This window comes from Schistocerca americana, chromosome 2 (genome assembly GCF_021461395.2).
Source record: "Schistocerca americana isolate TAMUIC-IGC-003095 chromosome 2, iqSchAmer2.1, whole genome shotgun sequence".
In the NCBI taxonomy this organism is placed as follows: Eukaryota; Metazoa; Arthropoda; class Insecta; order Orthoptera; family Acrididae; genus Schistocerca; species Schistocerca americana.
The window spans coordinates 493,457,897-493,529,985 of NC_060120.1; positions in this window are offsets into that span (position 1 = coordinate 493,457,897).

Here is a 72,089-nt window from a genome sequence, read left to right on the forward strand (position 1 = left end):
TTCGTCATTTGTTATTTCCTCTTTTCCAGACATTCTTTCTCATCTCCAGAAGTCCGTATCTACTCCTTATGTATTTTAGATTAGTAGACCATATCTCCGCTCCATGCATAACTGTCATAACTATTCGCTCTAGTATCGATTTATAAATGATTCTTTTGGTTCAGTTTATTGCATTTCTGCTCCATAAGATTGAGCTGAGCATCCCGATGACCTTCAGTTCCACTGATAATTGTTTTATTAATTTCTTCTACCTCTGATTTCCCCTTCATCTCTAAAGTAGATCCCAAGTAACAGAAAGTATTGACCTTCTTAATTCTCTTTCCCTCTGTGTATGAGTCCTCTTGATCATTAGTGAGCTATTCTATTTTCTGATATTTTGTGTATTCCATTACTAACTGATTACATATATAATTTGTATCCTCTCCGTTTTGTGCTACTTGATCATCAGCAGATTGTAGTCATGTAAATAACGTCCCCTTTTAAATTCTAGACCATCGCGTTGTATTTACGAGAACAAGTCTTTATACCAACGTCAAAAAAATTTAAATACTGTTGGTGACATGGGGCTGCTTTGCTAAATTTCTGTGAAAGTGCATTATCAATTTTCACTTGAAATATATTATCTTTATATATTTCTTGTGTTATTTTGATTAAAGGACCCTTTATGTTCGCCATGTATAATGCTCTGCAAAGTAGTTTGCTCGGTACGGTATCATACACTTTTTCTAAATCTATGAAATTTAATATTATGTTTTTTGAGTTTTTCCCTGAGTTTATCTAAGATGTGATAACGCGAAAATATCGTTTACGCAAGATCTACCAGCTGTGAAGCCACATTATGCTTCCTGGTTTTAAAATTTATTTTCAGCTTGCTTTTAACTACTTTTCCAAAAATTCTCATTACTGTGTTTATAACACAAATTCCCCGATAGTTCGAGCATCTTTTGAGACCCCCTTTCTTAAATATGGTGTTCAAATATCCTAGCTTCATTCCCTTGGGTATTGAATGCCGATGTAATATTTTATTGAATAACCATGTTATTAGTTTATTTTTGCCACCAACATACTTATAGGTCTCCAGATTGGCACTGCCTGGTCCAGGAGGATTACCATTCTTCCCTGTTCTTAATAACTTACCTCGCTTTCTGAAGTTTGGGTCTCCATCCCTTCCTGTTCCTTTCCTTCCACTGTTCCTGCCACCAGATGTTCTTCTCTATCCTCATTTAATAATTTCCGGAAATATTATTCCCATTTTTTGGTGTTACCAGCTGAAGACTGGTTTTGCCATTCGTTCTTGTCTAAGTCCTTCCAATACTCACCACGTTTTATTCGCTCTCCCAAATCCTAGTTTGCTATTGACACTGGCACATGTCATTTCCCAAGCTTCATTCTTTGGTACCCTTATTTTTTCGCAACTTCTTTCTTCTTTTCATAGATTGTTCTTGTTTCTATCGATTTACCATTCAACCACTGATTGAATACGTTCCTCTTTTCTTTAATTGCCACCTCTACTTCCTCTGACCACCGATCTACTGTGCATCTGTGGTTGTTTCCTCTTACGCTCTGCACCTCTGTTGCTATATTTTTAACATTTGTTTTCATCTATTTCCTCTGCTCTTCCTTCAAATGATTCTTATAATGTCCTTTTCATTCTGCCAGAAAATGATGTTTGTGTATTTTCATCCTGCACGTTGTCAGAACTGAAGTGCAGAGTTTGAGCTTTCTCAGCACACTTCGTTTTAGTTTTTTTTTAGTATTGTTCTTTGCATTCTTTCTTGACTAGATAATGGTCTGATCCACACTTTCCTCCTCTATAAGATCTAACGTCAGCTGTCTTGAAACGACTTGTCTGTTTAATTATAATATAATCTATTACATAACTGAATTCTCCAGTGTTCTGATGCCAAGTGTATTTATGAATATCCTTGTGTCTAAAAGGCGTGTTGGTAATTTTGCTTTCCTGTTATTGTAGACTATTCTCTAATTCCTACACTTCCGATCATATCCCCCATCATAATCAGTTCCTTTCTCCATGGGATTTTCCCTGTAGTCTCCATAGGGATTGTCCAGAAAGTATCTTTCTCCTGGTCTCTTGTATCATTCGTGGGTGCGTATCTCCTATAATTACAACTTTCCTGGCAAACAGAGTCATTTCCACGATAGTAACACGTTCAATAAGAAATTACGAATTTGTGCTTCTCTTTTTCCATGTTTTCTTTATCATAATGGAGACTCCTGCGTTTCCTCTTGGTCTTAGAGATTAGGACAACATCCATTTTGAACCTGTTCAGTTCGGTTGATAATATACCCAATTTTGTGGAGATACCATGCACTTTCCAGCATCCAAATATCATTGTCCTTTTTTCTTCGCCATTTCGTCGACCAAGATTCCAGTTTTTCCAAGTCAAATTGTTAATTTTTTTAGAACTTTAATTTTTTCATTTGAATGAGTAGCTGGCCCATTGCACAGCCTCCAACCTGGGAGACCATGTAATATATTCTCATGGTTTTCTTCCCTTAGCCTCTAGTAAGTCAATACCATGCTACAAGGTAGCAGTGCAATTCTGCAGTCAGTTCATTAAATTCTCCACAGCTAGGTTTACTTGAGACGCTAGAAGAAGCGAGTTGATTACCCTGACGACGATCACTATCAGAATCCCCGGTAGTGAAAGAGAGCTTTGTCTGGAAAGCATCCAGTAACAGTTGACTCAAAATGTCTGTCACTTGTGCTGTCTTCAGATAGTGTTCTTTTGTTCCTTGCTAGTAGTACCGTATTCCTGTTATAGGTGAATGATAAAAGTATCTTACATAATTAACCTGCTTATGAAAATAAAGTTACGAAGATCTGAAAGTATTTTGACACTGAGCAGTACACTTCCCTTCAAGAGAATACTCGGTTGTAGCGTTTATAATATTTCTGACCTCTCAACGACGAGTATGACTGGGCAGACGGGAGAATTACTATCACTAACTTACTACTGTAATGCACCACATAAACAAGTGACAAACTAGTGGAAAGACCGCATGTTTTCTGAGGGCCTTAAAAGACCCCTGTCATCCATTTTTTTTTTTTTTTTTTGGGAGCGAAGTCAACGGTATTTCCAAGCATTACACAGTACATCAACTAAAATAATCTAATTCTAAGATGATGAGAAAGTGAAGGGTCGCCGCGTCCAAAAGGCGCTTGTTATGCATCCAAGGATTGAAGCAGTCTACATTCTGCGCTGCCTCTTTGGCACTGCTTCTCACAGCCCACGTCGCTCCGTCTCCTGGCAACGCGTCCCACGCTGCCAGCTCAGCCTGGCAACCACAAACCGCCGATAGTCTTATCTGCCGCCCCGCAGCCGGCGGGCTTCGCTGACCCGCCCATTGACTGATGTCGCCGCCTCCGTGTCTGCAACGTGGCCTCTGGCGCCCATCTGCTGACTCGCGTCCGGTGTAGTCGAACCCGCGCCGCTGCGGACCATCTCGGCCCGTCAAATCCGTCCTCTTCCTCCTTCGCCACAAGACTCTTATCGCACCAGGCCTCAGTCTTAGCTCTCGAAGCCGCCAGTTCCCTCGGGCTGAGAACCGTCAGAAGAGAACACCTTCCCCTACGTATTTCTCAAACTGATATCCTGGCCAATCCCAGTGCTCTGTAGAGACACAGCAAGGCTATCAGAGAGCAAGCACCTGACATTTTCTTTGACTCATCAGTCTTACGAATAATTACATGTGCCCCGCCGCGAATTTCTTTCTTGTGGCATCCTCTTCATCTCAAGAGAACCACTTGCACCCTACGCCCTCAACTATTTGTTGGATGTACTGCAGTCTCTGACATCCTTTAGGGTTTTCACCCTCTACAGTTCCGTCTAGTACACGAAAGTTGTTCCCTGATGCTGATGTCTTAACAGTCGTCCTGTCATTCTGTCCTCCTTCTTGTTAGTGTTTTATATATTATGTAAAATAGGAAACTGCTCACGAATCAGCCAAGCGGGTAGCTGCGCGGTCTAGGGCGCCTTGTGACGGTCCGTGCGGCTCCTTCCTCGGGCATGGGTGAGTGTGTCGTCCACAGCGTGAGCTAGTTTAAGTTAGATTAAGTAGTGTGTAGGCTTAGGGACCGTTGATCTTTGCAGTTTGGTCCCATAAGACCTTACCACAAATTTTTTACTCACGAATCACACGAGGCACTAACACACTGACTGTATGTTGTGCAACGTTGTACGTACTCTGTGCACCTAAGTGCCAAGAAAATCGGTCCTGCCCTCACAGCAAAGTAGTGTGGATCCAGCTTCCGAGGTAATAGGTGTTGGGTATCCTAGCAGCACCGGCGGCGCAGCTTATAAAGGCTCGGGGACGTGTCTCCCGCGCGATTACGTGCTATCCTCCTCCGGACCTCGACTATTTCTGGATGCCTCTTCATTACCGGTCGCGTAGCCCACCCTACCCTGACCACAAAAACAGTCTCGCCCACTTCTTAGCGTTCCATCTGATATTAGGTTACTCCTTCAGACATACAGACTGTGCGAGGTTATAACTCTAAATATCCACTTTAAATACTTCACGTGTCTCATTAGTGACAGTGGCGGGCTATATGGGAGCAAAAAGAATGTAGACTGAACCATATGGCAGGAAGTTTGCACAGCAGGTGGAAATGAAGATCAGGATTTGAGGACTTGTTGATTATGAAATAGTTGGGGGCAAGAGTTGTGATTAGAGGAACAAAAGCATGGGTTTAGAAGTGATAGGGGAACAATAGATCTTATTTTCTCCCTCCGTCAGTTACTGGAGAAATATTGGGAGAAAGGAAAGGACTTGATAGTAGTATTTGTGGATTTGGAAAAAGCATATGACAGTGTACCAAGGGATAACATACGGGAATTCTTGAGAAAATATAATGTTCTTGATTCATTAATTAAAAAAGTCCAGATGCTGTGCGATGATTGTGAGAGCAGTTTACATGTAGGAGGTGGAAGATCAAAATGGTTTAAGACAAGGAGAGGTGTTCAGCAAAGCAGTTCGCTCTCCACTTTACTCTTCATTACACTTATGGACATAATCATGAAAGAAATCAAGGAAGAAGAAAATGATGATCTCAACGACTTTGATTTTGCTAATGACATCGTCATTTTGGGAGAGACGGAAATGGAGGTTCAGAGGAGACTAATTTACCGGAACACAAAATTTGAAAAATACAAGTTAACTGTGAGTAATAACAAGAGAGTGGCAATGAAGATGAGCAGGACACCCACACCTTGTAACATCATACTGGAGGGGGAGAAGGTTGAACGTGGGAAAAGCTTCAATTATCTGGCTAGCATTATATCACGCGATGCAAGTTCCAAACTGGAAGTTTTAAACAGAATAACAAAAGGATCTAGCTTCTTCCACCAAGTACGGAATCTAATGTGGGACAAGGAAGTCTCTCAAAGAGCCAAACAGAACATGTATAAAACTTATCTCCTGCCAATAGAGATGTATAGTCTACATGCCTGTGTCATAAATAAGAGAGAAGAGAGTCAAATACAAGCATGTGGAATGAATTTCCTTAGGCCAGCTCTACAAAAAACTAGGAGAGACTGAGTCAGGAATGATTACACTACTGGCCATTAAAATTGCTACACCAAGAAGAAATGCAGATGATAAACGGGTATTTATTGGACAAATATACTATACGAGAACTGACGTGTGATTATATTTTCACGCAATTTGGGTGCATAGATCCTAAGAAATCGGTACCCAGAACAACCACCTCAGGCCGTAATAACGGCCTTGATACGCCTGGGCATTGAGTCAAACAGAGCTTGGTTGACGTGTACAGGTACATCTGCCCATGCAGCTCCAACACGATACCACAGTTCATCAAGAGTAGTGACTGGCGTATTGTGACGAGCCAGTTGCTCGACCACCATTGACCAGACGTATTCAATTGGTGAGAGATCTGGAGAATGTGAAGGCCAGGGCAGCAGTCGAACATTTGGCGTATCCAGAAACGCCCGTACAGGACCTGCAACATGCGGTCGTGCATTATCCTGCTGAAATGTAGGGTTTCGCAGTGATCGAATGAAGGGTAGAGCCACTGGTCGTAACACATCTGAAATGTAACATCCACTGTTAAAAGTGCCGTCAATGCGGACAAGAGGTGACCGAGACGTGTAACCAATGGCACCCCATACCATCACTCCGGGTGATACGACAGTATGGTGATGACGAATACACGCTTCCTACGTGCGTTCACCGCGATGTCGCCAAACACTGATGCGACCATCATGATGCTGTAAACACAGCCTGGATTCACCCGAAAAAATGACATTTTGCCATTCAAGCATCCAGGTTCGTCGTTGAGTACACCATCGCAAGCGCCCCTGTCTGTGATGCAGCGTCAAGGGTAACCGCAGCCATGGTCTCAGAGCTGATAGTCCATGCTGCTGCAAACGTCGTCGAACTGTTCGTGCAGATGGTTGTTGTCTTGCAAACGTCCCCATTTGTTGACTCAGGGATCGAGACGTGGCTGCATGATCCGTTACAGTCATGCGGATAAGATGCCTGTCATCTCGACTGCTAGTGATACGAGGCCGTTGGGATCCAGCACGGAGTTCCGTATTACCCTCCTGAACCCAGCGATTCCATATTCTGCTAACTGTCATTGGATTTCGACCAACGCGAGCAGCAATGTCGCGATACGAGAAACCGTAGTCGCGATAGGCTACAATCCGAGGTTTATCAAAGTCGGAAACGTGGTGGTGCGCATTTCTCCCCCTTACACGAGGCATCACAACAACGTTTCACCAGGCAACGCCGGTCATCTGCTGTTTGTGTATGAGAAATCGGTTGGAAACTTTCCTCATGTCAGCACGTTGTAGGTATCGCCATCGGCGGCAACATTGTGTGAATGCTCTGGTCGGTTAAATTTCGCGTCTGTAGCACGTCATCTTCGTGGTGTAGTCATTTTAATGGCCAGTAGTGCATGTAGGGACAGACCTGCAGATAACATTGACTACAGAGGAGAGAATGAGTGCTTAGAAATTGAAGTGGTTCGGTCATGTGAAGCGAATGCACCTGACTCGAACTCCACGACAGTATTTGGAGATGGAGGTACGCGGAAGAAGCCCAATTGGGCGGCCTAGAAACATAGGGACAGACCAGGTTAAGGAAGATCTCTAGAGGAGAGGAGTAACATGGGACGTAGTGGAGAGGGACAAGCTATACCAGGACAAAAACTAATGGAGGCATATCGTTCACAAAATTCCTAACGGGCTCGCTGGTAGGAAATCCTGATGATAAGGAGTAGTGATGAGTTTAGAAAACAAGTACTTAATTTCTAGCTTTAGGATCTTATGACATAGAAATTTAACGTTCAGATTGGGTAAGATGACGGAATAAGTTGGATGAGACGTTTGCGATAGTGTGGGAGTCGAGTGCATAGCTTCTATTTCATGTGGCTTTTGTGGGGGTTCTTAGGATTGACAGTAGGATTTGGCATCTGTACTAGGTAGTTCGTGGGAACCTTTCGTGAATAAGGTGAGTGAGAATAATGACTGGAGAGTGGGATGAGTGCATGGCTGGTTTTCTTATCTGGAGTTAGTGGAGAGGAAGCTGATGTTGGTGCTACCACAGAGTTGCAGAGCTCGCCAGAGTGATGTTATATACAAAGGAGAAGTCCGGTATGTTCATGGATTCACAGAATTTATGTGGAGAGGCAAATGGTATTCGTGAAGCAATTGGGAGCGGTGGGTAGAACAGGCGGGTGCAGAGAACCCGTACAAATTATAAAAGTATGTGTATGTACATATGTAGGTATGTATGTACATGTGTTCCACGTTTCCTCCTAAAGCACCAGACCGATTTCAACCAAAACTGCTATACATAGCCTTTATTGTCTGACTGAATCGTTTTGGGAACCACACACCTATAAGGGTTGGGGGAGATAAAGCAGTGTAGTCCACGGCGTGAGAATACCCACACTTCAGTCATCGGGTATTTTAGAATGAGAGCACTTAGAAACTTGCAACAAACTTTACAAACGATTTCAAACCATTACGAAAGTTTTCTAGCTGGCAATTGTCACAAAACGATGAAAGGAAAGAAAGTTCATCACTTACCAGATTTTTGCTGCCACATGAAGTATGGCGTTTTAATTTATTACATCTTTACTACTTACTATAATCACGACACACTTTGCACACAGTATTCACTTATAACACTGAATGTATCAGAAAAAGTACACAATTTGACGACGATGGTTCAGGAGAGATGACGTCATAAACACTGTGATGCTTGAGAAACTTCCGCGGTATGCATGACATTTAAATCTATTACTTATTTACTACTAACTCTATTCATTACACATCTCGCAGGCAGTAGGCCTCTACACCTCTGGATGTACCTGAAAGGCCGGCCGAAGTGGCCGTGCGGTTAAAGGCGCTGCAGTCTGGAACCGCAAGACCGCTACGGTCGCAGGTTCGAATCCTGCCTCGGGCATGGATGTTTGTGATGTCCTTAGGTTAGTTAGGTTTAACTAGTTCTAAGTTCTAGGGGACTAATGACCTCAGCAGTTGAGTCCCATAGTGCTCAGAGCCATTTGAACCATTTTGTACCTGAAAATTGTATCACTGCACAGCACATAATTCAGGAGATATGACGTCATAAACATAGAGCGAAATTTGAATAAACAACGTCTTTCAAAAGTAGAAATGCGACTACTAGCTTTCGTTTGTATCGCACAACTCCTTCGTGGTGCTGCGATTTCTTTCCCGTCAGTGTATTTTATTATGAAGTATTGGATTAGAAACGAGTATTCAGTTGATGAGCAACAGCATGCGTTGCAGGTCTGAGTAGCTGGCAGGGCTGCCTATCTCCACTTGTTGCCATCGTGGCACAGTTCCAAGCAACCTGTTGTGCTGTGCGGGGTGTCATAGTCATTCATTCCAGTCTCACATTCCCGCAGACAGGAGCTCACGGGAGAAATACTTCAAGCTAAATACTGATCAACGGCAGAGTTAGCAATTAAAAGAAAGGCTTCTGAGCAAATCAAGCTGATATATTCATGTTCTACAATTAGTAGCCATTCCAGTACAGAATTGTGCCTTTTTCGTACTATTGTGCTGTTACACGCCGAATCGTTTTTTTTTTTTTCACTAATGTAACAGTTGCGTACAACCTGTTTAGGCGATGTTGACGTTGTGCTTAAATGTAGAACTACCCTTACGAAGGTACGAATGACACGTCTGAAACCACAAGAAGCAGTCGGTCTATACCTTCTTCGCTGCAAACAGTCGTTAGTTGTAAGTCCCAGTTAAAATCCGATTTCGATTATAATGACAAGATTCTGAACTCTATCCTGCGTGAAGGAGTCTGAAAATGTCCAAAATGTTTTGCAAGGAAACTGAAGGATTTAGCGTCTCATTTCTCTACACATTTCTCAATACTCCCTACTGAATCTTTTCCTTACAAACTGAAGTTTGGTCACACAAACATTATATGCCGTAAATTTTTAGACAACATGGTTGTATGAAAATCAACAGCGATTAATTTACTTATAATCAATTATTCAAAATGACAGTCACAATGGCGTTATTTATTTTGCTGCCAACCGGTTTCAACCCGCGATGGGGTCGTCTTCAGAGCAATTTACACTGTAAAGTTATAATATTAATAAGTGATCATGTAATTAATCTACAAGCAATTAGTCGAAGTTACATAAATAAAAAGATTTTTATACCCATTTGGTCGTTCGCTGGAGTCGTCGCCCTGCCTGTGTGGACGGTTGGTAACTATGCATGGTTGGCTCTCTGCATGAGCTTAAATAACAGCCAACAACACGTGGGCAGACGGTAACGCTCTCCACGTAGAACCATCGGTAGTTACATGCTTAAGCAAGAAATCGTAAATTTTAAAGTTTGTTCCAGTTGTAATATAAAACATAATACTTACTAAAACATAATTACTTACTAATATTATAACATTGCAGTTTAAATTGCCTTGAAGATGACCCCGTCGCAGGTTGAAACCGATTGGGGGCAAAATAAATAATGCGATTGTGACTGTCATTTTGAATAATGGTATGCCGTCTTTCAACCGTCCATAGTTACCAATTCTACAGGTGATGAGCTGTTTTGAGGTAAAGATACAAATAGTTTACAATAAGTACTGACATTTACAGCCTTAACGTGGTGGGGATGTTTGTGTGTTTTCAATGATCCACTGAAGTGTGATGGCGGTAGCAATTGTAGTTGTAGGGTCAGCTGGTGAGATTCCACACATAGTGTAGCGGTGAAGAGGGCAGGGGGGGGGGGGGGAGGGTCAACTACATGGACCATTAGCTGTCATTACTTCTAATTATTTGCGTCTGGACGCTTCTCTTTTTCTTTTCTGGTGGCCTCCATTTGCCAACTTTTTATTCCTACCCCAACAGCATTAGGTACGTATCGAGGCCCGAAGGTATCTTTCATTTTCCTTTCCTGTCTTCAGCGGTCGAAGGTTAGCAAAACGATACTGGAGACTGCTCAGGTAGGCGATACCTGTTCAGTTCCGAAACTCAGAGAATCGTTCACTCAGATCTCGTGAGTGAACCAGACCTTAAAGAATTCAAGGCAGCACCACCAACAAAGCCCGCTCCACGTCTTAGAAGACATGAGTGGCTTAGGCTCTGGACATTGCTTGACATACAGTGGGTTTACGTTATGTAACAAACGGGACAGGCGCCAAGTCTAGTTTTTCGGGGCCTCTAAATAACGAGAACATATCGGATAAGCGAGATAACCCCGAAAAATTCCTGGTATACCTAGAAACGGAGTTGAGTAGATGACTGGTAACAAGCTCTCGAAAACCACACTCTACTCCAATACCGTAAGAATTTCGTAAAGATGTTTGCCTCAAAGATAAATGACAAAGTTAAGAAATGGACAAACGAAAATGGATCAATGGATTTATGAAAGCGGTAACCAGGAGTTTCAGAGGAATTTTCCAAAAAGAGGCAGAACTAGCAAATATACTAAAAAAATATGAGCATCGATGCTGTAGCAGTCACAGAGAAGAAAATGGAAATGAGAAGTAATAAATATGTAGGAGATTAAGTGATGTTCCATAGTGGAGTGGAACAAAATGAAAGAACAAACAAAGGTGTTGTAGTACTCTTGCGTAAGAATTGGGAAAAAGAGACCAAAGATTGCACGTACATAAGAGAAAGAACATTCACAGTAAGATCAAAATGAGGAAGAATGAACCCCACCATTCTAAGCATATATGCACCAGAACTAGGAAGAACTACAGAACTACCGAAGGTTCTGGATAAATACAGTGCTACTGATCAGATTATTATGATGGATGATTTCAATGTCAAAACAGAAGACATCTCCTTTTGGAGAACCATTGTGTAATAAAAATGGATAAATGGGAAGAGATTTTACCATTTCCTGTACTCTAAAAATAACACCCCTTTCTAAGAAAAGAGATATACATAAGCATCCTTGTGCCAGTAGATGTCTTAGATCATAGCTAGAAGGTCAAGTAAGGGACACAAGAGTTTACAGACGACAAAATATAGGATCCGAAAATTTTTAGTGATCTCCAGAACAGACTGTTTTACGAAATGAGAGAAAATAACAAAACAAGTAATGAACCTCCAAGATCAAAGCGTTTATATAGTATTCTTGCTTGAAGAGGGTTGTGTCAAACATCTTTATCAAAGAGGTTTGAATAAAGAAATTTTTAAACCAAAGATAATATACATCATGGCGAAAATCTAAAGAAGGTGGTATATGAAGCAGCAGGAGAAACTGTCGGTGATAAGAAAAAAAGAAAAAGTAAATGAAAAAGCCTAAAAATTTGCAACGATTATATAATAAAAGCTGTTAATAAAAAGCAGCATGCATAAATAAAATACAATCCCACAGATGAGAAGAAAAATATTATAAGGAGTGAGGAAGAACTACTAATTGTGTAATGAGAAAAGCATACCTGGAACAATGGGACAGGTTTATTTCTGATGCAGAGAATGATGTTCATCGGAGACAGCAAATGGCATATAAGGCTATAAATACTTTAAACACAGGAGAAAAAACGAAGATGCAAATAGACGACATTCGAGAAGAACAAATTAAATTATTACAAGGCATTTTGGTATGAGGATATAGCCCAAGCAACCAATAGATGAAAAGGGATTAGATGAAATATAGCCTGACGAAATAACATATGCCTTAACATCACTTTAGAATAGAACAAGTGACAGAAAGAGATGGTATTAATGGAGAATGGCTATAATTTGGAGGAATGATGTTACACATAAGACTACTACATCTCTTAAACTAATGTTGGAAGTGCAGTAGTATCACTAAAGATTGATATCAGTTTTAAGAAAAAATTAGATAAAAATCTGTGCAGTGGCTAAATATGAATAAGTTCACTGTATTAATCATACAAGATATACGTTAAGATTTTAAATGCAAGACTTAGAAACATAACGGAAGAGGTACTGCACGAGGAACAAATGATTCTTAGGAAAAGAGACTCCACGAGAAACAATGTTTTTAGTTTTCTGCAAAAACGCAGAGAATATAATAAAGACTCGTACTTGCTTTTATTGATTTTAAGGAAGCCTTGGACAGTGTCAATAGACAGAAACACTGGAATATAATTATGAATCCTGATATAAGAATATCTCATAAATGGGATAACATGTTTGTATTAGGACACTACTGTGGCTCTGGATCTCAACGGAGAAATTATTAATGAGATACGAAGTAACAAAGGAGTACAACAATTGGTTTGGAGACAGTGGAATATACGCTACGGGGCATCTGGGTCGGATCTGTCCTTGAAGTAACCGATTTGTAACAGTTCGCTCTGTCACTGTGGTGCCAACTGCTGCTCAAATTGCTGCTGCAGATGCAGTACGATGCAGCAGAGCCATTCACCGAGCGTGATGCCCTTCTTTCTGGGTAGTGCCACGTGGCCGTACAGAGCCCGGTCTTCATGCGTCCGCACATTCTGGTGACCACCGCTGCCAACAATCATGTACAATGGCTACATTCCTGCCAAGTCTATTTGCAATATCACAGAAGGAATATCCAGTTTCTCGTAGCCCTGTGAGACGATCTCGTTCAAACTCAATGAGGTGTTGATAACGACGTCTTTTCACCTTAAACCATTCTTGACTAACATCAACCCACAAAGTCCAATTTCAAAGGTGACTAACGCCTACGACCGTTACAGCATGTGTTTAGGGCAAACCTGATCTGCATCCCCATAATGGCGATACTAAAGCCACTCTTACGCAACTGGCGCGTAATTTGAATAGACATCAATTTTCAGATTAGAAACACGTCTACCAACTTGCGTTTATGTCGCTCAACTCCTAGGTGTTGTCATTTTTTCCGTGAGTGTTTATTGTAATTGCGACAGATGGAGATCAATAACTATTAGACATAAGTGTATCTGTATTGAATGGAAATTCTCGAGTACTGAGAATGAGTTGCTAAATTTATAATTTTTTTAAATCAATTCTAGCATTCTTCGCTCAGTAATATTTATGGGCACGATGCATTTTGATAGCATGCTGCCATCGTCGGCTGCTTTACAAAGACTTGTATATTAACTTTAAGTCATATTACCCTTTGAAGTCTGACGAGGTCTGCCAATGAAGTCGTGTACTGAAATTCCTCCTATCCAGAAACATTCCTTTATTTACTTTAGTGTTCACCATTATGTGTGTTGTAAGTTTAAATGCTGTCAGTTATGTTTTTACTTACTTTTTTTACGGAATATGTCCTTCACTGGCGCAAAAGACACAAGAAGAAACACTAAATCACCACTTACTGGGTGAGAGTTACTGAACTACATGAAATAAAATCGTCATAGCTTCTGAACAGTTTGCATTAGGAGATTCAGACCGCACGGTAGGCCGCGGGGTATGATGGGAATTCGTATGAGCATATATGGTTTGGTTTAGCGAAGAAGCCCCCTTTCATTTGGATGGGTTCGTCAATAAGCAAAACTGGCACATTTGGCGGACTGAGAATCCGCATTTCGCTATTGACAAATCTCTTCACCCTCAACGGGCCACTGTGTGGTGCGCAATATCCAGTCACGGGATAATCGGTGCGAAATTCCTTGATGGCACAGTGACTACCGAGCGGTACGTGAAGGTTTTGGAAGATGATTTCATTCCCATTAACCAATGTGACCCTTTTTTCGACAAGATGTGGTTCACACAAGACGCAGCTCGACCCCATCGGAGCACGAGAGTCTTTGATGTCCTGGAGGAGCAGTTTGGGGACCGCATTCTGACTTTGGGGTAGCCAGAGGCCACTGGCATGGGCCTCGATTGACCGCCACATTCTCCGTATCTGAAAACATGAGACTGCTTTTTGTGGGGCTGTACTAAAGACAAGGTGCACAGCAATAACCCCAAAACCACTGCTGAGCTGAAAACAGCCATTCAGCAGATCATCCCAGCATCGATGTTCCGACACTTCAGCGGGTCATGCAGAGATTTTCTATCCGTCTGGACCACATCATCACCAATGATGACAGCCATATCGAACATGTCATAAGCTAAATCCGAATATAGGTGGTGACTTCTACATGTTGACTAAAGTGTGTGCACGCCATAGTTTGTAACTAATTTACGTTTTTTTCGTATACTTCAATAACTGTCACCCTGTAAAACTGTCACATATAGCTGTTTACATTCTGAAAATGTTTAACTGCTTAGATGACATTTATTTCAGTTGCTACAATAATACCTGAGCTAAACGGAGAGTAAAGTCCGATCGGTCACGAAATGGAAACCACACTGAAAATCAAAAGCGTTTTATTTGCAACAGTTAGCTACACCTTCCAGCTGCTTCTCTACAATCGTCTGAGACATTTGTCTTAGCATTGTACCAACTTTCCAGTACCCTCTTCATAGAAGGCAGTCACCCGTGCTTTACGCCAATTCTCTGCGTTGACCTGCGACTTGTTGCCTGTGCCAAAATGTTGTCTTCATAGACAGCGCTTCACGTGAGCAGAGGTGAAAATCAGATGGACCCAAGCCTGGGCTGTATGGTGGGTGATCAAACACTTACCATCGGAAAAGTTGCAGAACGGCCTCATTGCCCTTGTAGTGTGCGACCGATAATTGTCATGAAGAAGCAAGTGCCTGATAGTCTCTCACAGGCACTTATGCTTGGTCTGAGACTATTTTCTAGGCTGACCGCGTGCCCAGCACTGAAAAGAGCGACGATAGCACAGGTCTGGGACATAAAAATTGTTTCAAAATTATTACGTGATTTTTATAGTGTTTGCAACACTAATTTCGGGAAAAATAGTGAAAAAATTCCATCATGTACAGTTATTTCACAAGCTGCTTGTCTAGTTCTAGCTTTTTTTGATATTTCAGCACTCTAGTGAGTTTGAATTTTTGGGTTTTAGGATCTCCATAAACTGTTATTTAGTCGTTTTTATACTAGATATACGTAAAATAAAGAGTAATTAGGAGAAACCAGCAGTATTTTCATGTCAGTGCCTGTCTGTCGCGCTGCCCCTTCCCCCGCCATCACCAAGTAGTGAGCTTCTGCTATTGTCCTTCAGTTCACAATACCTCTTCACTCTCTGCTGTTCACGTGTTGTTGTTAATAGTGCTTTAAAGTAGCGACTGTTTTCTTGTGTTGCGAAGTTCTTTTATGGACAATGGGCAGTGGCTAGCAGAGGATGGGAGTAAACTCGCCAGGTTGCTTCTGCTACATTGATGGTAATTATACAGTTAAAAATCAACAAAGAAACATTTCCAATTTTGTTGAAAAAGTATATTTCGCCTATTTTGGTATAAAGTTAGGCGATCAAGATAAGCCTTGGGCCCCACACAAAGTTTGTTCAGTGTGTATTGAAGAACTGAGGCAATGGTTTCAACGTAAAAAGCACCCATTACGTTTTGGAATACCAATGGTTTGGAGGGAGCCCAAAAGTCATAGTGATGACTGCTATTTTTGTTATAGCAACGTACGAGGGTTCAATTTGAAAGACGAATAGGATATTTCTTCCCCTAACATTCAAACAGCCATTCGTCCTGTTCCTCATGGACGTGAAGTACCAATATCCTCTCTTCCAGATTCTTTGGATGATATAGATGACCACTAGCAATTGGCTCAACAAGGTGAAAATGAATAAGACAGAGATTGCTACGATCCTGGCGCAACCGATCCCATTCCACTCTCACAATCTGAACTGAACGATTTAGTTAGAGGCCTAGGCCTTTCTAAAGAATCGTTAGACGTTTTAGGATCTAGATTGAAAGATAAACATATGTTGGCACTGGGTACATCCTTTTCTTGGTATCGATCGATGGAAAAGGAGTTTGTATCTTTCTTCTCTCAAGAGGGTGTCTTGGTGTTTTGCTGTGAAGTTCCTGAACTTATGGCGCATTTCAAAACAGAATATGCTCCTGATGAGTGAAGATTCTTCAAAAAGAAACCTTAAAGCAGTGCTTCTACACAATGGCAATAAGTATGCTTCTTTACCAGTTGGACACTCGGTTCACTTCAAAGAATATTACGAAAAACTTGAACTGGCTTTAAGCAAACTCTGCTATTCAGACCTCAAATGGACACTATGTTGTGATTTAAAAGTGATTTCGATGCTGCTTGGTCAACAAAGTGGCTATACATTGTTTCCTTACTTTCTCTGTGAGTGGGACAGTAGAGACAGAAAGCAATACTACATAAAAAAGCTTGGCCCTTGAGACAAACCTTACAGGTAAGGGTTAAAAATGTTGAGAGGAAAAGCCTTGTGGATCCCAAAAAGGTATTACTTCCACCACTTCATATTAAGCTGGGGCTGATGAAACAATTTCTTAAGGCATTGCCAAAAGAAGGGGAATGTTTCAGATATCTTTGTGGACGGTTTCCTGGTTTATCCGAGGCAAAGGTAAAGGAAGGAATCTTTGTCGGACGAGGCATTAGAAAACTAATGACAGATCCCTTTTGTGAACAAAATGGAAGCAAAACAAAAGGCGTCATGGACATCTTTTAAATTAGTTGTTACCGGTTTCATAGGAAACAATAGAGATCCAAACTACAAGACAATCGCCGCAGACATGCTCGACAACTTAAAGAAGCTGGTCTGTAACATGAGCATTAAAGTTAATTTTCTCCACTCACATCTTGACTAGTTCCCTGCAAACCTTGGTGATGTAAGTGAAGAGCAGGGCGAAAGATTCCACGAAAACATCAAAGGAATGGAAATAATATATCAAGGAAGGTGGACCGTCAACATAATAGCGGACTACTGCTGGATAATAAAAGGAGATGATCCTAAACGAGTCCAAAGCCTGAGAAGCAATAAAAGAAGCTTCGACAGAAACAGGAAGCGTTATTATAAGGACTTACGAGCTTAAGGGGAAATGGAAGTGTACTGGAAATGTAGTTCAGAGCATGATTTATAAATAAGATAACATTTTATAACGTTGGAAAAAATGTGATAAATTGCTTAAATTTTGTTATTATACCCAAAAATACTCCCTTTTTTGTGAGAAAACCTGACGTGATAGAAAAAAATGGATGGAAAAGTACGTAAAAGTCAGTTATCAAATTTCAAACAACTTTAAAAAAAATATTTTTTTGCAGACCTGTGTAGGCGAATGACGGGTATCTACAGACACTGTCCAAATCTCCTATGCAAAGCTGCACCGAATTTTCACTGTGATTTGCATATCACGATCGATCATATCTTACTTTACGAATAGCCCTCGTACATCCACTAAGAATAAAGAATTTTTTTTGTATAAGCATATTTATTTCGTGGCACATTATATACAATATAAGTATTTAGTATTTAATGGCATTATTATATTTATTAAGTCAGTTTCCACTACATATGAATTTTAGCTTTGATGTACATAATTAAACTTTGAGAACAAAAAAGTTGAGATATACTGTGTGGGAGAGCGTTGTATCTTTTTTCATCTTCAGATTTTCTTCTTTAGTCACCCCTGTAATAGAAGTTCCACATATTTTCTTATTCCATTATCAAATGATAACATTTACTTTTTACGTGCTGAAGTTTTTTCTAAAATTACAAAAATTACGCACAAAAATTAAAATTTTTTTCAAATATGAAAACGTGTTCCAAGGCAAAACATTGTCATATACCTAGGAACAAATATTCCATTGAAATGTAAAAGTGTTACAACCGAGGAAATCATGTCAGTTTCGTATTAAATAGTCAGTCTGTTACATTATTGCTGTACTACACACTAATGATCAGTTGGTGAACTCAAAGTAAGCAGTAGCATTATAAAAAACCAGTTAGAGGTCAAATACATTTAGGAATAGAAGATATTGGAAACTATCTATTTATCAAGACAGATAAAACTGTTATGGTATTAAACTCAATTTTGAAGTATCAGATGCTCCATGGTGATAGAATTGTACCTGTTTCAAGGTACCATACTGTGGACGACGAAGTATGGCTTAACTGTCCACATATTACTTGAGTACTTCTAAAAATATGTAGCATTTTATTGAGACAAAAGTCGGTAGCTGAAGAATTAACAATACATTACTACTAGCTTTAATCCATTAAGCAGTACTCACTTAAGTGTGTATAATGCCAGATATTTGCAAATGCTGCACAAAAGAAAACCTCATGCCCCACAACATCAAAAACCGTAGAATATAGCGGAAGCTCCTTATGAATGTCTGTAGTGCGCATTTCTCACATGATTTTAAAGTCAGGCAATCGACTAAGGTATCGACGAAAAACCATCGTTTGCTCCTAGTTACACTATCCTGTAGGTACAACACCATCACGTACACTGTGAAGTAATTTATTTGTCTATCACGTATAACTGGTCTCCAGTGTTTTCGTTGAAATAAGTGAAATGAAGCACATATGTGAAGAGCTACACATGTGATTGCAGTTGAGATAGAAATTACTAAGTGTGAGAGAAAACCACAGAAAATCTTTTGTAGCGTGCCTGTGACATATGCCAACTATCAATCCCAGTCACTAACAATACAATTCGTATGAGTTGCAAATTATCAAGTACGATTTCCTCATACCTGTTATTGAACGACGTCCAATCTGTGACTTCGAGAGTCTTAAGAATTAGCTATTACTAGAACCTCTGATCAAGAAGCCTTAGGCTAGTTACAGTTCGATAAAGACAGATTAACTGTTGTGTAATGAACGAATATTCCCATTTATTAAAACTTTGTGTTGACATAGCTAAACCATGAAATGTGTGTCGTTACCTCTCGTTGCATCGACAACCACCTTCTCATGTGACATTGTTAAACCCTTCATGCATAATTCCTCCAATTTCCAAGCTCTACATTCAAATACTGAATAGTTCACACTAGTATACATAAAGTAGAAACAACAATAAAATCTTTCATATACGAGTATTATATAAGCGAAAGATTATTTGTGTGTTAGCATGTATCTTACTCCTTCACGCTGAAACGGCGAATGGATTTGGATGAAATCTGGGATAGAGATAGTTTATACCACGAATTAACGAAATGGCGATCTTATATGTACCTAAATATCAAAGGGGTGGGGGTGAGGGTGAAAATGAAGGTAGCCTACGACGTGAAAATACCCATACTTCATTAATCCACTTTTTGAGGATGAGTGCTCTTAGTGACTTTCAATGAAGTTTACACGTAATTTGAGACCCTTACGAAAATTTTTCTCGCTGACAGCGCCCACAAAATGACAAAAAGAAAAAAGTTCATCGCTTTCTACCTTTTCGCTGTTCAAACAGCAAAACTACCGTATGGAGCATGACGTTTTATTTTATAACTTCTATACTACTGACTCCACTCACGACACATTTTGCAGACAGTATTCACATGGACCACTGAGAACGTACTGCAATGTTATATCATTGTAAGAATCATAGTTCAAGATATATGATGTCATAAACACTGAGCTGCGTGAAAAACTGTCGAATTATGTACAACGTTTAAATTTATTACTTCCCTGTTACTAACTCTATCCACAACACATTTGACAGATAGTATCCATACGCGCCTTTGAGTTTATGTCAAAAAATAAAAACATCATTTTATGATACATAGTTTACGAGATATGACATCACAAACATTGAGCTGCAGGGAAACTAAACTGAAGGGCGAAACTCGCCAGAGATACAGGTGAAGTATATGTACAAATGTGTTTGAAGTATGGTAAATTATCTTAAGCGCCAGAAAGCTGGTATAGACATGCATATTCAAATACAGATATATGTAAAAAGGGAGAATAAGGCACTGGGGCCGGCAACTCCTGTATAAGACAACAAGTGTCTAGCGCAGTGGTTATATCTGTTACTGCTGCTACAGTGGCAGGTTATCAAGATTTAAGTGAGATTGAACGTGGTGCTATAGGTGGCACACGAGCCATGGGACACAGCATCTCCGAGGTAGCGATGAAGTGGGGATTTTCTTGTACGACTATTTCAGGAAGGAATCGTGAATACCAGGAATCAGTAAAATATCAAATCTCCGACATCGCTGCGGCCGGAAACAGATCGTGCAAGAACGGGACCAACGACGACTGAAGAAAACCGTTCTACGTGACAGAAGTGCAACCCTTCCGAAAAATTACTGCAGATTACAATGCTGGGTCATTAACAAGTGACAGTGTGCGAACCACTCAGCGAAACATCATCGATATGGGCTTTCGGAGCCGAAGGCACACTCGTGTACCCTTGATGACTGAACGACACTAAGCTTTACGCCTCGCCTGGGCCCTTCAACACTAACATTGGACTGTTGATGACTGGGAACATGTTGCCTGGTTGAATGAGTCTCGTCTCAAATTGTATCGAGCGGGTAGAAGTGTACCTGTATGGAGACAACTTCATGAATCCATGGACCCAACATGTCAGCAGGGGACTGTTCAATCCGGTGGAGGCTCTGTAATGGGGTAGAGCGTGTGCAATTGGTGTGATATGCGACCTGTCATACGTATACATACGACTCTGACAGGTGACACATACGTAAGCATCTTGTCTGATCACCTGCATCCATTCATATCCATTGTACATTCCGAAGGACTTGGGCCATTCCAGCAGGACAATGCGACACCCCACACGTCCAGAGTGGCTCCAGGAACGCTCTTCTGAGTTTAAAGACTTCTGCTGACCACCAAACTCATCAGACATGAACGTTATTGGGCATATCTGGAATGTCTTGCAACGTACTGTTCAGAAGAGATCTCCATCCCTTCATACTCTTACGGATTTATGGACATCCTTGCAGGAACCATGGTGTCATAGCCCTCCAACATTACTTCAGATGTTAGTCGAGTCCATGCCACGTCGTGTTGCGGCACTTCTGCGTGCTTGTGGGGGCCCTACGTGATATTAGGCAGGTGTACCGGTTTCTTTGGCTCTTAAGTGTATATGTGAAGTGCATTTGACATGTGCACACATGTGAAAAGTCAAGGTTAAAAAGATCCCAAACCCATGGACAATTTCAACCCAATTTGGTACGGATTTTGGTTGTGATCTGAAATCAAATACTTTGGGGGTAACAACTACAAACCTCCTATTGGGGTAAGCATGTTAACGAGGAGAGAAGTGGGGAGAAGAGAAGATGCACACAGAGGGAAAAGGAGGAGATGGACACAGACAGAGGGGAGGAGGATATAGATAGAGAGAGGGGAGGCGGAGATGGACAAAGAGAGGGAAGGAGGAAATGAACAGTGAAAGGGAAGAGGAGGAAATGGTTAGGGAGAAGGTAGAGGTGAGAGAAGGAGATAAACAGCGAGAGGGGGAGGACGAAATGGACAGGACGAGGGGAGGAGGAGTTGGACAGGGAGAAGAGGAGATGAGGAAATAGACAGAAGACGTGAAAGGAGATGGGCAGAGAGCGGGGTTGCAGCGGTTGGGCAGAAAAAGTTAGTCGAGGATATTGACACGGGGGGGGGGGGGGGGGGGGGGGAGGGGGGGATGAGAGGTGGAAGGAAGAGCTGGATAAACAGAGGACAGGGCTAAATACACAATGGGGCTCTCTTTCTTTAATAACTTTTCAGCCGTGGGTAACTCAGCAGGACGCAGCTAGTTAGAGAATAATATCTCAACAGTTGTCCTGCAAGATATGAAGAACATAGTGCAACCACCAAAAACTACTGTAATGGGTATTATTCACAGACAGTTTTGAGGCACGAACTTCATCACTTCACCGGAAGTACTTTTCTGCAAATAACGGTGATTCCACAGTGTCATTCTTTAAATGAATTGAAACCATTCCTCACTGCGTTCACAAACACTTCAAGAAAAGCCGTAAAAATATAACTAAAGGTAGAACACTAGCTGCTAACTGACAAGTATTGCAAAATATGTTATTTGAGAGTAACGGATTGTTTCAGCTTCTGAAGGAAGGGTTTTTTCTGCTGTCTGACTCACATTGACTACAGAAGTCGGTTGCAATACAGTCCTACAAGTCAATTCACTTTACTTATATTGTAGATTAAAACGGCCCTACGTCTATTAATGGTAACGCCTATTTCTGAGAAATGAACATTTAAAAATATAGACAGAAAGACAAAGCAGTTATGTGTCAGTATCATAAACAAAATCCAGTGTGATGAGCTTTACTGTAGATAAATATTACAAGATTTCAGACCTCTCGCTTTGTTAGGATTTCTTTTAGCCAATTTTCTTGGCTACAGTGTTATATTCAGAATAGTACTTTCATTCGACCTTTACGTAACTATAAAACTGTTCCACTATTATAATTTAAACCTACTGTGTACGTAAATAAACATAACGCAAATGAAATAAGAACGTTATCTTTAAAGATACGAGCCAAATAAACTAGGAATTCATGTATGAAAAGGAATGATGTTCATTAAAGGCATCTGTGACATCGATTATTGGAATGTTCTGATCTAATATAGCAAGGATGTTACTCAAAGGCAATGCCATGTCTGTTATGTGTATTGTCTTATGGCGCAGAGAAGCGCGCTAAGCTTGGCTTAGGGTGTATAAAGTAATGTGAAAATCTGTTGCAACGTTTTCTGGAACGGAAAGGCTCTCTTTCGACTTCAATGGCGCCGTTATTACTGGAAAATAGCTATAAGACAGATGACCCCATCACATGTAGTTACTTTAGATGAACCTCAGTCGATAATGACAGACTATTGCCTCAGCCAATGTTTGATCTAAATGACTGGCATCATTAAATTACAGTGTTATAGTGAGTTGGTACAATAGTCCGTAGTGTTTTTGTTTTGCATGTTGGTATTCCAGTTGCTGTGGCTTTATTTATCAGTTGTCATTTTTTGTGTGTAGTCCACTGTTGCTATTTGGTATTCATATTGTCATTTTGTCATTTGGAGGTAAAGTGCAGTGGAACGCTAAGTCGAGAAATTGGGACATTTCCAACAAATTCTTCTGTGTGAATTCAGTGAAGGTGTGACATTAGCGGAGCCAGCCAGAAACATGTGCTCCGTGTATGGGGATAATGCCACTGGACAGAGCACGGCTAGAAAATAGTTTTCTCGTTTTGTGGAATATCGTTTTGACATTAGTGTCTCTCCACGTTGAGGAAGACCTTTGGGGTTTGATGAATATCGTTTAAACGCAGTAATCCACAATACTCAACGTGAAGTCCTCCGAAGTAAGAGTGATTTCAGGTGTGCCGCAGGGGAGTGTCGTAGGACCGTTGCTATTCACAATATATATAAATAACGTTGTGGATAACATCGGAAGATCACTGAGGCTTTTTGAGGGTTATGATGTAGTATATCGAGAGGTTGTAACAATGAAGAATTGTACTGAAATGCAGGAGGATCTGCAACGAATTGACGCATGGTGCAGGGAATGGCAATTGAATCTCAATGTAGACAAGTGTAATGTGCTGCGAACACATAGAAAGAAAGATCCTTTATCATTTAGCTGCAGTATAGCAGGTCAGCAACTGGAAGCAGTTAATTCCATAAATTATCTGGGAGTACGCATTAGGAGTGATTTACAATGGAATGACCAAATAAAATTAATTGTCGGTAAAGCAGATGTTACACTGAGATTCATCGGAAGAATCCTAAGGAAATGCAATCCGAAAACAAAGGAAGTAGGTTACAGTACACTTGTTCGCCCACTGCTTGAATACTACTCACCGGTGTGGGATCCGTACCAGATGGGGTTGATAGAAGAGATAGAGAAGATCCAGCGGAGAGAAGCGCGCTTCGTTACAGGATCATTTAGTAATCGCGAAAGCGTTACGGAGATGATAGGTAAACTCCAGTGAAGACTCTGCAAGAGAGACGCTCAGTAGCTCGGTACTGGCTTTTGTTGAAGTTTCGAGTACATACCTTCACCGAGGAGTCAAGCAGTATATTGCTCCCTCCTACGTATATCTCGCGAAGAGGCCATGAGGATAAAATCAGAAAGATTAGAACCCGCACAGAGACATACCGACAATCTTTCTTTCCACGAACAATACGAGACTGGAATAGAAGGGAGAACCGATAGAGGTACTCAAAGTACCTTCCACCACACACCATCAGGTGGCTTGCGGAGTATGGATGTAGATGTAGATGTAATGTACTCGAGAACTGCCGAATGTGTTGCACAGTGATCATTCCATCATCGTTTGACATTTGTATGCAGTGAAGAGGTTAAAAAATCAGGTAAAAAATGGAAATGTCGTGTGGCTAGGGCCTCCCGTCGGGTAGACCGTTCGCCTGGTGCAGGTCTTTCGATTTGACGCCACTTCGGCGACCTGCGTGTCGATGGGGATGAAATGATGATGATTAGGACAACACAACACCCAGTCCCTGAGCGGAGAAAATTTCCGACCCAGCCGGGAATCGAACCCGGGCCCTTAGGATTGACAGTCTGTCACGCTGACCACTCAGCTACCGGGGCGGACAAAAAATCAGGTGTGTGGGTACCGCATGCGCTAAGTGAAAATCACAAAATCAGTGGGCGCTCATATCTGCGTCCCTGTTTGCTTGCCATCAATTGGTTCGTGAAAGACATCGACCACTCCTATGCTGTGTCATGAAGGGTAACGAGAAATAGTGTATTTTTGCTAATATAAGGAAGAGAAAGAAATGGTCGATCCAAGAGAAAGCAGCAACTCCCAGTACAAAGGCCTGAGCGCATCTACAAAAGTTAATGTTATGCATCTGGTAGAACAGCGACGGTGTGATGTACTACGAATTGCTTCCGCGAGGTACAACCATCAGTGTCGACATTTTTTGTCAACAACTGGGACGTCTTACAGAGGTAATCCACGAACAACAACCAGGGAGATTGCGTGAAGTGATGCTTCTCCACGATAACGCCCACCCTCGTTCTGTTAGACTGACAAAAGACACTGTACAGGAGTTGGGTTGAGAGGTCATTCCGCACCCACCTTTTCCACCCCATCTTGCGATCTCAGATTTTCACCTTTCCTGCTCTCTATCGAACGGCCTTCAAGCAATTTCCTTTCCAAAATGCACTCCGAACATTGTTCGACGAGTTCTTCGCCTCAAAACCTCGAGATTTCTACAGTCGCGGAACCGAAAAGTTACCCCTGCGTTGGCAGACTGTTGTAAACAGTGGAAGAGACTATATTATTGATTACTAAAGTCTCTGTTATGTGTATCTGTTGTGTTCATTAAACTTATGGACAAACGCTTCGAACTCGTGCACCACACCAATAAATCAAAGAAACTACAAGAAAAAGTCAACGTAAGGCGAATTCTGTAAGCAGTTAAAAGACTGTAGAGTAGTGGCACTGGAACAGAAGGTTGCCTCATTCTCTTTCAGTAGCAAATGGAACAACAAAATATTGTCTCCACTAGAGTCAGTCTGCATTAGAACATAGAGGAGTGACGCTAGCATCAGAAATTTATTATTATCTCATATTTTTACATTGTCAACTGTAACGGTAAAATATTGTCTTCTGTCTCTTATTCCACTGTCGGTGCTGTTAGCATGTTATCCCCTTGCCCAGCTTCGTACCTGGAAATGTAGTGCAGGTGACCTTTCGCTATAAATCAGTCACTCTCGGGAAGCGGATATTCTGCGTTTCCAACAAGTGGCTCGACACACTAAGTGAGTTGCTGGCTGCGCAATTTGATTTCGCGGAAGGGGCGTGTTGTCGGGCCGCCCTCTGTCCGAAAATCAATGCGGCTCCGCACTTCTGCCCGCTGCCAACAGATGTCGCTAGCTGACGGCGTATGAATGCGACGCGTTCAGATCTATGTACAATACGGAAGCAGCAGTCTGCAAAAATACTTTCCGAACTCGGAATTATTTGCAGTATGGCGCAAATGAAATATTTTTCGACACTAGCATCTCGAGGAACGAACGCGTCTTGTACAGATGTTGCGGAAAGTTTCTACTGCTAGCTGCCAGGTGTCGCTGGCGTCGCCAGGTGCCGCCCACGGGTGACGCCCTCAGCGAACGTGGAGGGGCGCCACGTGTTGCTGTGGGGGCGTGTGCAGGGGCGGGTCGCCCAGAGGACGACTAGAGGGTGAAATGATTTATTATTAGACCCAGCCGGGGGTCGGTAAGAATTACCCATGGTGCACGTGGGCGCAATATTTTGTGCATTAGCTTTTGACGTCAGCAGCGCAGAGCAGACTAAGTCAGAATATGAAGTAATCGTGCATGGAAGCGGATTTACTTTGTTAGGGCTGTTCTCCCTGCGCATCACTAATGCGACCAGAAAGTAAAGTCACCTGTTAACTTGTAGAGACAGACTATTTCTTAATGTCGGTTTAAATAATACTTAATATGACTGATCGGAAACTATGTGTTTCGATTTACCTCTGTCTCATGCGTCCTTCAAACAACAGTTACATAAAATTAGCCGTTTCCGTGAATATTACATTCTTAAGTTCGGAACTTCATACATTTTTTAAGGTGGAGGTGATACCCTATTTGTTTTAAATACCTACCAATATTCTATCCATAATATTCTTCACTAATAATGTCACGAGCTTCAAAGACATACACATCATCGATATTTTATTTAGTCAGTAGAATAATAAATTTTAAAGTTGTTAAAGATTGAACCGTAAAACTCAGATTAATTAACATTCATAAATTAATAAAAACTTACTTTTCCATTTCGACTCTTTTTTATAGTGTGTGACTTATGAATTGTTATATTAAAAATACTATAAAATATGCAAACTACTGACATTCTCTGAAAAGAAATGAATTTAATTGGAAATTTATGAGTATTGATTGTCTCTGCATTAATTTTGATTGTCGAGGTCAGTGTCATGAAGCCCAGTCCCTCATCTCACGAGGGCTCATCTACAAGTTTTACTAACGTTAACCAACAAATTTTCTTTCCAAAATTATAACGTTCTACAACCGCAGCACTATTAGAGCTGAAGTTAACAAAAGGGACAGCAGTCCTAAAATATAGGCGTTTTTCGCAAAAATTACGTTTGAATTGGAGCATAATATAATAATAATAATTATTATTATTATTATTATTGAGAAATGAAGAGTAACTCTTTGGGTTACGATAGCAGTAAGCGTAGAAAATTGGTGAATAAACGTGAGGCAGTTAGCGGTGAATGGATAAAGAACTGTGATATAATGGAATGAGTTACTTTAAAATAATAAGGCAAATGCACCGAAAATACGCGAGAAAGAAAGAAATTAATGGCATAAGAAATTAGGAGTTCCTTTTTTATTGGTCTTACGCAGCTGTATGATAAACTTTTGATGATATCAGAAAGTGTTGTGGTTCTTGTTAGTTTCTCCACTGTGCTGGATCAAACTTAAATTGCAGGAAAATTCATTCCAGAAAAACGTAGTTATAATGTCCCAAGAGAACAGGAATGTTTTTATTTTTTGGGCGGATACAGGCAATCTAGCAGACAGATTTGGTGTCATATTCCTGTTACAATGAGATAACAGTGTTTGAATACACGAGCAGTACGTGACATCAGTGTTGTTTGTCTGGTAGCATCCAACCCAACTGACCGAATGAAGCTGTATATTGTCTAAAACCATTATTTGTTTGGGGCTGACGACGAGGGGATATAACGGATCACTTAACTCTTATATACGCTAAATTTAAATTTTTATGTGGGGCGACAGTTGTTTAGTGACCACAAATAAACTAAGATACCGAAATAAATTTTTTCTTGTCTCAGTCGCCGATAATTATTTATTTCCTACTCCTTATGACGTATTTCCCTTTACCGTATCATCAGATCTGTGTCACAAAAAATTTAATATATGAACAAATGGAAACAATTTCCTATATAATGACGTGATATGGAGAATTTAACATAAGTGTCGGTACATGCTGCAGTGATTTGAGTTACATATCTTAATGGATACATAGCATTTAGCCATTACTGATCATTCAAAACATCTCTTGTTAAACTGGCTTACGCCAAATGGCATGTTACAATGTAAAAATCTGATGCCATGAGCTGGCGTTAGAAGGAATGTCATACATCAGATTGTAAACCTCTGTGACATATGTATTCTTAATTACAAATAATTTGTAAAACCTTCTACGTATTCTAAATTATTAAATTGATACACATTTTACGAAATCGGCTTATGTATATATGTATGAAATTATACGGCAGTGTATCTAATATTGGTAACGAAGTTTATCGTTCAACTTCAAGAACAGCAGTATTAGAATGGAAGAAAAAGGATACGTTACTATGACAACATGTATTTATAACAACATAGAAAAGGAACAGAATCCATTTAGTGTAACAACCGATAAGGAAGATCATGTTTGTCAGTATGAGAAATGTAAGCTACTGTGATGCTGCTCAGTAATTAAGGGCACACGATGTGTCTCATAATTACTCAAGATGTGTAATACTGTTTTTTATTAATTTTTTTTACACGTCAAGTTCCGTAGGACCAAATTGAGGAGGAAATCTCCAAGGTCATGGAACGTGTCAGTACATGAAATTACAACATAGAAGAATAACAGATAAAAATAAATGTTTATGAATCAGAAAAGTCAGTTCATCAGTTTAGGTAAACAATACAATAAGAATCAGCTTAATTTTTCAAGGAACTTCTCGAAGAATAGAAGGAGTGACCAATGAGGAAACTATTCAGTTTCTATTTGAATGCGCATGGATTACTGCTAAGATTTTTGAATTCGAGTGGTAGCTTATTGAAATTGGATGCAGCAGTATATTGCACACCTTTTTCCACAAGAGTTAAGGAAGTTCGATCCAGATAGCGGTTTGATTTCTGCCGAGTTTTAACTGAGTGAAAGCTGCTTATTCTTGGGAATAAGCTAATATTGTTAACAAGAAATGACAGTAAGGAATATATATTTCGAGAGGCCAATGTCAAAATACCCAGTCTCGTGAACAGGGGCCCACAAGAGGTTCGTGAACTTACACCACTTATTGCCCGAACCTCCCCTTTCTGAGCCAAAAATATCCTTTTATAATGGGAGGAGTTACCTCAAAATACATGACATAAACGAATGAAAATAAGCAAAGAAGACTAATTTTCTTGTCGAGCGATCACTCACTTCTGATACCGTTCGAATAGTAAAAATGGCAGCATTAAGTCTTTGAACAAGATCCTGAACGTGGGCTTTGCCCGACAGCTTACTATCTATCCGAACACCTAGAAATCTGAACTGCTCAGTTTTACTAATTATATGCTAGTTTTGTGAAATGAAAACGTCAGGTTTTGTTGAATTGTGTGTTAGAAACTGTAAAAACTGAGTCTCACTGTGATTTAGCGTTGGTTTTTTTCTACAAGCCATGAACTCAGGACATGTACTTTACTATTTGAAACAGAGCCAATGTTGCACACAACATCATTTACTACCAAGCTAGTGTCATCAACAAACAGAAATATTGTAGACTTACCCGTAATACTAGAGGGCATATCATTTATATAAATAAGGAATAAGGAACAGGATTGGCCCCAACACTGATTCCTGCCCCCCACTTGACAGTACACCACTCAGATCCCACATCACAGCCCTTATCGACATTGTGAACAATGACTTTTTGCTGCCTGTTGCTAAAGTAAGAGGTGAACCAATTTCGAGCTACTCCCCGTATTCCGTAATGGTCCAACTTCTGGAGCAATATTTTGTGATCAACACAATCAATTGCCTTAGTTACATCAAAAACATATGCCAAGCGTTCGAAACCTTTTGTTTAGCCCACCCAGTACCTCACAGAGAAAAGACAATATAACATTTCCAGTTGTTTAAACGACTTCTAAAGCCGAACTGTGCATTTGATGGCAAATCGTGTGATATGAATTGGTCAATTATCCTTACATACACAGCATTTTCAATAACTTTTGCAAACACTGATGGCACAGAAATAGGTTTAAAGGTATCTACATTATCCCTTTCTTCCTTTTTGTAAAGCGGCTTTACTACTGAGTACTTTAATCGCTCAGGAAACTGGCCATTCCTAAAGGAAAAATTACAGGTCTAACATGTACAGCATAGTACTTTAATATTCTGCTAGACACTCCATCATAACCATGATAACCTTAGTCTTCAGTGATTTAATTATTGACTGAATCTCCCTCTTGTCTGTATCACAGAGGAGTATTTCAGACATCAACCTCAGAAAGGCATTTGCCAAGAAAGCTATATGATTTCCTCTAGAATCTAAATATTTATTTAATTCACCACCAATGCTCAGAAAATGATTGTTAAATACTGTACATATATCTGATTTATCAGTAACAGAGATATTTTTACTATGAACTGACTTTATATCATCGATCTTGTGCTGCTGACCAGACAGATCCTTCAGAACTGACCATATGATTTAAATTTTATCCTGTGAATTAGCTATTATATTGGCATACCACAAACTCTTTGCCTTCCTAATAACATTTTAAGCACCTTACAATAATGTTTGTAATGGTCTACTGTAGCTTGATTGTGACTATTTCTAACTTTTTGATATAATTTCCGCTTTGTTCTACAAGATATCCTTATCCCACTACTCAGCCACCCGGGCTGCCTATTACTACTAATACCCAGTTTTGAACGTGCTAATGGAAAGCAGCTCTCAAAGAGCATGAGAAATGTGTTAATGAAAGCATTGTATTTATCATCTATGTTATCAGCACTATGAACATCCTGCCACTCTTGTTCCTTGACAGGGTATGAAAAACTCTCTATTGCTGTTGGATTAACTTTGCTACATAGTTTGTAATTAAATATGACATTGGTTTGAGTACAAAAGCCTTTTAGTGTTAAACTTTGTGCATCATGGTCTGAAAGGCCATTCACGCTTTTACTAACAGAGTACCCATCTAGTAATTAAGAATGAATAAAAATATTGTCTATGGCTGTGCTACTGTTCCCCTGCACCCTATTTGGAAAAAACAAAGTCTGCATGAGATCATATGAATTTAGTAGATCTACCAACATCCTTTTTCTTGTACCATCGTATACAAAATTAATATTGAAGTCGGCACATATAGTTAATTTCTGGTACATCCGACAAAGTGAATCAAGAACAATCTCTAGCTTGAGCAGAAATGCTCTGAAGTCGGAGTTAGGGGACCTATAAACAACAACAATTAGTAGTTTAGTTTCACTAAATTAAACTGCCCCTGGACAACGTTGAAACCAATACAAATTCAGTCGAGGTAAAGACGAGCATGATTTCCTACAAAAAGATGAAACAAGCAAAACTATAGTACTTACAAAGCCTGATAAATGTTAATTTCAGGTGCAGAAATTATACACACTATGAGAAATTTTTACATATTTACAAATTTTCCGGGCAACAAAAAGAGAAATCTGCTTATCTCTTCATCGATCAACTATAAAAAATTATTTATGAAAAGGCAAGTTGTTTTCTTATTTGACCAGTTAAATGAGCAGCCATACATATAGTAATTAAGTTTCATCTGCATGACTTAAGGACTGGTTTTTGAGATAACTTTTAAAAGTTTTTTGACTGTAGTGCATGAAAGTTTACAAGAAACTTACGATTTTCGCATTTCTTCGAAAAATAAAATTCATATTGATTAATGTTCTTATTTTTCTAGTTTGCTTTTTTGTTTGTGATACCCCTAGTTTGGTTTCTTTGCACAAAAAAATAATTGTACATGATTTCGGTTCAGTAGTGCCTTTCCGTTTAAAAAATTGTAGACTGGCATAAAATCGTATTTACTTTTTATCTAAAAAAATATTGCTCAGTTGTACCTTTTTAACAAAATGTTTTTTTGCTTTCACCTTAATTATTCATACGCTGTTGCTGCATTAATTTTACTAATACAGCCTATAAACCTATTATATACTAACTGTGGGTCGCAAATATGGCGAGAACATCACATTTTATTTTAAGCATACTTATTCTTCGATAAAGTATCTTTTTTTGCCCTGGAACCTTATGGGAATACCATATATATATATATATATATATATATATATATATATATATATATATATATATATATATATATATATATACACGGTTGTGTCTGAGTAATTTCAGGTGCAGAAATTATACACACTATGAGAAATTTTTACATATTTACAAATTTTCCGGCAACAAAAAGAGAAATCTGCTTATCTCTTCATCGATCAACTGTAAAAAATTATTTTTTATTATATATATATAGGGTTGTGTCTTAGTATTCCCATAAGTTTCCAGGGCAAAAAAAGAGACTTTATCAAAGAATAAGTATGCTTAAAATAAAATGTGATGTTCTCGCCATATTTCGATTTTCTGTAAATTATTTATTACAGTGTTCCACAAGTTTGGCGCCTGTCTCAGCTGGCTAACTGATTTTTCCTGATAAATCTTCACTTCCCATACACATAGTATGATACTTGGATGTGTAGTTAATTTATATACGCGCACACTGTAAAGGAAAACTATTATTGCTACATTGACCGATTACAGTTTACTTGCAGCTATTTGAAGTTAATAAAGGAGGCATGAGTGTATATTATATTTTGCAAACAAACGGAAAACGAAGATACTGTATTTGCTACGATTACGAGCTTGTCTCGAAAGTGAGTGATTGCTGTGCTGGTCCACGCAGGATCGTAAACAGATTCCGTAATCTGTAATTCTGTTCATTCTGCTCCGGCCTCAGTTTAATGGTTGGCCAGTCACATCAGCTGATTCATATGATGTTTTGCATGAACGTATTCAGCTAAAGAAATCGAAGTGAAAAACCTATTTAAACAGGGCAATCAAAGAATTTATTTTACAGAAGTAAAAATATTGCGTACTTGATACTTTTTCTGGGCATTTATCTAGAATACATGTAGCGTGCACATTCAGAGAAGGAACGACGAATGAGTGAAAATGAAGGCTTCCCTAAAAGGAAAGATCACCAGTGAACTAGTTTCTAAAGCTAAACTAGTCTGCCTATCTAATCGGAAGCGTCCACGTGCTGTGTAAGTCTGCCACAGCAGCAGTGATGGCACAGTTGCTTCTGACGAAGACGGTCGTGGTAAATCGCCGAATGTTCGAGGTTTTACCCAGAACTGACACGGCAAGAAGTACGGAATGTTTATTAAAATTGTGTCGTTTCAAAGAACGTCCCTCCCACACTACATTTAAACAGTCCTGAAAGGAAATACACTACTGGCCATTATAATTGCTACACCAAGACGAAATGCAGATGATAAACGGGTATTCATTGGACAAATATATTATACTAGAATTGACATGTGATTACATTTTCACGCAATTTGGGTGCACAGATCCTGAGAAATCTGTACCCAGAACAACCACCTCTGGCCGTAATAACGGCCTTGATATCCCTGGGCATTGAGTCAAACAGAGCTTGAATGGCGTGTACAGGTACAACTGCTGATGCAGCTTCAACACGATACCACAGTTCATCAAGAGTAGTGACTGGCGTATTGTGACGGGCCAGTTGTTCGGCCACCATTGACCAGACGTTTTCAATTGGTGAGAGATCTGGAGAGCGTGCTGGCCAGGGCAGCAGTCGAACATTTTCTATATCCAGAAAGGCCCATACAGGACTTGCAACATGCGGTCGTGCATTATCCTGCTGAAATGTGGGGTTTCGCATGGATCGGATTAAGGGTGGAGTCACGGGTCGTAACACATCTGAAATATAACGTCCACTGTTCAAAGTGCCGTCAATGCAACCAAGAGGTGACCGAGACGCGTAACCAATGGCACCCCATACCATCACGCCGAGTGATACGTATGGCGATGACGAATACACGCTTCCAATGTGCATTCACCGAGATGTCGCAAAACACGGATGCGACCATCGTGATGCTGTAAACAGAACCTGGATTCATCCGAAAAAATGACGTTCTGCCATTCGTGCACCCAGGTTCGTTGTTGAGTACACCATCGCAGGCGCTCCTGTCTGTGATGCAGCGTCAAGGGTAACCGCAGCCATGGTCTCGGAGCTGATAGTCCATGCTGCTGCAAATGTCATCGAACTGTTCGTGCACATGATTGTTGTCTTGCAAACGTCCCCATCTGTTGACTCAGGGATCGAGACGTGGCTGTACGATCCGTTACAGCCATGCGGATAAGATGCCTGTCATCTCGACTGCAGGTGATACGAGGCCATTGACATCCAGCACTGCGTTCGGTATTACCCTCCTGAACCCACCGATTCCATATTCTGCGAACAGTCATTGGATCTCGACGAACGCGAGCAGCAATGTCGCGATACGATAAACCGCAATCGCGATAGGCTACAATGCGACCTTTATCAGAGTCGGAAACGTGATGGTACGCATCTCTCCTCTTTACACGAGGCATCACAACAATGTTTCACCAGACAACGCCGGTCAACTGCTGTTTGTGTATGAGAAATCGGTCGGAAACTTTCTTGGTATGAGCACGTTGTAGGTTTCACCACCGGCGCCAGCCTTGTGTGAATGCTGTGAAAAGCTAATCATTTGCATATCACAGCATCTTCTTCCTGTCGGTTAAATTTCGCGTCTGTAGCACGTCATCTTCGTGGTGTAGCGATTTTAATGGCCAGTAATGTATATGTTGTTTTATCTGGACATGTAGGCACGAGAACTGGAGGATTTTAAATGGGACAATAAGATTCTTTGCTGGATTGGAAGAGTAATAAAAGACTGAAATGACGAATTAATATAGTAGTATAGAAGTGTGTGGATGAAGAGTGTAGCACATGGAAGCACATTGTGATTTTGGAAATTGAATCACAAAATTCGTGGTGTAGCAATTTTAATGGCCAGTAGTGTACTTGTTAATTGTTAAAATTTATATGTGTGACGGCTTAATTGTCGATAAGTCCAACGCCAGCAGATCCATGATATATTAGTATCTGTACCGGTGTGTGGGGCAACGTGGTTACGGTGTTTGCGGCGGCTCCGTTTCTGCGAGCGGCCCGCATGGAGCACTTGACTGTCCCCTTGACTCTGGCAGCCAAGCGGCGCTGCCCAAAGCTGGCTTACTCTCCTTTTGTGGGAGGCTGTGGTGTCGTAAATAGAGGACAGCATTTGAAATTGTTAAGTCGCAAACAAATCAATACTCTGGTGAGGAATTGGGGGTACGTATAGTACAGAATCTGTAAAAACAAATTACAATTCTAATTAAACACGTTGAATTAATGAATACCCTTATTACATTAGTCTTAATACGGAGAAGACTTTCGAATAGAAAAAAAATAAACATTGCCAGTAAACAAAGAACGACAAAATGAATGTAAATATGTGTGAAATACGTAAGTAGATGGCAAACAGGAAGGCAAGACTAGGAAACTGAGAAACAAAGAAAATATACAAAATTAATGCATCTCAGTTTTCTATTGCTGCTTTCTACTTTTATTTACTTTTCTTTTCGTAAGAGCTTCAATGTTGGAAATGACTGCTTCAGCACAGCTCAGTCTCAAAACACGTTTCAGACGATAATCTGACATGGAGCATCTCAGTCGTGTTTTACACAGTTTCATTAGAGAAGAGAACTTCTCACAATCGTACATTGATCCTAACAGATTAAGCATCCGTGCTGCACGTCTATGAAGTCTTGGGTAACGCTTCTGTGACAAATGTGTATAAAAGTCACTTAAAGCCTTTCTGCTCTGATACCTGTCTTTCATTTCTGAATCGCACTGAAGATCTCCCATTCCCATTTGGACAGGGTGGCTTACAAAATCGACGTCCACAGAGTACGGAGTGGCAGAAATTCCTAAATCTATTCCGAAGCGCGGAATATCAGTGAATATTGTTCAAATTCAGTAAGCAAGTTTCTTAAAAGATCTATATACTCTGCAAAATCTGCAAAAAAGGCAAAGCTTGTTATGGCTCACAGTTTCGGAAAATAAGACGCGTTTCTAGCCTCCAGCTGCCTCTCCCAGAGTCACAGTTGCATCTTGAATCCCTTTATTTTGTCACAGAAATGGTTGATGAGGATATCCTTCCCATCAAGTGACACACTAAAAGTCGCAAAGGACGCCCTGTCAACTACAGTTAAAAAGCGTAAATCACATATCCATCATCCAACAGTTTAGGAACCTTTCCTCCCTGAATGTCAATAAATAACAAATTTCTTGGTCCAGTTCCATGAAGCGTCCCAGAATTTTAGAACGACTCAGCTCACAACGATAAGGTAAATTTCGATTTTCACAGCCGACATCGTCCAGAAAAGCTTTGAACAAGGCATGACAGAAACCTTTTCTCGAATAGAATAAATGATTCCACAACCAAGCTCATTACATTATTCAGTTGTACTCTTTTGGAACGCAAATATTACTGATAAATCTGAACGGCCCTGATCTGTACGCTGCATGAAATACAAGATATTACTGATAAATCAGGCAGTGTGTAGGGGATAACCAAGCGACATGATTCTTCATTTTTCTCTGAAACTGCCCTACTAAGCCTCTGATTTCGCCAGTCATATATGGAGCACTGTCTGTTGCTATGGAAGTTACTAATTCCTACGGCAGATCAAACTTTTCCTTAAGCACGTCGAACATGTCTTGACCAGCCGTGTGTCCTTCAATGGGATGTGATGTAATATCCCCTCGCGAACTTCCAACATTTTGTTTACTGCCCATATGAAAATTACCAGCTGTGCTGTATCTGACAAGTCAAGAGAGTCATCCAGAGACAATGAAAATGCAACACTGTCTTTAATATTCGTTGTCAGCTGAGCCTCCAAGTCTTCTGCTAATTCTTCAGTTCGAAGCAAGACAGTGGTTCGAGAAAGTGACACGGACTATAGCTGTTAACCCAACAGTGGGCACGGCGCTTAGGCCGCTATTACAAGGCATTCTTAGTAAATTCACCTTCAGCAAATGGCTTCAAGTACACAGTTGTTTGATGAGTAATTTGGTAGCTAATTCTCACAGAAAAGTCTCTTCCAGGAAGATCAGTGTCCTGCAAATAATATGAAACTCTTTTTTATCGAATAATATCACCAACACAGACTCTAAAAACTGACATGGTAATTGTTGAATCGAAGCAATTTTGCCTTGTTCTTTCCATTGACACCATATTACAAACAAAACTTATTATTAAATTGTAATCTAAACTGGTATAAGCATGCGTATTCAGGTACAGACATATGTAAACAGGCAGAATACGGTGCTGCGGTCGTTAACGCCTACACAAGACAGTAAGTGTCTGGTGCAGTTTTTTGGATCCGTTACTGCTGCTAAAATGGCAGGTTATCAAGATTTAAATGAGTTTGAACATGGTGTTATAGTCGGCGCATGAGCGACAGAGCATCTCTCAGATAGCAATGAAGTGAAGATTTTCCCGTACGACTCATTCGCGAGTGTACCGTGAATATCAGTAATCTGGTAAAACATCAAATCTGCGACATCGCTGTGACCGAAAAAAGATCCTACAATCCTGCAAGGACGGGACCAACGCCGACTGAAGAGAATCGTTCGACGTGAGAGAAGTGCAACCCTTCCGCAGATTGCTGTACATTTCATTGCCGGGCTATCAACAAGTGTCAGTCTGCGAACCATTCAACGAAACATCATCGATACGGGCTTTCGAAGCCGAAGGCCCACTCGTGTACCCTTGATGACTGCACGACACAAAATTTTACGCCTCGCCAGGGCCTGTCAACACCGACAATGAACTGTTGATGACTGGAAAGGCGTTGCCAGGTGGGACGAGTCTCGTTTCAAATTGTATGGAGTGGATGGACGTGTACGGTTATGGAGACAACCTCACGAATCCATCGACCCCCGCATGTCAGCAGGGGACTGTTCAAGAGGCTCTGTAAAGGTGCAGGGTGTGTGCAGTAGGAGTGATACGGGACCCCTGATACGTCTAGATATGACTCTGACACGTGGCACAAACTTAAGCATCCTATCTAATCACCTGCATCGACTCATGTCCATTGTGCATTCTGGCGTACTTGGGCCATTCCAGCAGGACAATGCGACACCCCGCACGTCCGGAACTGCTACAGAATGGCTCCAGGAACACTCCTCTGAGTTCAAACGCTTCCGCAGGCGACCAAATTCCCCAGACATGAACATTATTAAGCATATTGGGATGGTTTGCAACGTGCTGTTCAGAAGAGGTGTCCATCCCTTCGTACTCCTACGGATTTATGGGCTGCTCTACAGGATTCATTTGTGTCAGTTCCCTCCAGCACTACTTCAGACATTAGCCCCGTCCATGCCACGTCGTCTTGCCGCACTTCTGCGTGCTCGCGGGGAAGCTAAACGATATTAGGCAGGTGTACCAGTTTCTTTGGCTCTTCAGTGTATTTCGTTTGAAAAGAAGGCTTATGGTTGGAGGATTATTGCCTTTCTTTCGTCGTCGACCAATTTGGCGTACTCTGTCACGAGATTGACTGCATAGTGATGTCTTAAATTGAATCTCCTTACATGGTTTAATACTCTGTGACACACTATACATTTTACACGAGAACCTAGTTCATAAAAACGGTACAGACCCCCCCCCCCCCCCCCCATACAGCATTAAAACTATGCGGTGTGCCGGGGGCCTGCTGTTAGAGCTGCTCGCTGCTCCTAATAACCATGTCTCTGAATGCTGTGATGGTTGGGACTGGCGGCCCCCGCCTCCGCCCTCCCCCCCCCCCCCCCCCCACTCGCTGTTTCCGTTACTCTTTACTGAACGCCCGTGATCTGTACGCTGAATGAAATGCCGACATCACATGGTCAATATCGTTGGCAGTGACCCCTCGTCTACTGCTATAAAACTAGACATAAGCCATTGATGATCAGTCACGCAGTTCAGGCAGCTATCATCAAAGTTCCCTGAGTTTACTGCCCCTTCTATGGTGCACCAAGATATCTGCCAACACTAATGGCTCATTACACAGCTCACGTACGTATCTGAGTATTTTACTTTAATCTCCACTCAGCTGTTTCTCTGAGTCTCTCTCTATTATTTCAAGAGAATTAACTGTCTTCACATCTTCATTATTTTCTATTAACTTTTTCTACAAGGTGAAACCTCCTTTTAGTGATTGTAATTCTTGGATTTTCTGCCTTTGCACTGCTTGCAATGGCTATTAGTTTAGTGAGAAACTGATGCGGCAGCCGAAACAGAGCCACGGTATATTCACCAAACTAGGATTACACCCCCACCAATCAGTGTAGTACGCTGAGAGTATTAGCAGCTACCAAGTTCCGGCGAAGCTATCGCCTTAGTGGTAAGTAGACTAACTACCTCTGACCAGTTAACAGCAAATGGAGTCACATTTGCTAAGTAATAGTGACTTCCTGTCTACTTTGGTTTGAAATAATCTCTTAAACTAAACTTGAGAAATACTGAAATTGCTTTATGTGATGAAAATTTCATAGATCGAATTCACGGTAAATGTTATGATGTGGAAGGTGTCAACAACACAAACGATTATATACAAGGAAGAAAATAATATTTATATGGAGACAGGGCATTTACAGTTCTTTTTCTACATTACCATTTATCTCTACTCAAGAATTGTTGCATGGTATAGAAGAAGTAGTCGAGGCGAAATATCTTTAATCTGTATTTGAAAATGCTGCTGCTATATGTCAGACATTTTATTATCGTAGTTAGATTGTCAAACAGTCTTATAGCTACATATTTCACCCCTGTCGACATATTTCACCTGTGTCGAAGTTAGATCCATTGAAGGATAATGCAGATAATTTTTCCTTCTAGTGTTGTACTCCTGAACATTTCTGATACTGTCAAACTCACGCACATTGATGATAACAAATTTCATTAGTGAATAAATGTACTGCTTAAAGAGATACCTCCAAGATGTGCCTGTGTGAACTCCACACATAATAATTCTAATGTTATTTTCTTCTGTACAATGAATACTTTTTGCCTAAGCGATAAATAATCCGAGAATATTATCCCATAAGAAGTCAATGAATGGAAATATTCTAAATCTTTAACTGAGGGACATCTGTATTTCCAAAGTCGACAATTATTCTTGTGGGTAAAGTAGTCGAAGCTAAACGTTTTAGCAGATCTGCTACATAGTTTTTCCCATTTAAGATTTCATCAATATGCACACTTGATAATTTACAATCTTCCACACCGTTTATTATTTACTTTTCGAATACCAGGTTAAAGGAAGGTGGGATACAAAACTGGATTAACTTGCGTGTTTTCGATGTTCAAAGCCAGGCCATTTGCGCAAAACTATTCATTACCTTTAAAAAATCGTTTACCATTTCCTCTGTTGACGCTCCTTTTCTCGGCTTCAAAACAATGCTTCATCATCTGCAGACAGGACTAATTCTGCCTGATTCAAAGAAAATGGCCGATCATTAATATAAAGTAAGAACAGCTGAGGGTCAGTGATCGAATCCTGTGAGACTCCCTCTGTTATTTACTCCAACGCAGTTGATGTGGAGTCCCTCTCTGTATTACCTGAACAGCCTAGGTTAACTTTCTGTATTCTGTTTATTAAATAAGAACTAATCCATGCACTTGCTGAACTAGGCATTCTATAAAAACTTAATTTCTCTAATATAGTGTACTGACTGGCACGATCAAATGCTTTCGCTAAGTCGCAGAAGATCTCATTTGGTGATATTTTATCATTTAAAGATTGTAGCACGTGTTCAGTAAATGTACAAATAGTTGACGCAATACAATGGCCCTTTTGAAATCCAAACTGTGTTTGTCTAAGTATCCTCTTACTACACACATAGGTGACAACCTGGAGTACATTAACTTCTTGAAAATTTTAGGAACTGATGTAAGAACTGATACTTGGCGGTAGTTACTGACATCCCTGGAGTTGCTGTGTCGTAGAGGGGCCTGACAATGACATATTTAAATTTTTCCAGGAAACCACCATGAGATAATGATGCATTACATATTGACTAAGAACATTACATGTTATATGTCCACAATTGTTAGTGTCCTATTGGAGGTATTGTACACACCATGTGAATTCTGCTTTTTAAAATCATGAGGTTATGAGATTAATTTTTATGTTAGATAAATGTCCTCTGTACTGATTCTTCGGTGTGCTGTTTTGCTTTCTCTCCTGAACTAACTGAAGTAGTTATTAAAGACATCTGCTGCACGTGAACTATCTTTTACAATGTTCTCCTTCTCTTTAACAGAAACACTATCATCTTCTATGGCTTCTTTCAATGTTTCTCTTTTAGTATTACTCCATTACCCCATATTGTTTTAACTGTGACATCTGTTAGTTTCAGACAAGATGTGCATACTCCTGGACTTCTTTACAACTTTTCTTAATATATTACAGTACAGTTTATACCTAATAAGATCGTAATTCTGCGTCTTTACTAGTCTGACTGTTTGGAAAAGTCTATTTTTCGCTGTGGAGAGACTCTGATAACTATAGTGATTCAAGGCTTCTTCAACGACTTTCCATTATTACATTCAATTATCTTTTTAGGAAAACCATTTTAAGAAATGGATTAAGAAATAAACTGAATCATTAAGAAATACGTTGAATTTAGAGTTAACTTAAAGTTCACAACAAACTTAAAACCGATATATTTTAAGGTTTCTTTAAAACTTTCAGTAGTTTTCTCCTTAACAGATTAACTGTTTACTTAGAGTGTTTCTGAACTGTACATGGAGCTAAGTTACGTAATATGACCATCTGTGGATCGTTATCTGACAATCCATTTACCACTGGAGAGGCACGTGTCTCTAGATCTTCTGTTTGTTGAATGAATTCGTTATGTGTCTTGAGCAACTCCGGTAGGAACGTTTATGGCTTATACTAAATTGCAAGTGGCTAAAAGCATCTCTGAACTACTTTTACCGTCAGATTCCTTCAAGAAATTTACATTAAAAACACCGCAAGTTTGAACCAGTCCTTCTTTCTAACAGAGAAAACAATAAATTTTAATAATGTTTGATCAAAATTTACTCATTATCCAGTGAAGATATATTCCTATATGCTGCAACAATCACAAATATTACATTTTCCTATCGTAAGCCACAACCAAATACGTCTGTATCCTGATCTATACAGAATTTACTCATTACTAAATTTCTGCGTTTATCTCCCTTTTTCATGACTGAAAACTCTTCATTTATTCATATTGACTCTACAGAAATATGCACACAACTTACAACCACCACCACAAAAACTTTCTATCCTCATGGTTATATGGTTTTAAAGCAGACGAACGACATCAGTTTCTTTCCAACTACTAAGATCTTACAATCAGGTTAACGACTCTTTTAGTTTAATTTCTGCGTCCCTGATACTCTCAGGAAGCAAGTTGATTTCATTTTTCTCTCTGGTGCAATAAGATGAAATGGGAGTTCTGTTAGTTTAATTTCCTTTAATGCTCTCTGTCTTTATTCCGTATTTATCTTCCTGTCGATGCCTCACATGGCCCCTATAATAAATTAATGGTTCCCCTTACGTTTTCTAATAACGGATCTCCTGACTTGTCCTTACCCCTCCTATTTAGGTGCAGGACGTGCGAAGTAATCGGAATCTTTTTATAGAAACTACTGAAGCAGCACCAATATCGGAGACGACAAACGTACGGGGTGTAATTTTTCGTTTCCCAAAGTTAGGAAGAATTCTTTAACATGCCTCTGACTGCTCATCCGGATTTCATGCTGTTATCCGATTACACATTTACTCCAATCTTTTAGTTGGCATCAGAACTATCAAGTGTAACTGCAGTGAAAATCTAAGTGTTTTTATTGACATGTTTTTATATGTGTAAGTACAGAACTTGTCGGAATGAAAAGGAATTCACTCAAAACTAAAAGAAGGCAGAAGTAAAACCAGTCTACAAGAAAGGCCACAAGAGAATTTGCAATAACTACAGACGAATAAAAGTACTTAATACAACTTAAGGAGTATACACAACTGAGAACAACAAGCTTACGAGTGGATCATGAGGTATTTGCGTTTGTGAACTGGACATTAGAGTTATAATAGACTCAAAGGAAACACTGAAAATAAATAGTATGAAAACAGAGATGTGGTTTTGCACTAGGACTCTCTTTGTACACACAGTTGGGTGTGCCAACGGTCAGAAATCGAGTGTTCCCATTGCATTGATTTAAGCCTATAGTTCCCACAAAAATCGATGTATTTCGTAAATTTTAATGGTGTGGGATATTAAAGCTACAAACTTGAATTTTAGATATTAGATGGATTTTTTCAAAAACCTGAAGTTACTGTTGCGCAAGTATTTTATTTTTTTATTTTTAGAAGTTTTCATGGCACATTGTGTATGGATTGTGGATTGTCGACCTCTTTGAGATAAGTCAGAAAGTCGAAATTTCAGTATCTTGTTTCTATTGTGAATTAATGACGCTGTGCCTGTTTCCAGGATAGCAAGTGTAATTTTGCTTTGCACACAGGTGAGGAAGTGGCGAGTTGGGAGGAGGAAGTCTAGAAATAGTTCTACAAAAAATGGATAGAGGCTATAATTCTTTAAAGAGGCGCTCCACATTTCGGTAGTGTATTGTAGATACGATTATACAACACTGAAAATAAATAGTATAAAAACAGAGATGTGGTTTTGCACTAGGACTCTTTTTGCACACACAGTTGGCTGTGCCAACAGTCAGAAATCGAGTGTTCCCATTGCTGTCTGACCGTCTGACAAAGTCAGCACCGTTACAGACAGAAGTTTAGTCTCCATGAGTCGGTCGGTGTGAGCACTTCACGACGGAAGAGACCATTGTTACAGCCTCTGAGCGTGAGCCGCGGTTGCCTGTATGTGGAGGAAAAAAACGTGCCGACAGACGAAATGGAACCACTAACTCGGTCATTTCAGTATACACGACTTCACGTAGTGTACGGATCATCAAACATTTTCTCTTTACGGGCGAGCAAAGGTTTTAGTGACTAAACCGATGGATGTTTATCAAGAGTAATATGCAGCATGAACGGAATTTTATTAGAATTTTCGGATCTGAACCGTGGCAGGAGCTGAAGACAGATTAATACCTGTACAATGTTTTACTGTTTTTGTGAATTTCATCAAAGGAAAAGAAATATACGGAGGTTTTACTCAAACTGTTGTTACATAACTTCGATGAAAAATTTCCTCATATGCCTCATCACAAGGTAAAGTTTTTTCAGTTAGGGGAAGCTGCAATGTCAAGAAAAGGAATGTAGACTGCAGATAGCTCGTTACGACTATTTTCGGGTTACCTTTCTGAGGCCCTTGTTGCATAGGTGGAGTAAAGAGTGGCAGTCGCTGTTGAGACTGAGCTTGGTTCTCATCTCGTTCGGGGAAACGAAGACGTTGAAATGATGTATAGTAAAATCATCTCACTCAGTGCATGCTAGGAGATATTAACTTGTAGCCTTAAGAAATGAGAGCTTTCTTAAATGACATTTTTACTGTTTTTCAGTGGAGCACTTTATATGATGGGGTTGTGTCATATTGAAAAACTCCGTTTCTGAGGTATGCAACTGTTACGGGACTGCATACCGAGTTTCCAGATCTACTTATGCTCTGTACACCATGTACCGCTTTAACAACTGCTCGCTCAGGAAAAGTGCGTCCAGGGATGTATTTAGACAAACATCAAAAGTAGGGCGACTGAAGTTGTTCAGCCTCTTGTCCACTAACGGGGCACTGGCAACTTCTTTCGGTTAAAAATAATTAACGATTTTTTTGAAATTTTCGATGAGAGAAATTGTACAAAATACTCTTACATATATTAGCGTAGATTTTGAAAGACTTCGTCGCCTATGTAAACCAGGATTAAGAATTCTTCTTCCTCTTTTTCTTCCTTAACTGCCGCTATGGCCTGGGAGACCATATGCGTTCTCTACATTCCTCCACCAATCATTTCTGTTCCTGGTTTTCGTGGTCCATTCTCCTTTTCTCAGGCCCATCGCCTTTGTATCTCTATTGGTACCATTTCGCCGTCCTGTCGTGGTCTTTCTCGGATCCCTGTTCCCTCCATGGATGCTGAGAATGCTTTTCTCGGCAGTCTTACCTCTACCATACTAATGACGGTGTCCTGCCCACGTCAGTCTTCTTTTCTTCATCCTTCGGCCAATATCAGTTTGTGAGCATAATTCTATCAGTTCCTGGTTTTCAATATCCACCATTCCTGTGACTGGGTGTCCCTATTGGGGTCATCACAATTATGCGACGAATTTGTCCATCAATGTTTTGTTACAGCACCATTCGTATCTCCCCCTGTGTGTCTTCAATAAATGTTTCTTTTTGTAATTTTTCTGTGTTAATTTCTCCATTTTTTGGTGGATTTGTTATGTCCTATGACGGATGAGCTTCCTCTATTAATACCTTGTAATATTTCTGTTGTCCCTGCCCGAGTGTAGTAGCCGTATCCTTCCTTATTCTGATATACTTGTCTTTTAACTTCTGATCCCTCATATTACCTAACCACCTGTTTCAGCCAACTTCTCTCTCCAATGTTTTGCTGTCACACTTGATTGGACCATACCTTACGTGACTTCTATCGTTTACCTAGAATTTCAGATGCTAACTTTTTTACTGTTTCCATGACACCAGTCGTGTTTGGTATCAGTCTCCCACATGTTCCCCACATTTACTTAGGTTTTCTGCGAGTGTTTCTGCTAGTATTTTCTTTTAATCTCTATCTCTTTTAATGTGTTTGTAACATAAGTAGAGTACGCGTAGCTATTTTACACACCTTCTTAGATTTAATGTTCTCCTTAAGTATACCAGAAAGCGATAAGTGTCACTTTCTGCTCGTCTATAATTTCGCTTGTCTCTTCTGGATCCAAGGCCTATCTGACCTACGGTTTGCCCTCTGGTGCCATCCATGTCTCTTTATGTATATTTTTATGTTGAAACGATGTTATTATGATGCACATATTGTTGTCAGTTGCGAAATTGATCGAACGGATGAAATCATCACTGGTCATTTGATGCAGATTTGCATTACCCATCACCGGTTTGACCTAATTCGGCTCAAAATCACACAATACTATTTTTACATTATAATTTGGTGTGTGTGCATTAATCACAGATATGTCGCTGTTCCCGAAAGCGATCGTAATACTTTTAATTCTGAGCCCTTTACATAGAAATCAGTATGTAATTCATGAGGCTTGCCACAATTTCCACACAGGCTATTCCCGTTGCTTATCTTGATTAATCCTGTACTCTTCCATCTAATCTCCTGGAGAGCTACAACTTTCAGTTTGCATTTCTCTAGCTCCTTGGTCATATTCTGTGTGCTTCGTGGCCTGTGTAGGTTTCTTATATTACAGGTTAGAAAGGAAAGCGTTGTCTGTCACTGTGTCCCATTCCAGCTGAGATATTCCTGATTCAGAGTCTTGACCAAAAATATTTATTTGTGTGAGCGGAAAGGTAGTCCTCTGCACAACCCCCAACCTGTAGGACCAGTGGCATAATGTTTGGATGCCCAGCCTAGAGGCTCTGCCTTCTCCATGGCCATGCTAGTTTTGGTTCGCCCCGAGTATTTTATTTCCTCGATACCCACTATATCTACTGAGTGTCTACCGATCCGCCACCTGAAAAGGCTCCCAATGGGGGACTAGCAGCCCCATGTTACATAACAAAGCGGAATCTAAGATCAACAAAATGAAACTTTCAAAGGTAAACAATGCAAAGAAGGAACGAAAGCCTACGAAAAAGTGATGGACTCACCACGTTCCTTTCGTGGGGAAGACGTACTTCCTTTGTATGTTTCGTCTTTATTATTATATGATTTTTTATCACGTAATTTCAATTATTTTTTCTAACTTACTTCCTCCTCAATCATTAAATGTGGCATCATAATTATATTTATTATTAGATTTATGAAACGTACAAAATTTTTCGTTTGGTCTTAGTTTCTTCCGTGATAGCAGTAGGTCGCGGATTAAACAGTCTATTTATATTCAGATTATGCCCTAGACTATACCTGCACTTATGCCGGAAGCGTAGGTGACATGATCATTGATTTTTAAAATTCCATGCCTCAGTCTGCAAAAACAGAGCCCTGCTAGGTTCGCTTTCTACATCTACATGATTACTCTGCAATTCACATTTAAGTGCTTGGCAGAGGGTTCATCGAACCACAATCATACTATCTCTCTACCATTCCACTCCCGAACAGCGCGTAGGAAAAACGAACACCTAAACCTTTCTGTTCGAGCTCTGATTTCTCTTATTTTATTTTGATGATCATTCCTACCTATGTAGGTTGGGCTCAACAAAATATTATCGCATTCGGAAGAGAAAGTTAGAGACTGAAATTTCGTAAATAGATCTCGCCGCGACGAAAAACGTCTTTGCTTTAATGACTTCCATCCCAACTCGCGTGTCATATCTGCCACACTCTCTCCCCTATTACGCGATAGTACAAAACGAGCTGCCCTTTTTTGCACCATTTCGATGTCCTCCGTCAATCTCACCTGATAAGGATCCCACACAGCGCAGCAATATTCTAACAGAGGACGAACGAGTGTACTGTAAGCTGTCTCTTTAGTGGACTTGTTGCATCTTCTAAGTGTCCTGCCAATGAAACGCAACCTTTGGCGCGCCTTCCCCACAATATTATCTATGTGGTCTTTCCAACTGAAGTTGTTCGTGATTTTAACACCCAGGTACTTAGCTGAATTGACAGCCTTGAGAATTGTACTATTTATCGAGTAATCGAATTCCAATTGTCCGTCTGTTTGCCTGTCCGTCTGTTAAGACGCTATTTCTCTGGAACAGTTTCGCGTATTAAGTTAAAATTTATGTTAAAGACTAAGATCTATAGTTATTTGGTGGAGTAAAAATAGTAAGCATCGAAGTCGATGCAATCAGAAGATTCGATCATTTATGTCATATATTTACACTCTCGAACTCATTTATCAAAACCGATAATGTATTTCCTGTTGGCCCAGAATCACGAAATTCGGCAAGAAGCAAATTTCCACAGTACTAGTTAAGGAAAAAATTTGAAACTCGTTAAATTGGAAATACGAGACAAACATCCGCCAGGCTGACGCACATTACTGCATGCAACCGTAAAATGTAAGTTGTAGCCATGTTTTAGTAAGTAAATAAAACTCTTTTAATAAATCTTCCCTCTCTACATATATATAAACTGAAGTGTCTTGCTTGTTTCTTTTTGTATTCCAGGGCTAGTCTGAAAAACTGCTATAGACACTTGGATACGCTCTTATAATACACAGGACCATTCTCGATTCCCATTTTGGGGATATATATGGAGCTGCTGTCGGGAACGCCTATGTAAGACAAAAAGTGTCAGGCGCAGTTGTTAGATCCGTGGGACAAGAAGCGTTTGGAGCAGCTGTTAGACCAGTTACTGCTGCTACAATGGAAGCTTATCATTATTTGAGTAAGTCTGAAGGTGGTGTTATAGTCGGCGCACGATCGATTGGACACAGCATCTTTGAGTTAGCGATGAAGTGGGGATGTTCTCGTACGATCATTTTACGAGTGTACCGTGAAAATAACGAATCCAGTAAAACATAAAATCTCCGACATCGCTGCCACTGGAAAAAGATCCTGCAAGAACGGAACCAACGACGACTGAAGAGAATCGTTCGACGTGAAAGAAGTGCAACCCTTCCGAAAATTGCTGCACATTTCACTGCTTGGCCATCAACAAGTGTCAGTGTGCGAACCATTCAATGAAACATCGTCATTGTGGGCTTTCGGAGCCTTCGCCCACTCTTATGTCCTTGATGACTGCACGACACAAAACTTAACGCTTCGCCTGGGCCCGTCAACAGCGACATTGGAGTGTTGATGACTGAAATATGTTGCCTGGTCGGAAGAGGTTCGATTCAAGTTGTATCGAGCGGATGGATATGTACGGGTATGTAGACAACCTCGTGAATCCATGGACTCTACATGTCAGCAGGGGACTGTTAAAGCTAGTGGAGGCTCTGTAATTGTGTGCAGTTGGAGTGATATGGGACCCCTGATACGTATAGATACGACTCTGACACGTGATACGTACGTAAGCATCCTGTCTCTTCACCCGCATCCATTCATGTTCATTGTGCACTTCGGCGGACGTTGGCAATTCCAGCAGGACAATGCGACACCCCACTCGCCCAGAATTGCTACAGAGAGGGTCCAGGAACACCCATCTGAGTTTAAACACTTCCGCTGGCCACCAGTCCACCCAGACATGAAGATTATTGAGCATATCTGGGATGGATTGCAACGTGCTGCTCAGAAGAGATCTCCACCCCATCGTATTCTTACAGCCTTGCATGATTCATGTTGTTAATTCCCTCCAGGACTACTTCATTAGTCGAGTCCATGCCACGTCTTGTTGTGCCACTTCTGCGTGCTCGCGGGGGCCCTACACGATGAAGCTGTTTCTTTGGCTCCTCATACCCCACCCCTTCCTTCATTGTATCCCTGTTTACTCAGATTCGATGGATAATTGTGGCCGGCCGTTGTGGCCGAGAGGTCCTAGCCACTTAAGTCCGGAACCGCGCTGCTGCTACGGTCGCGGTTCGAATCCTTCCTCGGGCTTGGATGTGTGTGATGTCCTTAGGATTGTTAGGTTTAGGTAGTTTTGAGTCTAGGGGACTGATGACCTCAGATGTTAAGCCCCATAGCGCTCAGAGCCATTTGAACCATTTGGATATTTGTGTTGGAAGCATGCGAGCATAAAATCTTTCATCCTACAGACTTATAGACGTAACTGTTTGTCCGTCTCCTTTAAAGTACTGGGGTTTTCAGTTTTCAGCAATCGCTATCAACAGTTTAATACCAATAAAACTTTCTTTAAGTGCTTATCTACATCCAATAAATATTTTAAATAAAACATTTTTTGTGTCAACAGCTGAATTCTGGATAATATCAAATAGAATGAGACGCCGCACTGATTAAGACACTTGCTTGCATTCGAGTAGAGCGAGGAACCACGTCCTCGTTCCGTGTGTCGCGCCTCCCGAGCTCTGACGCACCGGCATAACGGAGCCATTCAGATTGTTTAACACGGTATTTCCGGCGAGGGCCGGCGGCCGGCGCGAGCTGTTGAAGCTACGCTTCGGCTTCTACACTACATGCATCAGATATCCGTCGTTTGCTTTTATTAGAAGTGTCACTGCACAAGCTTTTTTCGTTTACTTTTTTTTTTGTTAAATAAGAAGTTCCATGACACTTCACAATCAGTGAGGAAAAATTACAAGTATTGTTGCAATTTGCACGAAAATGATGTAAGATGAAGCGATCATGTGGTTGACTTTAATAGTTTTTAGATGTCTTGACTACACTTTTTACTTCCAAAATCGCCTTACGCGTTTCGACATACCGTCTATAAAAACAACACCAAAGTATGTCAGAATATATGAAAATATGTTACATTTTACCATTGATTAGAGACCTAACATAATGAGTTGAATATGGCAGCCTAGCTCTCCATTTGTCCCTTTGTAGCAGTCTGCACTTGCCTCGTTGTTGAGGATGTTGACGAGATATAGCGTATACGATGACAATTTTATATGACTCATATGTCAATGGTAAGCTAGAAATCCATATTCCACTCATTATACTAATTACTGATGAAATGCAACGTATTTTCATTTCTTTTGATGTCAGTTTTGTGTTGTCTTTTATAGCCTTGAACGTCGCATTGCATTAGACGAGTTTGAAAACTAAAAACTGTAGTCAAGGCATCTGAAAGTTATTGAAGTAGTGGTGGTGCAACGGTACGTACCAAGTTATTTAGTCCAAGTTATTTACTAAGTTTATCTATTTTCATACATCTGTAGTAGCAGGGAACTAAAGAGCAGTGTTTCTTGCACCCAGATTCGAGTCCCGGTCGGGGCACACATTTTCTCCTGTCCCCATTGATATATATCAACGCCCGTCAGCAGCTGAAGGTATTAATATAATTCTAATTTCATTCTAGACGGCTGAAGGTCATCAATGGTGTCTGTTTTTTCGGACATGTCCGAAAGAACAGACACCATATCCATATAAGTACATACTTTTATTATTCTTTCAATTTTTTAGAATGGCAGAGTCAGGTCAGGAGACCCGCGCTATCGAAATGTAGTTTCACTTGGCCTTGGTTTCATCACCATTTCTTAAAAGCTATTCCAAGAACCATGCGAAGTTCATTGTTAGTGGAAACAGAAGCAATGAGCCAAATGACATTATCTCAAGAATTTTCGCCTCTCCGTCTGTGTCACAAGACAAAGAAGATCATTACGATGATGATGATGTTTAGATTGTTGGGCGCTCAACTGCGCGGTTATCAGCAGCCGTACAAATTCCCAAGCTTCAAAAAAAATGGTTCAAATGGCTCTGAGCACTCTGGGACTTAACAGCTGTGGTCATCAGTCCCCTAGAACTTAGAACTACTTAAACCTAACTAACCTAAAGACATCACACACATCCATGCCCGAGGCAGGATTCGAACCTGCGACCGTAGCAGTCGCGCGGTTCCGGACTGCGCGCCTAGAACCGCGAGACCACCGCGGCCGCCTTCCCAAGCTTCGCTCAGTCCAATTTCGCCACTTGCAGAAATGATGAGAATAACACAAACAACCAGTCATCTCGAGGCAGGTGAAAATCCCTGACCCCGCCGGGAATCGAACCTGGGACCCCGTGATCGGGAAGCGAGAACACGACCGCGAGACCACAACCTGCCAACAAGATCACTTTTCGAGGTAGTAATTGGCTCCAGTCGAACCATCTACCGCATCAGGGGAAAAAAATCTAGTCGGAAGAATGTTGAAGAGTTTGAGAAGACGTAGCAAGATATTACCTAGGATGACGACCTTAATTGTTTCCTGATGTGTGTCAAAAATGGTTCAAATGGCTCTGAGCACTGTGGGACTTAACTTCTGAGGTCATCAGTCCCCTAGAACTTAGAACTACTTAAACCTAACTAACCTAAGGACATCACACCCATCCATGCCCGAGGCAGGATTCGAACCTGCGACCGTAGCGGTGACGCGGTTCCAGACTGAAGTGCCTAGAACCGCACGGCCACTACGGCCGGCGATGTGTGTCATGTCTTGAGTTTTCTGCAACTCATACTGAAATGGGTTAGGATTCATTATGTATTATTAATAAATATACTAAAATTTTTCTTTGTGTAAATTAGAAACATTTTCTAAATGTCAGTCGCTGTTCAGGAGATGAGACCACGTTCTCTTATATTTCCTGTGCTTAAAAACTTGACGAGTCACTGTACTGTCAAAACAATACAATAAAGAAATGGAGTCATGTTTCGGTATATCGGCACAGACGGCTCGGCGGAGAACAACTAATGGCTGGACATGTGTTATCTACGGCCGTAAATGTCAACTGTCGAAGAATGTGGATTCCCTTGCCAGTGCAGCTCTACCCGTTTAGTGGGGAAACAAGGGTGGGGTGAACAACAACAACAACAACAACCAGAGGTTGAAAATACCGCTACAGTTGTAAGGTTCTTATGTTAACACACGACCGGTTTCGGGCTCTTATACGCCCATCATCAGGTGTCTTGCTATTTTCAGTACTATATCTGAAGATGGGCTTAAAAGAGCCCGAAACCGGTCGTGTGTTAATAAAAGAACCTTACGACTGTATCGGTATTTTCAGCCTCTGGTATAACGCTCAGTTGCGGATGTTCCTCCAACAGGACTGTTTGTAACAACAACGACGATGCGCACACCTGCTTCAATGGACAATAATTCATTTATGTGCCTTGCAGTGCGTTTGAGGGTACGCTGAGCCTGTCCATTATGTTTTTTGTCAACTGTCTAATGAACTCAATGTCGACGGGACGTTAAATCCTGATCTTCCTTTCTTCTATCTCTTGAAGCAGGGAACTCTTAATCTAATCTCCATAGGGACGGAAATGAGATGTAATTAGTTACATCTTGTGGTATTAGGCTCTCACAGCAACAGGAAAGTGAAAATTTCAAAACGGTACGTCTTGTGCATTAGCTAATTTAGACGTAAAAAAACCTATAAACGCAAATCTATTGTTTGCCCCTGCCCCTTCACACCTCCAATTATAAAGCAATTCAGCTGAATGTCGCAAGCTTTTAATATAATGCATCGACAGCGCAGTCTCAGGTTAATTTACTTTTATCTTACGCTTCCAGTTACGAAATGTACATTCGACTAATTGTTGGGTGTTGAGAAATAACTGGTTGCCTTTTATTACTTCAAGTGTGACCTATTGTAAAATCTTAGCCAGTGTAACCGGTCGTCCCCGAGAGAATAGTTTGTACATATTTGGAGTTTCCTGGATATGGCTAATTAAAGTAACACGAGGGACGGCCGCTGGAGCTGCATTGATCGCTAGTAATTCATTTCTTCTGTCTTGCGGTGTGCGACACAGCGCTAAAACTCGCGAACTCCGAACGCTTGCGATCGTGCCATTGAAGCCACTCAATAACTCGCATTTACTTGTGAACGGAGACGGATATCAGTGCCACTATCATTTCAAATTTTTTTGTACCTGAAGCTGTATCACACTCACAATAATGTATGCTTTGCAACGTACCTGACGGTTTCTTTTAGCAAGTAGAAGAGAAAATGTGCTGACGCCCCTAGTTCACCGGTTTCGCCGCTAGATGTCAGATGCTCCTCTTCTGACGCACGAAACCGCAAGTTACTACGGCAAATGCAGCAAACTGAGTCGTTCATGTAATGGGTCACTCATGAAATTTATGTAATGAAATGAGTAGAACGTGGATTTAATAAAGTCAACTGGGTAAGCACCAGCAGTCAGATAGTTTAGTTAGTTTGCAGGCGGTCTTCGTGTTTTTGAAGACTTCAGCTCTTTCCGAATTTGTTTGATGTCCGAAAAAAAACGGCATTTCATATAATGAATAACGACATGATTTTCTCAGCATCCAACGTTCGATATTTCAACGCTCGTGTCATCCAAACTATTTAAACATTCATAGAAAATGTCGCCCCTTAAACTTTCGTCACGGAGTTCTGCCGCGACGATATTTCCCATCTGGATAAGAACACTGAAGAGCCATATCCATGAGGACGGGACCAATGTGCTTCCCATTAAAAAGCCATGATCTATAATAGAAGGAAGCAAAGAGAGTGGTTTGTCAGACGAACACTTAGAGCATTTTGTGACTCTTCTTGCATGGTACACCACGTTACCGACCAGAAGATAAACTAAACTTAATTTTGATGAGGAGTTTTCAAACCTCTCCAGCATACGTTGTGAATCGAGTTGAGCCTTTGTGAAGATATGTGGACCACACAGTGCTTTTTTGAATTGTGTGTTCCAGTTCCAGAACTCTCTGACTTTTTGTTGTAAATGTCTACCTAACGTCAGCGTCTGACGACACCGAAAATTCACATTTATGTTCACAGTTTCTACCAGAGGATAATGAAAGTTTAACAGGACTGTAAACACACTTCCACACGTGCGACCTGAGGAAGTCTGTTGCTGACGGATGATCGTTACAACTGAGATGCCGAAATGACTTTCAGGTGGATCCAGGTTAAATTTTGTTAACAGTGTATAGCTGATACCTCTGTGCACATTTGTTCAGATGCTTCTTTCAATAGCCACTCTTACAGATCGAGAGTTCTTTTGGAAGCAACACTTTTACTTCTATCGGCAAGAATGATTCACCATTTTATTAGCGCTTTGTGAGCCTCTGTGCGTCCTCTGAATTGTTCATACAACTAGTGAATGATTCCGTTGATTCACAGCCTTCGCATTCAATAGCTTCAATTTCCCTGGATAATTTTAAGCTGTTGGTTACCGAGATACTGCATAACTGGAGAGGTAATCCTACATTCATTTTTTGAAATGACATTGGATCCAAGTAGGTGGAAAATTATAGCAAACATTTATTCCAGGGAACTCTTCTTGGTTTCATTGTTCATAAACATCTTTTATTAGCAATGAAAACGTCCTCGATCCCGGGTTCGAAACCCTCCACTGTTTAAATTTTTGATAAAAGTCATCAGCAATGATGGCCAACGACGTATATAGAAGATGTAACTCTCATTCTGCTAACGGCCTTGTCATAGAGGGCGGAGGAGCAGACAGAGGTTCAACCACTCTTTTGCCCTTGGGGTGACAAACTGCTCCTAAAGGAGGAAGAATCATGAACGATCAACGGCATGAGGAGGCAGAAGGTAATGGAAACCACTGCATTAAAACATGACGTGTATCCACAAGACATGTGGCATGTAATTGAAAAAGTGTTACAATGATCTCTCCATTGTCAAAAGATTCCGTACTCGTCTCCCATTCGGATCTCCGGAATGCAACTGCGAATAGGGAGCTGACCATGAGAAAAAGATTGAATAACCATTGAAACTATAACTACAACGTTCAGTGAAGTGACATGGAAAGATGACAAAGATTTCCGGGAAGGACGAGTATAGAGTAATATCAACAGCAGCAGAATTGGTGTAACGCGAGTAGGATTCATTATGAATAGCAAGGTAGGACAGCGAGCGAGATGCTGTGGCCACTTCAGTAATAGGGTTTTTTCAAAGAAAATTCTGCACTGGCTGTATGAATGATTTTTATTAAATATGCGACCGGTTTCGCACCACTTATCGGCGCATCCTCAGGCAATATACGCTATTTATAACATAGTAACGTGGAACATTGCCCCGTAACCACTTCCCACCAACGTTACTATGTTATAAGTATAGGATGCACCGATAAGTGGTGCGAACACGGTCGCAGATTTAATAAAAATCATTCATACAGCCAGTGCAGAATTTTCTTTGGAAAGATGACGAGGTAGGGCTGTGATTGCCCGCCCTATAAAACAACAAGTAATAGGATTGTTCTCATCAGAAACGACAGCAAGCCAACACCGACAACAGCAATTCAAGTATACATGCCGACGTCGCAGGCAGAAAATGAAGATATGGGGGATGTATATGACGTTATTGAGAGGGTAATTCAGTATGTAATGGGAGATGAAAACCTAATAGTCAAGTGGGGTTGGAGTGCGGTTGTAGGAGAAGGAGTAAAGGATTACGGGAGAATCTGGGTTTGGTAGCTGGAATGGGAGAGGAGAAACAATAAGTGAGTACTGCAATAAATTTCAGATGATAATAGCGAATGTTCAGGAATCAGAAGAGGAGAAGGTGTACCAGGAAAAGACCGGAAGATACAAGAAGATTTCAGTCAGATTACATAATGGTCAGGCAGGGATTTCGAAATTAGATATTGGACTGTCAGGGGTACCCAGAGGCAGATATACACTAAGATCTCAGGTTGTTAATGATGGACAGTAGTCTTGAGTTTAACAGACTTGTCTGGAAGGATCACTGCGCAAGGAAGCCGGATACAGAAGTACTATGGAATAAAGAAATATGCCTCAGGTTCTCTGAAGTTATAGGTACTACGATAATGAGTATCTCAGTCGGCAGTTTAGTTGACGGGAATTGACATCTCTAAAAAGAGCGCAGAAGTTAGAAAGGGAACCGTAGGTACATGAAAGGTAACTGTGAAGAAACCATGGATAACAGAAGAAAGACTTTAGTTGATCAACGAATGAGGGAAGTACAAAATTTCGAGGGAAATTCAGGAATACATAAACATAAGTTACTTAGGAATGAAATAAATAGGAAGTTCAGGGAAACTAAAGCGAAATGGCTGCATGAAAAATTTGAAGCAATTGAAAAAGAAATGACCGTCGGAAGGACTGGCTCAGCATATAGAAAAGTGAAAACGACCTTCAGTGAAATTAAAAGCAAGAGCCGTAACATTAAGAATGCAATGGGAATTTCACTCTTAAATGCAGAGGAGAGAGAGGACAGGTCGAAAGGCTACACCGAGGATCTTTATGAGGGTGAGGACTTATCTGATGACGAAACAGAAAAAGAAACGGGAGCCGATAGGAAAGGGAAAGAGGATTCATTATAAGAATCACAATTTGTTAGAGCTTTGGAAAACTTAAAATGAAATATGACAGAAGGGATGGATAAAATTCCATCGGAATATCTAAAACCATAAGAGTAAGTGGCAACAAAACGATTTTTCACGTTGGTGTATAGAATGTATGAGACTGGCGAAATACCATCAGACTTTCTGAAAAATATCATGCACAAAATTCTGTAGTTAGCAAGAGCAGACAAGTGCGAGAATTATTGCACAATCAGTATAGCAGCTCTTGCATCTAAGTTACTGACAAGGGCAATATACCGAAGAATGGAGAATAAAATCGAGGATCTGTTAGAAGACGATCAGTTTGGCTTTAGAGAAGGCAAAGGCACCAAAGAGACAGTTTTGACGTTGCAGTTGATAATGGAAACAAAGATGAAGAAACATCAAAACACGGTCATAGAATTTGTCGACCAGGAGAAAACAATCGATAATGCGAAATGGCGCAAGATGTTCGAAAACCTTAGGATAATACTGGTGAGCTATAGGGAAAGACGGGTAATGTATACGATTACGTACAAGAATCAAGAGCGAACAAGAGTGAGAGTCCAAAAAAGCGAAGTGCTTGTATTAAAAGAATGTATTAAAAGAATCTATTCTCAGTGAAACAGAAGAAGAAGTACGGGATCTGTTGAATGGAATGAACATTGTGATGAGTACAGAATATGGAATGAGAGCATATCGAAGAAAGTCGAAAGTAATGAGAAGTGGCAGAAATCGGAACAGCCTCAAACTACCATCATAGTATTGTGCGGTAGTGAAACATGGGCTGTGCGAAAACCGGAACAGAAGAGAATCGAAGGATTTGAGATGTGGTGCTACAGATGAATGTTGAAAATTAGGTGGACTGATAAGGTAAGGAATGAGAAAGTTCTGCGCAGAATCGGAAAGCAAAGGAATATGTGGAAAACACTGAGAAGAAGAAGGGACCGGATGATATGACATCTGCTACGACATGGTACTAGAGGGATCTCTAGAGGGAGACAGAGATTGGGATAGACTCAGCAAATAGTTGAGGACGTATAACACTACCGCCCACTGCTGTTATACCATAACCTTAAAGTTGGAGGCAGATCGTATAAAGAAACTATCTTGATAAAGTAATTATGGTATAGAGCAACAGTTCAGTGCTACCCTCTGAAAGGAATTTAGTTGCGTTGACCGTGATATACTTAGCGGAGGTGGCTTATCGGAAGTGAAAGTCAGAAATACGTAAATATTTAAACAGTAACAAACAATAACTTACCTATCCACACTGTCCAAATGATGATAAGAACGGTCGCCAGCCTAGTTAGGCATAAGAATGAGTAACATTCTTGTTCAAGAAACTGAAAATAAGTAACACAGGCTATACCTCGTCACACGAAAGTGCAATGAACTAGGGCACCTGCATATGTTCACGTTAAGGTTGGAGCTGACAGAGCAGAACAAACTATTTGCCTCATAATTATAACAGTTAACGATATACACTATTTCCTTCAGGACTTTGTCAGAATGAATGGTCTCAATAACATTACTAGTAATATTCACTGTAGAATCATAAATTGGACATAGGTTCAGTATTACTTGTTCTATCTGACAAAAAATTGTAAATTTAGTTCACTGCAAAATTATGAACTGGGCATAGGTTAAGTCTCTCTCAGCTAAATACTTTTCTATTTAGAATGAAAGTTAAATGTATTTAACTAACAAACACTGTTGCTGTTATCATAGATAGTGGTCTTTCTATTAATTGTTATTTAGCTTGAGGACAATAGAGAAACTGTGGATCCTGTTACACTGTTGATAAGCACTTTCAATATACAAGAGAAACCCAATACTGTACAGAACTTGACAGGAATAGCAAGAGTAATTGAAACTTTCTATAATTAAGTAACGTTGTGCATTTGGACTACTTTCAATGGGGGGAGGGCTTAGTCTTGAGCACTGTAGTAGAGCAAAATAAACGCATATTCATCACATTAGTGAAACAAGCACTTAGCAAGCATGAACATATAACTCTCAACAGTTGCAGTTCTGAACTTTTACTGCAGTGAAACACAAAATTGAGATATTTGTAAGATCCTTACAACAAACAATATAAATTTTAGCACACTCTATTGCCATATTAATTTTAATATGCTTCCAATAAAGGACACTCGGTAAGCACTTTAGCGTGAGAGGGACACTAAATGGATATGTGACTAAGGATAAATCACGGTAGGTGCAAGAGCTCAGTTAAGATTTACCTTATATTCGAGTACACTATAACATCCTATGAGCTGATCCTTCACTGTACATTACTATAGTTCTTCTGTTCCATTACAGTGATTGCGCAATGTGGTGGCGAGTGCATGTTGGTAGGTGGATTTGCAAGTAGAATTGCTGGACTCTTGTCATTTCTTGGTGGCGATGATAGATATCAATTCCAACATAATTCCAGCTAGTTACTTTATCCATCTGAGTCTTTGGCACATTGGAAAACGGCACAAAAAGCCCCTCTCGGCACCAGCACAATTCACAACCTTTTCGTGAGCCGTTGGTGGTTCAGTAGCTCATCCCTGACTGACTCTTGGTTTTACCTTTCTATCCATGCCAACCACATTTTGCGCGCTCCTTTTACATAGAAAATACCTAAGAACCCTAAGTGAAGATCAGCAGTTTACATAACAGCAAACAATCACTTTAAACAGACCATATCGTTTGCTCACATGGGTAGTTCTACACAAAATTATTTAAATAAAATTATTCAATTTTAAAGACAACCAAAGAGATTATGTGAGAAAGATAAAACATATCATTTGCTCATTACAGAGATTACACTTCATTACAGTATCGAATTAATCATACACTAATTACAGAAATTCAACGATGGGATATTGAACAAAACAGAAAGCTAAATGAATCACCAAAAGTATGTAGTGTCTAACTGTGGCGTTACAGACGAAGGTTGCAAGAGGTACTCTGGATGAAAAGGTTGGCACAGGAGGGGAATTCGTGGCGAGCCGCATCCGAGCAGTCAGATGATTAATGACTCAAAAAAAAAAAAAAAATCCTTCGATAAAAATCAAATTTGTTGGTCTCATCGTTAAAATGTACCTCAGCTCTATCAAAAAAAATTTTGTTACTCACTTTGTTGCATGTACAGCGCCTGAAAATGGGCAAATTCTTCTAGTTTCTTTAGCTGGATTTGGTATGCAGCAAGGTACTTTCTTTTTATGCCACTATCCCATAGAAATTCATTTTTATTCTCTTGGCTGCCATCAGAAGTGAGTATAATAATCGTTGTTCCAGCTTGCTCTAGCTGGATAATTACATGAATCAATATCTCCGAGACGACGTCTTCACGAGTCGCATTGCGACTTTCATACGTAGCACCAGACTGGATCATCATCAGCAGGGGGACAAACATTAACACCGGAGCATGAATTGCAAGTTTAGACTTACTATCGTGTGGAATATAGTGCCCTAGTGGACGAAGTGTTATTAAAATGCAGTTCATCTTGGGGCTTATCTTAATCAAAAATCAGCGCAATTATACGTTTGTTTTCATCTAGTTCTTCATGAAACTAATTCTTAATTGCTTCCACAGTGCGTTCATTGTTCACATATGGGCCTTTAGGATCCATTATTATACTTCGGAGATGCGTCTCGGGCGGAAGTGGTAACAATGCTGCTGCAATCAGTGCCTGTATCCTTTGGGTGACTTAATTTTTAAGAGCACCGTGTCACAAGAAAGTCATTAGTATACCGCATTCCCGTATTGTTTTTCAATTGTCATTTCTTCATGGCAGTGTCTTCTATGTCTTCCTTTTCTTTTTTTACTGAGGTCAGAATGATCCAGGAGATTTTAATGAGACGTCCTATGCTTTTTGTCCGAGAGCTGCTTTCGCAGAAGATTTATTACGTAATCGCACAACTCCCAATTTGTAACACTTCAATGTTCTTTTTAATGAAGTTACTGCAGAGTCCGGTACCGATTAGCTCCTTGACAGAAGAGATATTGAGAGATGTCGCAACTTGTCTTCAGCGTTTCCTTTGCCACGGCTTTTGTATTGCGTATTGCTGGTGATTTTCTTTTGTGTAATATTATCGATAGATATTTCGGTAATTTGGGAAATAAATGAAGAACGGCTCCTGGTTTTAGAGACCCACTTTGTCTTGGAATTTTGCCTTTTTTACCGTCGATGACAAACAAGTATGATTCTGTGATAAGTTCCTCACCCAAATTTGAATCACATACGAGACTGTTGTGAGTCAAGCCTCTGTCTTTCCGAGGTATTGCCCTAAGCCATTTGGAAAATTTTACTCCATTCTTAAGAGGTCTAAACAAATATATACCTTTTCTTTCTCCGAAGCCCGATCTGCATGCTGCAACAAAACACGTGGGCAGTTTCTTCTTTTAATAAGAGCAACTATAACTCTTAACATCACTTTATCACTGCAGCCTCCATCTCTGCAACGTTCACTCACAACACCGTGAACAGACAGCACAGAGAGCTATGGAGAGATCAATGCTGGGCTATACAAGAAAGGACAGGAAAAGGGCAGATGACATACGAAGGTTAATGACATCTTAGAGAGAGTAGGTTCCTTGAAATGGCAGTGGGATGGCCACGTTGCAAGAAGAAAAGACAACAGATGGACGAAGCTAGTTCAGGAGTGGAGTCCGAGAGAGCACCGGAGGCCTAGAGGAAGACTACCAGACAGATGGGACAAAGACATCAAGAAGATCGCTGGTAACACCTGGCAGAGAACTGCCCAAGGCCGCCCCACTTGGAGAAGACTTCTGAAAGCCTACCTGAATCCACGACTCGAAGAGGCCACATCATCTAATGATTGAATTGGCTGATGATGATGATGATGATTAGCATCACACACCTTCCGATACAGCAAAGTCACATCAGGTTGACACTCAAGTGACAGTGCAGCCCATAGCTCGGGGGCACGCCACCTGTTCTATGCCACCTATGTTAATATGTGTGGAGTCAACACAGATTCTCTCCAGTCAGTGTGAATAAGCTATCAAATTTACTGTCCACAATATATTTTTAATGAAGTGCATATGCTTGTCCAATAGCGTCATTTCACAATGATCGTTATGCTACACAACCACGTGTACAAAAATGAGATTTTTTTTTAACATGAACTTTCTCATAATCGATTGAGAAACTTTACGGACCTAAGAAATCACGCAAAACGAAAAGCGACCTTTTTCTTTTTTCATAAGAAAGTAAGGCTTTTAAGGAAAAATATGTTCATAAAAAAATGGGGCGTAGTCTCGTACGCCGCTAAGGGATTTTTGCAACGTGAAAATCGGGAAGTGGGTTTTCCCCTTTCCACCGTCCCGTCCCAATGCTTAGTGTGGATGCAGCCTTAGGTTTTTCGTGCTCTCCATGACGGACGGCGATCCGAGTGGCAGATCGACATGTTTGAAAGGGAAAGTCCGTTCTGGAGCTTTTGCTGCGTCTACAATGACCTCGTCGATTATGACACGTTAAATTCTACTCTACCTTACGAACACCAGGTGACTGCATCTCTAGCATCTGTTACATAACTTTCGTATTGCGTCAAGTACGTGCAATGAGTTTCTGACCCACGCTTGATCTTCTCACGGTATTGCGGTATACTTGGTCGCTTGAGACACATTCGAGTTCAAGCCCTTAGATAATGTTAAGAATCTAGCGGTTTGCTTCTGTTTGATATCTCTGCCACAAATTGAGGTTACAGAATACATGGATCATATTCAAAGATGGCGTATACCATATTTGATGCTACGACGGTAGTAATTGTTTAAATGAACATTTGTTGATTTGTATCACACAGATAACTCAGTAACTTAAGGATTCGCATATTACTCGGTAACACTCGATTCTTCGACATAGAAGGCATAGTATCAGACTACGCCTGAAGTGCTACAGCAAAGGTACCTATACATACGTTTTTCTTCGCAGCATTCTTTTCAAAAACAATGCCTGCCTGATAGAGATGTAAAGTAAGTGGAAAACACTGATATCATATGATGACAAATAAACACACAGTCAGTAGTACGTAGCCAAATAATATTGAACTATACAGTGCCAACGTTAAGAATGAGATATCTAAAACTAAAGACCACTATAGTATTTGAAGAAACTTCATTACTTTCGAGAACTACTGGTAACATCAATTCGTCTGACGAGAGAAAATCCGAAGACGATGAAAAAGAAACAGAAGGGATTTAAAATATCGCAAGATAACGTGGGTAATGTCCGCCTCTGGTAGCTGAGTGGTCAACGCGATGGAATCTGTTACCTCACAGCCCGGGTTGGATTCCCGTCTGGGTCGGAGATGTTCTCCGCTAAGGGACTGGGTGTCGTGCTGTCCTTATCATCATCATTTCATCTCCATCGACACATAAGTCGCCGAAGTGGGGTCAACTCGAAAGATTTGCACCAGGGGAACGGTCTACTCGACGGTAGGCCCTAGCCAAAAAGCTTTTCCAAACCTGAGCAATTGTTTGTAAGCGAAAAGAATCACAGTTCATTGTTGCCTAACTATATATGTGAAATTGGAGGAATAGCTTCTTGCCTGGATTCATATAGTATATTAATGGTTGCACCACTTGGAAAATACGCACGGGAAATATCACAGCCCCAGTGAATGAGATTATGGCAGTGTTTCTGGTAGAACGACGAACGAGTAAATCCTCTATAAGCCAAAATGCTCAAAGGCTACACGTAAGCTAAAAGCTTCATTTGGAGATATGAAAGAGAAAAACTGACTTTTATCAAATAAACTAGGAAGTCAGCGAGGTGAGCAATTTAAGAATGCTTCGAAACGCTGAATAAACTCACAAGTAAACAAAAGTTTACTATAATTGTTTTACAGTGAACTGCAAACATTGAAATACACATTATAAGAGGTAAAGGAAATCTGTGCTCAATCCCGAAAGACCACTAGATACTAAGAAACCGCTGTGTCATTCTGTGCCAACTACGTCATTGGACTGTACGGAGGAGTCCATGTGGTCATCACATCGCTCTATTAGCCGTCATCAGCTGTCCGAGCCTCATTTAACTAGCGACTCAGTTGGAGTCACGATGCTGAAGGTATCCTGTTCGAGCCCTTCTATCCAGTGAAAACATTTGTCAGTATCAGAAACTGAACCATGGTCTTCCAACGGCACTCACATAAATGCTTCAACATAATGTTTCGAGGCAAAACAAACACTATTTCTAAAAATAAAGTGGACGTATCGTCTTATACACTACTGACCATTAAAATTGCTACACCAAGAAGAAATGCAGATGATAAACGGTTATTCATTGGACAAATATATTATACTAGAACTCGCGGGTGATTACATTTTCACACAATTTGGGCGCATAGATCCTGACGAATCAGTACCCAGAACAACCATCTCTGGCCGTAATAACGGCCTTGATACGCCTGAGCATTGAGTCAAACAGAGCTTGGATGGCGTGTACAGGTACTGCTGCCCATGCACCTTCAACACAATACCACAGTTCATCAACGGTAGTGACTGGCGTATTGTGACGAACCAGTTTCTCGGCCACCATTGACCAGACGTTTTCAGTTGGAGAGAGATCTGGAGAATGTGCTGGCCAGGGCAGCAGTCGAACATCTTCTGTATCCAGAAAGGTCCGTACAGGACCTGCAACATGCGGTCGAGCATTATCCTGCTGAAATGTAGGGTTTCACAGAGATCGAATGAAGGGTAGAGCCACGGATCGTAACACATCTGAAATGTAACGTCCATTGTTCAAAGTGCCGTCAGTGCAAACAAGAGGTGACCGAGACGCGTAACCAATGGCACCCCATACCATTACGCCAGGTGATACGCCAGTATGGTGATGACGAATACACGCTTCCAACGTGCATTCGCCGCGATGTCGCCAAACACAGACGCGACCATCTAGATGCTGTAAACAGAACCTGGATTCATACTAAAAAATGACGTTATGCCATTCGTGGATCCATGTTCGTCGTTCAATACACCATCGCAGGCGCTCCTGTCTGTGATGCAGCGTCAGGGGTAACCGCAGCCATGGTCTCCGAGCTGATGTCCATGCTGCTCCAAACGTCGTCGAACTGTTCGTACAGATGGTTGGTGTCTTGCAAACGTCCCCAACTGTTGACTTAGGGATTGAGACGTGGCTGCACGATCCGTTACAGCCATGCGGATAAGATGCCTGTCACCTCGACTGCTATTGATACCTCATGTCTGTGTCCATGTTCTCCTTCCGCCTCTCTGTCTGTCTGTCCATCTCTTTGTCCCTTGTTCCTTCTCCACATTATCATGTTCTCCCAAATAGGAGTTTGCTGGCTCTTGCCCCCACACTACATCTTTACGCTCAGTACGTAATACGTACACCAAGTTACACTGAAATTGGTCAAGGGGTTTAAGAGGAAATTTACATCCGCAGGTTTTCCCTCATAGCCTTAAGTAACATATATACTGTAAGACAAAAGAAGAAGAAAAATGCACAACGAAGGAATTACCCAAATGGGATGGAAATTAGTATATGTGATGTACATATACAAACAAAAGAACGACTACAATTTCCGAAAAAAAATGGATGATTAATTCGAATGAGTGAGATCCACATAACGAAAAAGTCAATAATGCGTTGGACAACCTCTGGCCCTTATTCAAGTAGTTATTCGGCTTGGAATTGATTAGTAGAGTTGTTTGGTGTTCTCCTGACGGATATCGTGCCAAATTATATCCAACTGACGCGTTAGATCGTTAAAATTCCGAGCTGGTTGGAGGGCGCTGCCCATAATGGCTCTGAGCTCTATGTCACTTAACTTCTGAGGTCATCAGTCCCCTAAACTTAGAACTACTTGAACCTAACCACCTAAGGACATCACACACATCCATGCCCGAAGCAGGATTCGAACGTGCGACCGTAGCAGCGACGCGGTTCCAGACTGAAGCGCCTAGAACCGCACGGCCACCACGGCCGTATAATGCTCTTAACGTTCTCGCTTGGGAAGAGGAACGGCGACCTTTCAGGCTAAAGCAGGATTTGCAAAGGACAACGACATGCAGTAGAAACTCTCACCGTGTACGAACAAGCATTATCTTGCTGAAATGTAACTCACAATGGCACAAGAGAGGGCGTAGAATGTTGTCGACGTAACACTGTGCAAGGGTGCCGCGGGCGACAACCAAAGGTGTCCTGCCATGAAGAGAAGTGGCACCTCGGACCATCACTCTTGGTTGTGGGCGTTATGGCGGGCTGTCCAGGACATCTCCAGACAAGTGGTCGGCCTGGAGTATCATTTACCGGAGTAGAATTGTATTAAGTAACAAGTAACGCATCGAACTGTGCGCTGGTGACTAGCGAAGACGTGTCTGGAGACGCTCCAGACACTGTTTGGGTACCATTCTGACTGTGGCCCGCCATACGGCTCGTCATCCAGGGGTGATGATCAGGGGGCTATTTCTTTTCATAGCAGGACACCTTTAGTTCATGGGAAGTCATCCTGGGTCTATATTACAGCAAGATAATGTCCTGCCGCACATGGTGACAGTTTCTGTTGTTTATCTGTGTGCTTTCCAAACCCTACTTTGGCGAGCAACGTCGCCAGGTCTCTCCCCAATTAAAAACGTTTGGAGCATAATGGTCAATGCCCTCCAACCAGCTACGGATTTTGATTATCTGACTATCCAATTGGACAGATTTTGGCATGATATCTCCCAGTAGGGCATCCAACAACTCTGTCAATCAATGATAAGCCGAATAACTACTTCCATAAGGGCCAGGTGTGAACCAACGCGTGTTGGCTTGCTGAGTTTGTGAAGTTCTTTCTCTTGAATAAATCACCCAATTTTTCGGAAACTGTAATCCTTTGTTTGTCTGTACATGCTCACAACATATACCGATTTCCGTACCATTCGAATAGTTCCTTCTGGTCCTTCGTACTGCGACTACGAGCAGAGTGACTGAGCAAGAAGAAATAGACGAGGAGACGTTTAGACACATATCGTTGGAGACTGGGAACCTAGGACTGTGAACAAATAAACGAAGTCAAGCTGCGAAAAACAGTGAAATTATGTAATGATACATCGAGCCATGAACTGCTCTCTGTCAGTAAGAATCGTCTCATACTTACATATGGTAAAATTGTAAGGATATGACTCAGATATGTATCCTCAAACGCATGTCGAAGGGTTACAGAAAGAAGATACTACGCTCGAATGACGAAACTGACCAGCCTTGCAGTCGATCAAAAATCTGATGATAGGTATTCCTCGTGCTGGAGGGAGAGTCATCCACAGACTTTGAAGTAATATCCGTCGTGTCCCAAATGAGTGCAATAGAACCTTCGCTGATCGTGTTCCACATTAATGAGTTAGCAGATAATGTATATATCGGTGAGATAACCTCTTCTATAACAGCTTCAGTAAATGTATTAGATCTCGACCAAGTCTATTAATATTGGTTTGTACAAAGTTCTGCACTACGAAAAACGTAGAGCGTAGTATTCTTGACTACAAAATTAATAACAAGAGTTAGTCACATTATGCAAATATTTGAGAGTAAAAACATGCACAAAAATAATGTGGAACGATACCATTGCTTCAGTTGAAGGTAAAGTCTGGAGAAGGCTACGATGCATTGGTAGAATCTTGGGGATCTGCTGTTTTTCTGTAAATGATAAGACAAATGAAGTACCTGTATGGCCCAAAATGTGAATATTTCTGCAGTGTAAAGAGTAATACCACGTCAGACTAATAGGGGAAAGTTGCTGCGTCGAAACCCATGATTGACAGGCGAAAGAGTGAAACAGAAGCGTTGGAAAATGTTAGTTGGTAAACATTCGAGGAGACCACACTGATAAAATTAGGCAAATAGTAGCTTGCAAAGAGACAAACAAACAGCACTTCATAGTGATTCGTCATCTTCTTCTTTGTCTGCCTTCCACAGTATACGTCAATAGACTTGTCCTGCCTCAGTTGCATCTTTTAACAGGCCATCCTACGCCTCTCGTTCCTCTGGGCTTGTACTGCAAGGCCGTCTTCGGAATCCTTGTCTCTTCTTTTCGTTCCAGATATTCCTTTCATTTCTGTTTACGTTCTTTTCAAAGTATAATTCAGGCGTCAATTGCACAAATAATTTTATTTTGTAATTGATGACAATTTTATTCTGAAATGTATACTAGAGTTACTGGAAAAATAACCAGTATAAATAAAATAATTGCTTATGTCCTTCTAAGCAGCGAACCATGGTTACTGGTAGACGATTACCACTTACACGTTTTGAATCTGCGTATTTTAAAATTTCACGAAAAATATTTTCAAGTGAAAAAGAAAATAACGTATTGGAAGTACGTTCACTTTTGTGAAGGCTTGCATAGTAACCAGTTTTCCGTACCTAAGCGGGTACTGTGGCCAGTGCCATAACAAAAGAATGGTATTTTTGTTTTTCTGATTTAGGCACATTTTCTATGCGCCTTCACATTTTAATATCTGAAGCAATACCATGCGGCTACAGCAAAGTGTTTTCCATCAGATTTTTGTAGCAGACCAAATATAATATGTCACAGACTATTTTAAAAAAAAATTTAACTTAATTAACTCAAGATTGTCACAATAGAACGGCGGATGAGAGCTTTGTACATAAAAAGAGTTTAGAAGTCAGTTTTATCTTTTGTGTTACACGTGCTTTTAGAAAGTGGTTAACTCTTATTGGGGTGAACACCTTGGCTACTTTTTCCGACAGTTAGTATGGCAACTTTTCCCGATCGGAAGCTTTGGTAGCATTAGTGATCCACAGAAGAAAGTATCAAACTGAAATACATAACAAGGGATTACGTTTGTACACCGAAAGATCTTGTTTTAACATTGGTATTGTAAGATATTAATACTGTCCATACAACTGTGGTAACAAGAATTACTATAAATGGCTTGCCTTATATCAGACGACTCGAAAACAGGACTTCACTAAAAAATAACGGAATAACCTTCCTGTCAATCACACTGGCAACAACGGCGATGTGTGTGTGAGCACTTCTCAGCAGGCAGCGGCACTTTTCCCGTGCAGACCACTTTATCACGATTCCCCTGCTGATCTTATTATTACTTAATAACCTACACAAAGTAGTATGCTATTTTCGTGATGACTGGGTGTTGTGTGATGTCCTTAGGTTAGTTAGGTTTAAGTAGTTCTAAGTTCTAGGGGACTGATGCCCGTAGATGTTAAGTCCCATAGTGCTCAGAGCCATTTGAGCCATTTAGTAAGCTATTTTAATTAATAGCAGTAGTTGTAATAAGAGATACAATCACAAATGTTTACTAAATGTTCTCTTCATCTACATCTACATCTTCTTCTACATCTACATGGCTACTCTGCAAATCACATTCAAGTGCCTGGCAATGGGTTCATCGAACCACCTTCACAATTCTCTATTATTCCAATCTCGTATAGCGCGCGGGAGGAATTAACACCTATATCTTTACGTACGAGCACTAATTTCCCTTATTTTGTTGTGGTGATACTTCCTCCCTATGAAGGTCGGTGTCAACAAAATATTTTCGCATTCGGAGGAAAAAGTTGGTGATTGGAATTTTGTGAGAAGATTCCGTCGCAACGAAAAACGCCTTTCTGTTAATGATGTCCAGCCCAAATCTTGTATCATTTTTGTGACACTCTCTCCCATATTTCGCGATAATACAAAACGTGCTGCCTTTCTTTGAACTTCTTCGATGTACTCCGTCAGTCCTATCTGGTAAGGATCCCACACCGCGCAGCAGTATTCTAAAAGAGGATGGACAAGCGTAGTGTAGGCAGTCCTTAGTAGATCTGTTACATTTTCTAAGTGTCCTGGCAATAAAACGCAGACTTTGGTTAGCCTTCCTCACAACATTTTCTATTTGTTCCTTTAAATTTATTTTGTTCGTAACTGTAATTCCTAGATATTTATTTGAATTTACGGCCTTTAGATATGACTGACTAATGGTGTAACCGAAGTTTAACGGATTCCTTTTAGTGGTTTGCGGGATTAAAGGGACCAGACTGCAACGGTCATCGGTCCCTTTTAGCACTCATGTGGATAACCTACCACTTTTCGTTATTTAGGGTCAACAGCCACTTTTCGCAGCATTCAGATATATTTTCTAAATCGTTTTGCAGTTTGTTTTGATCTTTTGATGACTTCATTAGTCGCTAAACGACAGCATCATCTGCAACCAACCGAAGACGGCTGCTCAGATTGTCTCCAAAATCGTTTATATGGATAAGGAAAGCAAAGGGCCTATAACACTACCTTGGGGAACACCAGAAATCACTTCTGTTTTACTCGATGACTTTCCGTCAATTACTACGAACTGTGACCTCTCTGACAGGAAATTCCAAATCCAGTCACATAACAGACAATATTCCATAAGCAAGCGATTTCACTATGAGCCGCTTGTGTGGTACCGTGTCAAAAGTCATCCGGAAATCCAGAAATACGGAAGCGATCTGAAATCCCTTGTCAGTAGCACGCAACACTTCATGTGAAGAAAGAGCTAGTTGTGTTTCATGGGAACGATGTTTTCTAAACGCATGTCGACTGTGTGTCAATACACCGTTTTCTTCGAGGTAATTCATAATGTTCGAACACAATATACTCGTATGCCCCAGAATCCTGCTGCATATCGACGTTAACGATATGGGCCTCTATTTTAGTGGATTACTTCTACTATCTTTCTTGAATATTGGTGTGACCTTCTGCAACTTCCCAGTCTTTGGATACGGATCTTTCGTCGAGCGAATGGTTGTACATGATTGTTAAGTATGGAGCTAATGCATCGGCATACTCCGAAAGGAACCTAATTGGTATACAGTCTGCACCAGAAGATTTGCTTTCATTAAGTGATTTAAGTTTCTCCGCGACTCGGAGGATATTTACTTCTTCGTTACTCGTTTTGGCAGCTCTTATGAGTGTCATTTTTCTTTTGCTGGTCGCATTGTGTTACAACAGCTTTAGCAGCTGATCGGTGCTAGTTGCGCACGCTCGTTGAGTTGTCAACACTGGAAGATAGGCAATAAAATTCTCTCCCTTTCGCTTCTAGTGAACTTGCAGTGCCCGTCGTACATACCATACTGCCCATAATGTGAGCAACAAACTTTGCTTGGCTCACGGCTAAAATCACCAACCTATTTAAAATGAAGCTTATAATATTACGGTCTCCGTAAGTATTTTTGTTTGTTACTACCGCCATCTGTATATTTGCACATCGCTATCCCATGACTTTTATCACCTTAGTGTAAATTAAAACGTCATCCATGATGCGGCAGTTTTCACGATCTCAGTGCTTATGACGTCATACATGATGAACTACGTGTCGGACAATAATATATTTTTGCAGGTACGTTCAGCGGCATGTGTGGATAACGTCTGCGAAATATGTTGGTAATACAGTTATTAACAAAGAAGTAATTAACTAAAACGTCATACACGGTACCGCAGTACTTCACACATCTCAGTATTTGACGTAATATCTCATGAACTATGTGGCGCAAAACGACATAATTTTTCTGGAATATTCAAAGCTACATGTAAGCACTGTCAGCGAAATGTGTCACGATTATAGCTACTAGTGAAGACGTAATGAATCTTCGTGCTTCAAGCGGCAGTTTTGCTGCTGGAACGACGAAAATGAAGTAAGCGATAAACTTTTTTCTTTTTGTGGGGGTTATCAATGAGAAAAAGCTTCTTAAAGGTTTGAAATTATGTGTAAAATTTGTTGCAAGTCTCTAAGCACTCTCCTTCTCAAATACTGGATGACGAAAGTACGGATATTCGCGCGTCGTGGGCTACACTGCTTTCTCACCCCACTATCATTCCTTTGATAAGTGGGTGGTTATTAACCACACAGCGATCCTTTCCGGACAATATGTGATATGTGCTCCAAGTTTGGTTGAAATCGGTCTATTGGTT